At 46.0% G+C, this 72,089-nt stretch overlaps 1 long non-coding RNA gene across 2 annotated transcripts; it reads right to left on the bottom strand.

Moving 5' to 3' along the window:
* Positions 1-22,459: 22,459 nt before the first annotated feature.
* LOC115472045 lies at positions 22,460-59,846 on the bottom strand. 2 transcript variants are annotated; one of them, XR_003942458.1, is made up of 3 exons: positions 59,295-59,846; positions 47,236-47,307; positions 22,460-23,601 (listed from the first exon to the last, which is right to left on the bottom strand). It is a non-coding gene; the product is annotated as an uncharacterized LOC115472045 (long non-coding RNA). The 2 variants fall into 2 exon arrangements; XR_003942457.1 differs by having other exon boundaries at positions 22,461-23,601; positions 59,326-59,846.
* Positions 59,847-72,089: the final 12,243 nt, after the last annotated feature.

Here is a 72,089-nt window from a genome sequence, read left to right as displayed (position 1 = left end):
ATTTGCCAATAGTGAAAATAGTCATTTGGTCCCAATAATTGTAATCCTTGCAATGTGGCACGAGGTTGTAATTTCCCCTCTTCAGTGATGATTTGCTGTAGATAGGTAACTCCTTGCTCTGACCATTTGCTGAATATACTGTATAGAAGGCCTGGCGGAAATGCCAGGTTGCCACATATGGGGAGCAAAGGGGTCACTTTATAAGAACAGTGATGCAGTTTACATAGCCACCGCCAAACTTTGTGGGCTGTAGGTAAGATGTGTGAGATCGCCAATATTGGAGATATTGAGCATTTTAATCCATGGAGGAGACTGCTGAAATGAGAAGGTCTGAAAAGTTCCAACTCAATCTTTGTTGCAGAGAAATCAGTAGTGCCTCTAAACCAGTCATTCAAGTGTCTTATGGTGCATGCCACGGTTAGTGATCTGATATCCAATAGGCCTAGGCCTCCATATTCCTTTGGGGTACAAACCATAGCAAGAGGCAGTCTCGGTCTCTTCCCTTTCCACGGGAATTTTGTCAAAGCTGAGTTCAATTTTTGTTCGTCTTTTCTTTTTAAGTATAATGGTAGCATTTGAAACATATAAAGCCAGCAGGGCACTACCATCATATTATACAATGCTGTTCGTCCTAAAAGCGATATAGGTAGCATCTGCCATTTTGCCAGTTTTGTTATAGTTCTCAATAGCAGGGGTTGTATATTGAAATCATACAGTTTAGACTAATCCTGTGGAATCTGGACACCTAGATATTTGATCTCTGTCCCCTTTTTCAACTGAGCATCTTCCTCTATTGATGTGGTTACTCCCTTAGGGTACATTTGCATAATATAAGATTTCTGCAGATTTATTTTAAATCCTGAGAGTTCTCCAAAACTTGAGATTCTTTGTATCAACTTTCGCACTGAACTCTCTGGACGAGCTGTCACTATCAGCAAGTCGTCAGCGAATGCCATCACTTTAACATTCTCTCCTCCCACTTCTACACCCACTATTCCCTCTTCTCTAACTAGAGTCCTCAGTAGAGGTTCCAGGGCTAGTAGGAACAATGCCGGGGAAAGAGGGCATCCCTGCCTAGTTCCCCGCAAAATAGGGAATTGTGGGGTTCGCACTCCATTAACTAGTACAGCTGCTGTTGGGTTTGTGTATAATGTCTGGATCGCTTGGTAGGCCCATCCCTGTATTCCCGTATAATGGAGCACCTCAAATAAATAGTCCCAGTTTACGCTGTCAAATGCTTTCTCAGCGTCTAAGCTGATCAGCGCAGACTTGATCTTTGCTTGTTGGCAGTGACTCATAGCTAGTAATAATCGCCTAACATTCACTACTGAGTGGTGATTGCAAACGAACCCCACCTGTTCTGGACCTATCAGACGGGGGATGTATTGGTGTAACCTATTAGATAGCAATTTGGCCAAAATTTTTACATCCACATTTATTAAGGAAATTGGACGGTATGCGTCTGCATGTGACTCCGGCCTTCCTGGTTTAAGAATTAGGGTTATCAGAGATTCATTTGCATTTGGGGGAAATTTTTGTTGTTCCACTACCTCTTCAAAATAATCTTGCAGGGCTCCTACGATCGAGGGTCCTAATATTTTGTAAAATTCGCTGGTGTATCCATCGGGACCTGGGGCTGAGTGAGTGGGTAGGGATTTGATAATGTCCTGCAACTCTTTCCCTGATATCGGGTTTTCCAGGGCTCTCGCTTCTTCCTTAGTTAAGTGGGGCATGCCTGCCTTGGGTAAGTATTCTCGCACTTTTATCAGTGCTGGAGCTTGCCCCCGCTTGTACATTATGCTGAAGAAATCTTGGAAGACCTGGGCCACCTGTTCCCTCTTGTATTGGAGTACGCCCTCTTTATCTTTTACCGCTGTAATCACTCGAGGTCCTCCCCTTTGCTTAACTAGGCGTGCCAGCAGTGCACCCGTCCTATTGCCCAACCTCTGAAGCTTATATTTCCTGAGCACTAATGCCTTGGAGGCTCTCTCTTGAAGCAATGAATTTAACGCTACCCGTGCCACTTGCATTTGTTCTGTGTTGACTAGTGGGGGCCTGAATGAACCTACGCTTCATTTTTTGGAACTTTTTCTCTAAGTGCACAATGTACGTTCACGCCTAGCTGTGAATGCAATGATCTCTCCCCTGATGACAGCTTTCGCCGCCGGCCAAAATATATCTGGGCGATTCTTGTATTCTGAATTAAGATTTATTTACTCCGCCCATCTTCCTTGTATATATTCCTGGAAGTCTGGGTTCGACGCCAGGTAGGACGGAAAGCGCCATCCTGAGGTGTTGTGTGTGCTATTTGGCACTTTCAAGTCTGTCCAGACTATCGCGTGGTATGTAACCTCTTCTGGCCCAATCTCCACCGCCTCTATTTGTGAAAATATCTTCCTATCAACTAGTATGTAGTCAATCCTAGAGAACGTACCTTGCGCCCTGGAGAGGTGCGTGAAATCTCTAGCATCCGGGTGTAATGTACGCCAAGCGTCCACGACACTGAGTTCTTGCATAAATTGATGTAAAGCTCTTACCTTAGGCCCCCCTCTCGCTGCGCGTCTAGGCATTGAGCAGTCCAGTAGGGGGTCTGCCACTAAGTTAAAATCTCCCAAAATTAATAATGGTAATGATTTGTAAAGTAGGCATGAGTGTACAAGCTGATCATAAAATGTCTTATCATATTGGTTCGGGCCATATACAGCAACTACTAGGTACTCTTTATGGTGTAGCCAGAGATGGATGATGACAAATCTCCCTTGGGGGTCGCTACTAGCTGCGACCTGGCCACTAGGCCCTTTCTAAGCAAAATAGCTACTCCTCGTTTTCTCCCCGCAGCCGAAGCTGCGTGCACTTCTCCTACCCATCCTTGTTTTAACTTTTGGTGTTCCTCTGGGGATAAGTGAGTTTCTTGTAAGCAGACTACGTCTGCTTTGTGTCTTTTTAAGGCAGCTAATATTTTAGTTCTCTTTACTGGAGTGGAGACACCTCCCACATTCCAAGTCAGGAACCGTGTAACTGCATCACTAGTCATGAGAGGTATTCAAAGGTTCAATAAAGCTGCCTCTTTTGACTTGTGGAGTACCTAGTGCCCAGTTCAACAGGGTGCCCCTGCCCTTCTCATCAATAAACGCCTCTGAGCCTTGTTCCTCCTCAGAGCTAACAACAGCCCCTTTCTGATTTTGTAAACAGGGTCTGTCAACTTCCCAAGTTCCTATTTCCTTGAATGAAACCTTCCAAACCCATTGCTGCATGGATGTCTGCCTCATCCCTCCCCCTCTTCTCTCCCCTCCCCCCTCCCAGACCCCCCTTTACCTCCCCCATTAACCCTCCACCCTCCATCCTGAACATCGGTTGGATGAGTGTAGATCTAAAGATGATGGCGTCCCCCCCCCCCCTTTCCCTACTGGTACCACACCCCTGCACTTATTATTCCAGCTAGAGAGATTAATGAATCTTAGCATTGTATCTAATCAACTGGCAACATCAACTCAACAAAGTTTAATGTTAACTTTCATTCCAAAGTTCAAGCATATTTTTGTCAACTTTACCAGTCACTTTTGCAATCTGTATTCCTTTGCGCATTCCTTTTTTGTAGGCCGATCAGCTCGGGCTTGAATCCACAGTAGGTTCATATTTTAGGCCCTCTTGTGCTTCCTGTAGCGTCGTAAAGGTTTTCCATGACCCCTCTATTTGCACCTTTAATAACGCTGGGTATAACAGCATGAAACGTTGTTTGTTGTCCGCTAAGCGCTTGCAGATGGGCCCAAAAGCTCTTCTTTTCTCTTGTACTGCCAGAGAATAATCTTGGAACACCTTTACAGGTGACCCCTCAAATAGCAGTGTGTCCCATTTTTGTCGGGCCCCTCGCAAGATTTCCTCTTTGTGGATGAAGTTGTGCACTTTGATGATTACTGCCCTTGGTCTGTTGTTCGTGTTGCTCCGTTTCCCCAGTCGGTGTGCCCTCTCCAAGCAAAGCGGTCCTGCACTGTCCGAGAGCGCGAACTCCGTCTTTAACCAGCGCTCTAGTTGGAAGGAGAGGGTACGATCTGGGATCGATTCCGGTATGCCAATTAAACGGAGATTCGACCTCCGGGATCTGTTTTCTAAGTCATCTATGTGGCGGGTTAGGGCACTGAGCTCACTTTGTAGGTCTTTTATCACCAGTGTTCTAGATGCCTCGGCATCTTCAATGTCAGACACTCGTATCTCCAATTCTCCTGTTCTTCGAGTTGTCTCATCCAGTCGCGCTTCCATCCCAGCGAGTTGGTCGGCCAGCTTGGCGAACTGGGGAGCTATAGCGGACTGCACCGCTTCCGTGAGCTGCGAGAGTTGAGCGGCGTTAAACATAGGAGCGGCCTCCTGCTTTGGGCTCGCCGCCATCTTGCCTTCACCGTGTCCGCGCTGTTTTTCTAACTCTTTCTTTACATTCCTGCCCGGCATTACCCTACTTTCGCGAACAACAAAGGAGTCCATAGATGACATGTCAGCGCTGCACTCGGTATTCGTTCCAGCTATTTTTTTCCGTTGCAATAGGCGTTGGGGGGGGGGGGGGGTTAGCCCAAGAGAGAGCAGAAACACGTCTTCTTCTCTCTCAATCCATCACGTGATCTCCCCCTCTTACCTTTAATAGAAATACTTGGTTTTATTAGTACTCTATTTCTTGCTTAAACACTTCCCAGCACTAGCACTTTTCCTGGCCACAGAACTTAACTGAATTCCAAATAAACCCTTGAATTGGTCTCATTTTTTCAAATTACTATAATAAATGTTGATTTTATCAATGTGTTCATGTCATTAAAGAATCAAATAGAACTGGAGTGTTTTAACATTGTTTTCCTTACTCAGCACTACTGCTGAAATTCTAATTATATGGAGGTGTTGTAGCAGAGAATATCATTTTCAGCTCTTAACTTGTAAAAGCTTTAACTTTCCTTTTGGAGTTAACACTGTCCACATTTTATGACAACAGTAATACTCTCTCAGAACAGTTGCTATATAATGAACTCAATTTCTTAATTCGGAAAAAACTGCAGCTGGCAGGAGTTCAGCTCCACTTTCTCTCTCAACCTTTCATTACTCCAAATCGTACTATTAATCCAATTTGCCTTTTATTGCCTGGACAGATTTTATTTTACAGCCAAATTATTTTTTTCTGAGCTGATATAAAAAAAAAAAGAGGAAGTCTGACAGAAATATAACAAACTCTAATTCAAGTTTGTTTTAAAATTGACAGCTTGTTGTAGGTTTAAAATTAATTCTTTTTTTTTTTTAACTTGAATTTTAATGAATTTTTCAAAAAGGAACAATAAACCAGCAATAACATTTTAAAATGAATATAACGCTTAAGCGTATGAAATTTTCAAAATTCAACAATCCATTTTTCACACTCAAAATACCTAAAAAAAGTCACACTAAATTTTTTCCTACCATAACGTAATATTTTTTTGTTACAAAATACCCAAATTGTGTCAATTTTCCTTGCGTTTTTCCATCCGCAACTTCTCTGAGCTTATTTTCTCAACTGCTTTAATGGTTCTTTTCTATTGCAACACAACTCCTACTCCTGAGTCACCGTGTACAGTCTCAGGGTAGCATATTACTACTACTACTTATTATTTCTAAAGCGCTACTAGATGTTCGCAGCGCTGTACACTTGAACATGAAGAGACAGTCCCTGCTCGACAGAGCTTACAATCTAATTATGACAAACAGGACAAACAAGAGAAAAGTGAGGATGATAAAATAAGGGTTCTGAACAAGTGAATAAGGGTTAGGAGTTAAAAGCAGCATCAAACAGGTGGGCTTTTAGCTTAGATTTGAAGGCGGCCAGAGATGGAGCTTGACGTACCGGCTCAGGAAGCCTTATCCAGGCATATGGTGCAGCAAGATGAAAGGAACAGAGTCTGGAGTTAGCAGTGGAGGAGAAAGGTGCCGATAAGAGAGATTTACCCAGTGAACGGAGTTCCCGGGGAGGAATGTAGGGAAAGATGAGAGTGGAGAGATACTGAGGAGCTGCAGAGTGAATGCACTTATAGGTCAATGAGAGGAGTTTGAACTGTATGTGGAAACGGATAGGAAGCCAGTGAAGTGACTTGAGGAGAGGGCTAATATTAGCCTTAAAGGATTAAACACTTAGGGCCAGATTCAGTACATGGTGTCCAACATCTGGAGCTGGAAAGATCTGTGCACCTTTTATAGAATAGCACTTGGGGCTGATTCCCATTCCCATTCCAGGTTTTAGGCATGAGGACTTACAACTGCTCAAATCTGGTGTAAACACTCGTGACCAGGTAATGACGTTTGGTTACGCAAACGACCCTATTCTAAAACACTGCACTTAAACTTTGGGAATGCTTTTGACCCACCCATGCCCCCCTCCAATGGCCACACCCCCTTTTGAGTTGCATGCGAGACAATTTAGGAAGATATTGTTATAGAGCGCAGGCAAATCCTAAATAGGCCACGTTTGGGTACCATTTACTGAATCCGGGGGTTAGTGCAGCCTAGAAATGCAATGCTCAAATACAGTATTTCACACTGTCAGCAAACTCTCAATGAACCATTTATAATTTTTTTTATTCTATTCCCCATGGGGTCCTTTTACTAAGCTGCGGGAAAAAGGTCCCTGCGGGAAATACGCTTGGCGCCAGCCAAATCGCTCGCCGGGTTTAGAATAGGATCGCCGGCAGATCGCCGGGTTTAGATGAGATGGCCGGCTCCGATTTTCAGCCATAATGGAAACCGGACCCGGCCATCTCAAACCCGGCGAAATGTAAGGCATTTGGCCATGGGAGGAGCCAGCATTTGTAGTGCACTGGCCCCCCTGACATGCCAGGACACCAACCAGGATACTTTGACACCTGTAGCGAGAAGCAGGATTTTGAACTGTTAAAAGGGAAGGGAGGGGAGTGGAAGTTGTTAATGAGGGTAGGATGGGGGGCGGAGGGGGGAGTTGGGACAAAGTTAAAACTGATGACTAGTAACCAAAAATGATATGTAATGTGGTACGTGCTGGATAAAATTGTCCTATGTTATGTTATGCATTGCTATAGTATATGTGTCATCAATAAACATTGTTTCAAAAAAAAAAAAAAAAATAAGCTTCCAGGTGCATAGCACCCTTCTCTTGTGTGCTGAGCCCCCCAAAACCCACTGTCCACAAGTCTACACCATTACCATAGCCCTAAGGGGTGAAGGGTGGCACCTACATGTGGGTACAGTGGGTTTTGAGGTTTTTTGGACGGCTCAACATTAACCACCACAAGTGGAATGGGGGGGGGGGGGGGGGGGGGGGAATGGGCCTGGGTCCACTTGCCTGAAGTGCAGTACACCCACTAAATCTGCTCCAGGGACCTGCATACTGCTGTCAGGGAGCTGGGTAAGACATTTGAGGCTGGCAAAAAATGTTTTGTTTTTTTTTGTGTGTGGGAGGGGGTTGGTGACCACTGGGGAAGTAAGGGGAGGTGATCCTCGCTTCCCTCCGGTGGTCATCTGGTCAGTTGGGGCTCTTTTTTGGGACTTGGTCCTAAAAATACATGGACCAAGTCCGGCCTTTATTTTTTTCATAATAAGGTGAAGCTGGCCATCTTGCAGCCCCGCCCCCTTCCCGCCTTCGCTACCCTACCAAAACGCCCCCTTAAAGGTTGGCTGGCACCGCAACGAAAAAGCAATTGGAGCCGGCCAAAATCAGCTTTCGATAATACCGATTTGGCCGGGATTGAGAGATCGCCAGTGAGCTCCCGATTTGTGTCGGGCAATGCCCGATTACAGCTAGGTTACTGCTACACTAGAAAAAAATAAATAAAAAAAAATTTCTGGAGTGCTGGAAATGGCACACGCTTGACCCAAAACTATTGCCGGTGGCTGGACGGTAGAGCGTGCAGTAAGCCCGCAGTGTAAAAGAACCCCTCCATATGTCTTAAGCACATTCACTGTCATGCAGTTACACAGTCACACACCAACACCACAGATCGGCTTTTGTCCCAGTAGCACACGAGTATCCCTACATCTACCCATTACTGTGCCAGAGCATTCAGACACAGTGCTGCTCTCACACTCACGCACCAGTTTACATGAGGATTGCTCAGTCTACAAAATATTGTCACTATCCAGTTTACTCAAAGCTTTCCCTAAGTACACACAATTAGTTTTAGGGATGTGGTTGTCTTATGAACTTTAACGCAATACCACTCTCTATTTCTCATTCCGGAAATGGCGATCGCCATTACGTCACTATGTAAGCCACATTAAGCCTGCAAGTAGGTGGGAAAATGTGGGATACAAATGCAACAAATAAATAACAGGAACCTACTGACTCCTGAACGCCTCCCTCCTTTTCCAATGCATGCTTATGCAGGGCCGGTCTTAGCAATTGCAGGCCCTGCACCCGCCCCCCACCCCGCCCCTCCGCCTGCCACCATAAGCCATAATTTATCATAGTTTAATAGTAGGTTTAGAGCTCTCGGAACCCCACCTTATCCCATACCTTGATGTGCATCCACCACGTTTCAGTAGACAGCGGCAGCGATTTTCATATCCCATCAGCTGCCGAGCCCAGAGCCTCCTCGCTGCTGTATCTCGTCGTTGCGGAAGCAGGAAGTGATATCAAAAGGGGGTGGGATGCAGCAGTGAGGAGACTCTGGGCTCAACAGCTGACAGGATATGGAAATCGCTACCGCTGCCTGATGCTCTCTACTGAAATGTGGATGCACATTAAGGTAAGGAGCAGGGAGGTGTTCCAAGACAGGAGGACAGACGTGCCAGAGATACGGGGCCCTGTGAGACTGCCCCTAAGACCGGGCCTGTGTTTATGCACCAAACTCCTTGTAGAGTTGGAATCCAAATCAGAACACCTGGAAACTTCATTGCTCTGGGCTCTCTGTTTACCAGGCCAGGGTCATATTTTAATATTCCCCCTGCTATTTACCAGGGCTCCGGCTTCTTTTTAATGGCTGCCTAGCACATACCGTGGCATCTCCAGAGGTCTCCTTCCCGAGAGCTTGCCTGGGTCCCCAGTCCACTAATGGCTGCTTGCCACCCAACATCCCCTGCACCCCTGATTACCTAGGAGACTTGCTTGCTTGCCAAATGGCCCCCTCCTTTCACACATGCACAAGGCCTGCATATGCTCTAGCGGCACTCTCACTCATGGCACCACCAACTGCTGTGCTCTGATGACCCATGAGTAATTAATCCTCTTGCTGGGCTGAGCAAGTTTGAACCCTTCCCTACCAGATCAAATGTGCCATTCACCTTTTGCTAGACTTGCCTCTCAAAAAAAGAGCAGCCAGCACTAACAGACCTCAGCTAACCCTGGGCAAGCATTTCTTTTAATTTTTTTCACCCTATTACATTTTTGCTGTCTTTTTCTGAACATTCAAGAAAGCAACAAGGCAAATGGTTTGCAAGATCCAATATCATAAATCAACAAAAAGAACTTACTGTTTCGACAAAATGGCTGCCCCAGGGGCAAATTAACACCAGCTGGTGTAAATCCAAACTTCAGAGATATGTTTTTTTTAGCAGTTTGGCGAACTGGGCTTTCATGTAATGAGTCAGATTTTGCATCTGTGACACACGAGGATGAAAATGTAAACATATTATTCACCAACAAAATTGACCCAGTGCCAACTGGGTGAATCTCTTCAAAAAGGCAGTTAATAAATCCTACTAAATAAACTGCAGAGCGCCACTGCTATTCTTCTGAGCTAATGCCATAATACTGTTGCAGGAATTGATGCATGAATTTATGATACTTCAGGAGTCAGACAGCACACACCAGAATGAGAGAGAAATCTTCTTTATTTGCCAGCAAACAAAGTAGAACATCAGCATTAAGTCTCTTCTTCTCTTTCTCAGCTCTCTGTGTCTTTCTCTCAGCTCTCTGTGTCTTTGTCTCAGCTCTCTGTGTCTTTGTGGCTTCTGTCTCAGCTGCTTCTCTTCTTATGCTGTCTTCTCCTTCTTCTGTCTGTTCCTTCTGTCCTTCTCTTTCTTCTGAGCTCCTTCTGACGTAAACTGCTTCTTCTCCCACTTAAATACAGTTCTATCTAGCCTAGCCTAGCCCCCTTACTCTCCAATTGGTTAAGGAATAGATTGATTACCTTGCCTCAACCAATCAGCTCCATACAAATATCAGTTACATAGGTTCCAGACATCCTAAACTGACCTGTGACCTGGGGCCCCTTACACCAGACATTTGGGCTCCAGTCTCTTACATGTTATTATGATTGATTTCTCATATTCCTAGTACTAACTGCTAACTAAACTCTGGCATTCATTAAAGGGGTCAAGGGCCAATCTTACTTAATAGCATACATATCAGGTTATTACTTTCAAGACCATTTCTACATTTTACCTATAATTAATCAAGGAGAAGAGAGCTGACTAGTCCTGACCTCTTTCACCTATCAGCTTATACATTGAACCAGCCAGAACTGCAGATAACTTAAAACACATGTTGGCCTCTTCACTGCAGTCCTTGCTTAGACCTCTCAAACAGCAGACAAAGAGTAATACAGAATTTAACAGACATTCTACACAGAATTATTAATTTACACAGAATACAGCATATTCTAAAGTAAGCATCCTTATAAGACATATTCTACATACTTATAATGGTCTATATATCTAAGCTATCTCCTTATAACAAAATCTACATATCAAGAACTTCTGAAATTATTTCAGCTTTAAACTACAGTATGCCTAACAGTATACAGATGTTGAGCTAGCATTCATCATTCACAAGGGTGAAAGAAATTCCTGTCTCTGACCTTTCTAACCTTTTGCTCGGCAAGCTAGACATTGAGTAATTAACCTGAACCATCTGGCATTCCTTCATTTGCAGGGCTGAGAATTTAAAATAGTATTTGAGCACCTTTAAACAAAATTAACCCTTAATATGATTTCTTATATATATTATGCCCATGGCTGCCTCATTCCCCCCTTTGAGACTAAAATCAGCTTATGCAGAGATAAGTCTCACTACTCAAACTCTGGGGATTATAGTGGTCCTAACTAGGAATAGACTTATGAACCACCATTACCCTACTTGTTAAGGTCCGACGGCATACTGCCGAAGCACATGAGGCCAGGAAACAAAACAACAACCCTGCTAAAACTAAGACTATTAGGGAAATAAACAAGGGACGTATCCAGGAGGTCAATGACCACCACCAGGAGGTAAGGTCTAATCCTCCTCGGTAATCCTCCACATTGAGGCTGGCCAACTGTAGGACTTTATCCATGGCATGCCTAACTACATGCGTCCTATTTATGACAATAGTACAGCACTCTGAAGAATTTAGCACTGTGCAGAGACCACCCTGGGCTGCAAAGAGATAGTCAAGACCCATACGGTTATACCGAGAAACTATACTTAATTCATTAATTTGATCCTGCAATGCATTGACTACCACATTCAGCTCATGAACTAGAACATGAAGTAGGGACTGAAGTCTCCGGGTAGCCATACCTAGTTCGGTAATACCCGCTACCGGGCCCCCAATTGGAATCCAGGCCGTGGCAGAAAGGGCTACAAGTCTCTTTTTAGTCAGAGGATAAGTAGAGTTAATATACTGGAGGGCTAATTCAATCGCCTCATCCTCTGTGGCAACAGAGGAGGGTAAGGACAAGGCCTCTCGCTTAGAGCGGTGCGGGGATGGTGGCTTGAGAAGAGGAATAACTTTAGGAAAATAATTCAAGGTTACCAATACACAAAAATCATATGTGGGGGGAAGAATCATGTGGAGGACATTATCACAGAGCCAGTAATGACCAAGGAGAGGGCGACGAAAGTTCCCAATAAATGTAGGCACAGGATGGAGATTAGGATGCCCATAATGCGAGCCCCTATCCCAGAGGGAACGAAGAAGAAATGGAGACTTTGTACACCATAGGTGCCAATCCCCAATTGTGACAGACCGCTCATATGATGCAACCCCTTCATACCCCGGGGACTTATGAAAGTAGAAAATAGGATGGGACACTATAGTCTTCTCAGTAGTATAGTTAGGAGCCAGATAATCACCTTGGTCATAATCTGCAGGTATGGTAGTAGGGCACATAGGAGTACCTGGAGAAACTACCCACACAGGTTCCTCCTTCTCTGGGAGAACATTAGTATAGTTACAGGGAATGGGAAGAACAGTTGAGATGTCTCTTGTTAAACAAAACACTCCAGAAGCTGGATAGGGAGACGTAAAAACTGGCCTTAGAGAAGAGTCAGAGAGGGAAGTAGCATTATAAAAGGACCACCAAGTATAATCCTGGCTCCAAGGGCCTGAACTCGAAAAGTAGGGAGGTATAAGAGCTGGGAGCTGCACAGGAACAGGAACAGCTGGGACATCTGTAGTATAAGGAGAAAATCGGGAACACACAATACAAGGGGAAGTAATCTTTGCCTGGCTAATTAGTTCCTGGACAGAGTGTAACCAAAGGTTGGAACGAGTTGGGGTTTTAGGAACAAGGAGGCAAGGAGTAGAAAACAACAAAAGCATCCAAACTACTAACATTTTCTTTCTTCCTAATCTAAAACAAATACAGCAAACTAATTAAGCAATAATATTTCAACAGTCTGTGCTAATCACAGATTACTCTCATATAATGTTCTCAGTCTTTGAGTTCTTATACCAGTTGGGATAGACCCTCAACTGACAAGGATCAAGCTCTCAAATTCCAAGAAAGCCAGAATCTGGACAGAAAGAGTCTCAGTGTGAAGCCGAAGTTCAGCAGCTCCTGCAGTATGCAGTTGACCCTTCTTTTCAGCTAGTAGATTCTTTGGTTCGGGTCAAGCGCAACTTCAATGGCTCCGCTGGATCACTTTCTGCTCTCCACTGTCTAGGCTCCGTCTGATCCGTGCTGGGCTCAGTCTGGTCAGCAGACTTAATTCGAGACCAATGGACCCATGGAGTAATCCCTGCGACCTTCACAGCTGCAGGGGTAGAAAGCAAAACAGTAAAAGGTCCTTTCCATCGGGGCCCCAAAGGCTGGAGCCTCCAGTCTTTCACCCAAACTCTATCCCCTGGCAGGAAGGAATGTACCTGAGCCTGGAAGGGGACAGGGTTTATTTCTCTCACATAAGACTGAAGCTCAGAAATTATCTTGCCCAAGAGGGCTACCTGCTCCTGTACCTGGGCAGACCCTAAAATCCCTATGTCTCCCTTAATTCCCTGCAAAATGGCTGGGGGCTTCCCATACACAATTTCAAAGGGAGAGAGGGCTGTTCCTTTAGTTGGAGTGCAGCGGAGGCGGAAGAGGGCTAGTGGCAGTGCCTGTGGCCATTTCAGTTGGGTTTCCTGACAAATCTTTGCTAGGCTATTTTTCAAGGTTCTGTTTGCCCGCTCAACCTGCCCTGAACTCTGGGGACGATAGGCACAATGCAATTTCCAGGTAATGCGCAATGCGCGGGACAGGGCCTGAAGTGTAGCTTCAACAAAAGCGGGCCCATTATCTGAACCTATGGCAAGGGGCAGTCCATACCTGGGGATGACATCCCTAAGGAGGGCTCGAGCTACTTCTGTGGCTTTCTCAGTAACTGTAGGATATGCTTCCACCCACCCAGAAAAGGTACAGACCATGACCAAGAGGTATCGGAGCCTACCGCTCCTGGGCATTTCTGTGAAGTCTATAACTAGAGACTCAAAGGGTGTTAGTCCTCTAGACTGAACTCCTGGTGGAATACGGGGTCCCTGACGAGCATTATTCTGGGCACAGAGAGTACATCGGGCAGAGGCAGTGGCAACCAGACTATCCAATCCTTCCAGCACCACTACTCGACTGAGTAGGCGGGCTAGTGCTGTTTTCCCTAAGTGTGATAGGTCATGAGCTTGAGACACTACAGGCCAAGCTAGGTGGCGTGGCACCAGAACTCTGGTATCAGGGAGATGTAACCAGCCATCAGGTCTCCTTACTGCACCTTCTTCTTGAGCCCATTTCTCTTCCATTTGGGTATACATAGGCGTCCATTCTTGCAATCGAATCTGGAACAGGGGAGTCACAGTACTTGCTGGGGGTCCTCGAGCAGCTTCCTTGGCCACCCGATCAGCATGGCGGTTCCCTCGGGCCACTGGAGTATCTACCCTTTGGTGTCCCCTGCAGTGAATAACAGCTACCTTCTTAGGGGCCCAAACAGCCTCTAGCAGCTGAAGTATTTCAGGTCCATACTTAACAGGTTGGCCTGCAGCATTTATGAGTCCCTTTTCCTTATACAAAGCTCCATGAGCGTGTAAAGTTGTGAAGGCATACTTGGAATCAGTATAAATGTTGGTTACCAGTCCTGCTGCTAGCTCCAGGGCTCGTATGAGGGCCACAAGTTCTGCTTTCTGGGCTGAAGTTCCTTGGGGCAGGGCTCTTGCTTCTATCACCTTGTCTTCTGTCACCACAGCATAGCCTGCCAATCGCTTGGAGTTCTCCACGTAACTGCTTCCATCTGTGAAATAAATTACATCTGGGTCCCTCCACGGAACATCTTTAAGATCTGGTCGACTGGAGTACACTTCATCCATGGTTTGGATACAGTCATGATCCGGTGGTCCCTCAGATACTGGCAAAAGAGTGGCGGGATTGAATGTAGCCACTGTTTCCAGGTGTATCCGTGGATTCTCACACAAACTAGCTTGGTACTTAACCATGCGGTTATTTGTAAACCAGTGGTTGCCCTTATACTCCATGAGGGTAAGAACTGCGTGGGGGACTTTAACAACCAGTTCTTGCCCCAAGGTCAGCTTATCAGCTTCCTGGACCAGTAAGGCTGTTGCTGCAATGGCCCTCATGCAGGCTGGCCATCCTTTAGCCACTCCATCCAGCTGTTTAGACAGGTATGCAACAGGCCTCTGCCAGGATCCCATCATCTGGGTCAGCACTCCCAGAGCAACCCCCTGTCGCTCATGGACATACAGTGAGAAAGGTTTCTCCACATCAGGAAGGCCTAACGCAGGGGCTTGGAGTAGGGCTTTCTTTATGGCAATGAAGGATTGTTGAGCAGTAGGTCCCCATTCAAATGGTTCCTTTTCACCCCCCTTTGTGGCTTGGTAAAGGGGTTTCGCCATCAATGCAAAATTTGGAATCCAAATTCTGCAGAATCCGGCTGCTCCCAGAAATTCCCTAACTTCTCTTCTGGACTTGGGTTGGGGAATTGCAGCAACTGCTTGCTTCCTACTGACATCCAGTCTCCGACTTCCCTGGGAAATACAGAAGCCCAGATACTTCACTTCTGACTGACAAAGTTGGGCCTTTGAGCGTGAGACCTTATAGCCTGCATCCAAGAGTAACTCCAGCAATTCTCTGGTAGCCTCAAAACACTCTTCCTGGGTCACTGCTGCAATCAGGAGGTCATCTACATACTGGAGTAAAACTCGCCTGGAAGGCTCAGATTTAAAAGTCTTAAGGTCTTGTCCTAGGGCAGTCCCAAAAATGGTGGGGGAGTTCTTGAACCCCTGTGGCAGGCGGGTCCATGTATACTGAAGCTTCCTTCCTGTTACTGGGTTTTCCCATTGAAAGGCAAAAAGCAGTTGACTGGCGGGGGCCACCCGAATACAAAAGAAGGCATCTTTTAGGTCTAGTGTCGTGAAATGGGTAGCTCCAGAAGGTATCAATCCTAGCAAGACATATGGATTAGGCACTACAGGGTGTAATGAGATAGTGGATTTGTTAACCACCCGTAAATCTTGGACTGGCCGGTAGTCCTCAGTCCCTGGCTTCTGAACTGGCAACAGTGGCGTATTCCATGGAGACTGACAAGGACGAATAATTCCATGGGATAACAGACGATTCAGGTGTGCTTGGATCCCTTCCAGAGCCTTTCTGGGAATTGGGTATTGGCGAAGATGGATTGGCCGGGCATTTGGAAGTAAGTCTACATGGACAGGAGGAATATTTCGGGCCAACCCTGGGGGATTATCTTCTGCCCATACCCCTCTGACTTGAAAGCTATCTGCCAGGGGTAGGTCAACTTGGCCATGTGACTGATGCAGCCGCCATTCTTCTTCAAGGGGGCAGCAGAAACTCAATATACCCTTTGGGCTAGATGTCGGGGGCCGAAAGGAGACTGAAGTCTGGCCATCAGAGTCAAAGGAAATTTGGGCCCTAAGCTTGGACAGCAGGTCTCGACCTAACAAAGGGATTGGACAGTCTGGCATATACAGGAATTCATGAGTGACTGTGTGTGAGCCTAATTGGCATCTACGGGTCGTCAGGAAGGGCCTCCGGTTCTGCACCCCCGTGGCTCCCACCACTCGGACAGTTTTTCCAGACACAGGCGCTAATCGCTCCGTCACAACAGAATGTTCAGCTCCTGTATCAATCATGAATGGAATTGAGCGGCTCCCTATAGTTAACTTGACCATAGGTTCCTGGGAGCCCAGTTTGTAGGAACCCGGTCTGTCCTATTCGTCCCATTCTGCCATCTCGGCTATCCCGATGATGTCAGATTCAGGAGGCTCATATCTTCCCTCTCGAACTCGGCCTCGGCTTCCTCGATCTCCTGGTCCCCTTCTCAGTCCCTGGCACCTCTGGGGGCATTCATCTTTCCAGTGCCCTCTTTCCTTACAGTAGGCACACTGATCCCTCTCCAATCTTGATCTGGGATTCTCCCCCCTTGGCCGGGATTGATTGAAGGAATCTCGGGGCCTGGCTGGTGGTCCGGGGTCCCACTTTGGCTTCCCATTAGCTAGAGGTCGACCTCGATTAAGGGTGGAATTAGTAATGGCTGCCGCTAAAAGGTCGGCCTTCTTCTGCATCTTCCGGTCAGCCTCTCGACGCACCTCCTGATCTCTATTAATGAAAACCTTGGTTGCGATCTCAATTAGCTGGGTGGTATTCATCCCTGCGAATCCCTCTTGACGCTGCAACTTCTTCCGGATATCTGGCATACTCTGGGCCACCAATGCGCTATTCACCATTCTCTGGTTTTCTAGGGCTTCAGGATCAAATGGGGTGTATGTTCTGTAGGCTTCAATTAGTCGCTCTAGAAAGGCCCCAGGGGATTCAGTTGCCCCTTGGAGAATTTCAGAGACCTTTGCCAGATTAATGGGCCTCTTTATGCCTTTCCTCATACCTTCCAGCAAGTCCCGGCAATAGCCAGACAACAGTTCATAGTGCTGCCCATTATTTGGATCCCAAACTGGAGCTGCGCGAGGAAACCGAGCTCTAACCCATTCCTCTAGGTTCTGTGTCCCCTCGGGGGCACGCGCTCGCGTGATGGCCTCAGCATTTTGCAAAATCTTCCGCCTCTCCTCAGTTGTGAAGAGGGTCAGGAGAAGTTGTTGACAATCAGTCCAGGTTGGGTTATGGGTGGCCATAATGCTAGCCACTAGGTCCACCACTGCCTGAGGCTTTTCAGTATAAGAGGGGTAATGCGTCTTCCAATTCAGGAGATCGGTGGTTGTGAAGGGTACATACTGATAGGCCTGTGCCTGTATAACCTGACCCTGATTATTAGGATCCGGTCGAGTGGTAGTTACCTGACGGAGTGGCAGAACTCTCGAGGAGGTGGGAATGGAATCTGAGGTAGAGCTAGGAGCTACCCTCCTATCATGCTCAAAGGTGATTGCAGCGGGTCTAACCCATTCAGGGGAGGTAGGTTGAAACCCTGAGGGATGGGGAGGGGTACTCATAGACTGAGAGGTGGTCACAGGTGAGTCAGTCCATTGAAAGGGATGCCGGGCCCCTAATGAGTGGGTAGGGGTACTAGAGGGAGAGGCTGGGCTGTCAGGAGTTGAGGAGTCAGGGAGTGGAGCCCAAAGCGGGTCTTCGGAGGTTAACAGGGAAGGATGTGGCAGAGGAGGGTAGAGACTGGCTGAAAAGTCCAACCTAGGATGTGGTGGGGTTCGCACAGTGGGGGAGGAACTATCCGGAGAAGCCTGTACTGGAGAAGCTTGGGCTGGGCGGCGTGGATCTCTAGGGGCGGCACGGAACCCCAACAATGGGCCATAAGGTGGTGGCTCAAGGTCTGAGGGGTCATCAGAGAGTATGGGTTTCTCAGGCAGGGTAGGGGCGGAAGCCACCGATTGGGTGGTAGGCTTCCTGGGGCTCTTTCCCTCTTCTAGTTTAGATTTTCTAATCTTTCTTTGAGCACGGCCTAACATGAATTTTACTGGGGATCCCATATAAGTTTTCAACCAAGAGGGAGGGTCAGTCACAAGGCTGTCCCAGGAATCTATATAAGGGAGTTGTTCAGAATATTCTGGTTCTCCTACAACTATGCTGTAGACCTTCCGGATTACTTCAATATCTAAGCTGCCACTAGGGGGCCACCCCACTCCCATAGATGGCCACTCAACTTCACACAAGGTTCTTAAAGTACTTGAGCTTAAAGTCTGTCCATAGTCATTAGTTAAAAATCCTTTTTTAAAATTCTTAAGCATACAGTCTAGGGGAGTATCAATTTGTCTAGACGATTTCCCTCCCATAATGCTTACAGTTACAACACACAAAGAGGGGGGGGGGGGGGAATTTTTGAAAGTGCAGTAAGGGGTCCGCACTCTCGAGACACTAGGTAGCCAGACAGCAATCGCTTCCTTCCGTTGCTGGCCAATTGAACTCGCGTTAATTGGAAACGCAGCTATAAGAAGTCCGCACTCGTTTAACATTCACGCATCACACATTCTGCACAAAAAATCCCACCCAACAATTTCAGATTTCTCAGATACAGATAAGCTCAAGCGGTTTCGCTTCTAATCTCCACTAGACTAGAAGGTACTAGGGCCTTCGCTGAGAGTTGATCAGGCTCTCCTTCCCCCAATTTTTGAGGGGCTGGTTTACAACTTTCTAGCTAGAATTATAATACAGAATACAGAATACATACCCGGCGAATGTTCTCCAGTCAGTTGGGTGCTGGGATTAATGCAGGATTCAGAATCCCACCGCTGCCACCAAGAATTGTTGCAGGAATTGATGCATGAATTTATGATACTTCAGGAGTCAGACAGCACACACCAGAATGAGAGAGAAATCTTCTTTATTTGCCAGCAAACAAAGTAGAACATCAGCATTAAGTCTCTTCTTCTCTTTCTCAGCTCTCTGTGTCTTTCTCTCAGCTCTCTGTGTCTTTGTCTCAGCTCTCTGTGTCTTTGTGGCTTCTGTCTCAGCTGCTTCTCTTCTTATGCTGTCTTCTCCTTCTTCTGTCTGTTCCTTCTGTCCTTCTCTTTCTTCTGAGCTCCTTCTGACGTAAACTGCTTCTTCTCCCACTTAAATACAGTTCTATCTAGCCTAGCCTAGCCCCCTTACTCTCCAATTGGTTAAGGAATAGATTGATTACCTTGCCTCAACCAATCAGCTCCATACAAATATCAGTTACATAGGTTCCAGACATCCTAAACTGACCTGTGACCTGGGGCCCCTTACACCAGACATTTGGGCTCCAGTCTCTTACATGTTATTATGATTGATTTCTCATATTCCTAGTACTAACTGCTAACTAAACTCTGGCATTCATTAAAGGGGTCAAGGGCCAATCTTACTTAATAGCATACATATCAGGTTATTACTTTCAAGACCATTTCTACATTTTACCTATAATTAATCAAGGAGAAGAGCGCTGACTAGTCCTGACCTCTTTCACCTATCAGCTTATACATTGAACCAGCCAGAACTGCAGATAACTTAAAACACATGTTGGCCTCTTCACTGCAGTCCTTGCTTAGACCTCTCAAACAGCAGACAAAGAGTAATACAGAATTTAACAGACATTCTACACAGAATTATTAATTTACACAGAATACAGCATATTCTAAAGTAAGCATCCTTATAAGACATATTCTACATACTTATAATGGTCTATATATCTAAGCTATCTCCTTATAACAAAATCTACATATCAAGAACTTCTGAAATTATTTCAGCTTTAAACTACAGTATGCCTAACAGTATACAGATGTTGAGCTAGCATTCATCATTCACAAGGGTGAAAGAAATTCCTGTCTCTGACCTTTCTAACCTTTTGCTCGGCAAGCTAGACATTGAGTAATTAACCTGAACCATCTGGCATTCCTTCATTTGCAGGGCTGAGAATTTAAAATAGTATTTGAGCACCTTTAAACAAAATTAACCCTTAATATGATTTCTTATATATATTATGCCCATGGCTGCCTCAATACTTCTATTAGAGCCATGAGCTCCATTCAGTGCAGAGAACACCACGCCCCTGAGGCAGGCTAACTTCAGCACACACGTTACTGTACTGGATTAGGATTCTGCTTCCAATTCAGGGGCAGCATCAGAGTTGGCAGGCAGGACAGCACCAACGCAGCACTGGCTGCTGCTTTAATGCAATAGTAGGCTTTTGCATCCTCCCCCTCAAACAGGAAGGGGCAGGCCTTGAGCATACATGGTTGCTTAAAGGCCCCATTCCATGATGAGTTCACATACCCTTGGATGGAGGAAACAGGTAGGGTGGTGGAGGCAGCAAGGGAAAGGAACGAGGAGAAAGATGCAGGGGGTGGGAGTGGGGGAGTGAGGTGCACATGACTGAAGATTTGCCTTGGGCATCAGTTAAGCTATTACTTATCTCCCTGAATGAGAACTCAACTCCTGTTGTTCTTGGTCTGGTGAGTCACAACTAAGTAAAGGCACTCTTATCCTCCTTTAATTTAAAAAAACAAACAATAACTGCATTTAATCAGTCACATAGCAGCTGTTCTAACTGTAAGAACACCTTAGCTATACAACACAGCAATGCCCTATTTACAGTGAAACATCTTTACTCTAATCTAACATAATTATTCACAAAACTCAAATTATAGGTCCTATGCAACTTACAAAGAAAAAGACCCAAACAATAATGAGGAAAACCACAATATACAAAATTATGTAATTAAAATGTATCAAATAAAAATGTTTTCAATCACTTACGAAAAAATATATAGCTTGGAATCGTCCTAATGGAACTTGGTATACGTTCCAAACAAACAGCCTGAAATGAAAACATAGACTTACGTATATGCTTATAGCAAATAGCTCTACTAGAAGGATAGCTCAATAATAATTTGTCTTGAACTTGAAGAGAAGAGCAGTAAGAAGACTGTGAAAGCAGACCTACCTGTTCTGGAGCATCTCCTTGTAAAATAGAAAAACTATAATACAGGCTATTTTAAAAACAACACACGCTTTTAGGGGAAGTCAATGGAAATCCTGCAAATATTTAGTGACGTTTTCAAACTTTAGGCCCCAATGCACAAAAATCTGGTGCTGTAGAAAAGAGCACTGGAAAAACACCGGCTCAACACTGAGTTGGAATTATCGACCAATGATCAACACTAACAGCATGAAAATTATATGCACGCTGTTAGTTTTCAGCATTGGTTGGTAAAGAGTCTGATCATTCCTGGCGCACATCAAGAACTGTGCAGTAGCACAGGTGTTGTGGGTATGTCAAGCGATGATTGGAGCCCTCCCGACCCTCCACTTTTAAAACATCCTTGGTGGTCAAGCAGACCCTCGCCCAAGCCTCCTGAAACCAAACAATCCCTGGTGGTTCAGTGAACCCCCCTCTCAAGACTCCCCCTCCCTGTAACTCAGAAAATTCTGTGGCAGTTAGTGATCCTCACCTCTCCCCCCCCCCCCCCATATCTTTTTGTGAGAGCTAGAAGCAGGAGGACAGGAGCAACACCTACTGCCTGCCCTTCTCAAAAAGGCAGTGCCCAGCTCCTACCCAATGCATCCTGGGATGCACTGGGAGGGGCTAAGTAGCATATAAGAAGTTTTATCCCTTATATGGTGCTTAGCCCTTCCCAGCGTAAGAGCTGGGCACCACTGTTTAGAGAAGGGCAGGCTCAGAGACAGGAGGGAGTAGGCATTGCTTCTGTTGCCTCCAATGCTCACAAAAAGGTAGGTGGAAGGGTTCACTAGACCATCATGGATTTTTTTTTTTGAGTTGCCAGGGAGGGAGCTCAAGAGCGGGGTAGCCTGGAGCACCAGGGATTTTTTGGTTCAGGGGTTGGGGACGAGGTCAGCTGGACCACCAAAGAAGTTTTAAAGGGTTAGGGGAGAAAGTCAGGATCAGTTAGACCACCAGGGAGTTTTAAAGGTGGGGGGGGGGCTCACTAGACCACCATGCAAAACTTAAACAACAGCATCAGACCTGCCATTAAGTTTTGCATGTTAAAAGTAGGGCTTGGTGCATGGAAATGTGTGTGCAGTGGTTGGAATGCTCATTTTAATACTGAAAGGCTTGTTGTAATATTTGCATAGGGTTCACAGCAGCTGCTACAGTGAACATGCATCAGGCCCTTAGTGATTTGAAATTTCGTGTGATATACCAGCTGTGCAAGGTATTATGAAAAACCACTAATTAACAATAGCTGAACAAAATTGTAATAAGTGAGGAGGGACATTTCATAGCAGGACTAAAGCCATCACTGTAGACCCAGCTCTGACTGCTAACACAGGCTAGAATTTCAGTATAATTGTAGACTCCCACCTTTCGTGCAAAGAAGTGTGACAAAGTGTCCACGCAAAATTGTAAGTCAATTATCACAAGTAGTCAATCAGCATTTATAGCAACTCCTTCAACTTCACTGGTCACAACGTGCCAAGTTTCTTAACTAGTGCTTCAAGGGCAGGAGAAATCACTCAAGAGAACCTGTAAACCCCAATGTTGATCGTGGATGATTATGGACATGCATTCCCCTTCTGAAATGTGCAATACATAATATAGATCTTGCTCCCATCCAAACCATGTCAGCTGGTCACGTACACATAACGCAGATTTACATATGTAAATGCTGGCTTTCTAAAACTAGGTATATGTGTGTAAGCACCATTACTTAAAAGGGTAAGTCACAACAGGGCTTTTAAAGTAAGGGTCTTGATCTCAGGAATGAGCAACAGCTGAGCAAGGAAGAGGTGCACTTTTGTGTATATGCATTCTATTTGCTAAGTTTATGCAAATATCTTTTAAGGAAATATTTTCTGTTGATGTAAACAGACGATAGGCTCTGCCCATAACCTACCAGCAGCAAGGAAGCTTTTAAAGACAACAAAAACATAAACCACTTTTATTGTGCATCAACAATATTTCTCAAATCCTGTTTTTGTAAATAAAACACACATAAAATAGCTAATAAAAACTCAAAATATATATGAGCAGATCACAAAAGGAAAACCCAACTGTGACCAAATCCGGTGTAACAAACAACAATAACAAAGTTATTTTTTTTTAAGAAAAGTCACTGATACACAGGACCCAGGGACAACAGGTGACATGTGCAATCAAATACTCATCTAAAAACAAAAAAATCTACACACAATGAAAGGGGTAAAATATGGCTCAGAGTTAAACAAAAAAAAAATCTTACATCCAGTGCTACAAAATATAAATAAAGGATTTAGTCATCAAGGATGTCTTGTAAACAGCTTAACAGGACTAATATCATACAATGGTCAAGTAGAATAGGAAGTTAAGCAGTGGGGTCCACATCTATGTTCTTTTCAAGGTTGGATTTGGAATAAATCTCTTGTGCAGAAGAGGAGACTGTAAGAGCAATGTGGCAACAAGCTTTTGGCATCAAAGTCTTTGGAAAGGAGATAAGCTTCTTTAAGCATCGCTGTTGGTCTTCTTTTTGGAGAAAGACTGGTCAAGACAATGTGACATCACCTCCGTGAAACCTTAAAATGAAAAAGAACAGATGTACATTAGCAGAGGGGCTGCATAGGTCAATTTAATCCACGCAAAGGATCTGATTTGGTCGTCGAGAACCGTTGAGATCAAGTTGATGGCAGGCACAATATTCTGTACTTGGGGAGGAATGTTTCTTATTTTATGAAGTAGACTGCAGGTTCCTTATCTCTTGATCAGAGGTTACTCAACCCACTCCTTGGGACACACCTAGCCAGTTCATGAGTTATATTTGCAAATAATGAAGGCAGTACATGCTTAGTCATTTGGGATATCCTGAAAACCTGACTGGCTAGGTTTGTCTTGAAGTCTGGTTTGAGAACTGCTCTAGATAGCACCAATTAAGGCAGGTGCTCAACACAAAAGAATGCTTCTGGCACTGTCTTTGCATTTGAACTCCTGTGCTCACAAACTAAATCCTAGCTTGGTGCTTTGGGCAGCAGCTCTGCTTTCTCACCCTACCTCTTATGAAAAGCTTGATTACAAACTCTAGGGATTGATTTTTAGTTGAAAAATAAAATGCTAAGCTAAGCCAAAATGGCTATAATTTAATACCAGCTGATTCTCTTTCCCATGAATGAGTTAAACCTTATTCCCTCCTACTCTTAATGCGGGAACATGCTCTCCCACCTTCTAACGATTCCCTTATACTTTTGGATCAGTTGTTGAGCTCCCTCTTCAGTTGAGTTCTCTCTCTAACTTTCCCTTGTATGGTGGTGAAGATCCCAGGATGCACTGGGTGGGGCTGGGTGCTGCCATTTTCAAGGCGGCGCTGGAAGAGGAGGGAGTGTACTACTCTCTCTGTCAGGTATAGGAGGGGCAGGGAAGGGGGCCACTAGACCACCAGGTTGGGGGTCTTGTGTTTGCAGGCCACTGGGCCACCATGGCTTTTATTTTGGGGTACAAGAGGGAGTTAGGGGCTGGAGATCCACTGGATCTCTAGCCCCCCATGAACTTGGGTCAGGGGGGTTGGAGGGCCACCAGACCTCCAGCCCCCATGTTGCTGGCTTCAGGTGGGAGGGTCAGGTTTCCAGTGGGGGGGGGGGGTTCTTTTGGGGGAATGGGGGGTCTACTAGCCTGCAAATACATGCAGTGCATCCCATTTTCAAGGCAGCACTGGAAGAAGAGGGAGTGTACTACTCCCTCCTCCACTACTCAGGTATAGGAGGGTGGCAAGGAAGGAGGCTGCTAGAACACCAGGCTGGAAGGCTTGTGTTTGCAACCTATAGGGCCCACTAGGACTTTTAGTTTGGATTGTGAGGGGGTTAGGTGGGCTGGAGATCCAATGTGAACTTGTGTCGGGGGGGGGGGGTTCATGGGGCACAGACCTCCAACCCTATGTTTGACAGGTCTGGGCTTTTGACAGCCCGGACCTGTTAAACAAGTGCGGGAGGATTCCTCCCGCATTTTTACCCTATGATCAGAGATAATAGCGTGCATAAATCTGCATGCTATTATCTCTGCTCAAAGGGGTGGTAAAGCCTTGCGCTGTTCCAGCGCTATCTTTAGAGTGCTGTTTGGAACAGCACGGGGCTTTTGATCATCTTGCCCATTAGGTGCAGGAATTTATACGAAGGTTTCGTTAGTGTAAATGATCGTGCCTAAATGTAGTCGTGGTTCCCAGCTCCAAGCACTATTCTATAACTAGTGCCTTTCAGTGCTGTATACAGAATAGCGCCAAGTGCTATTTTTTGGGGGCGACATTTAGAGAATTTAGTCCCATGTTTTCCTTTTTAAAAAAAAAAAAAGTGCTAATTTTTCAATAAGGGCAATCTCCATCACTTGGTTGGGTTAACCAGAGAGTTAGAGTAGACTTCCAACGAAGAGCAACAGTGAATTTCGCAGCATGTATAAAGGTGTCTCCATCAACTACATCTGTACCTCCCAGTTCAATCTTGCCCATATGTCAGTTAGCAAAGCTATTCTTTGGGGTTCTACGTGGAATGTTGCTACTCTTTGGGTTTCTGCCAGGTATTTGGGACCTGGATGGGTCATTGTTGGAAGTAGGATACTGGGTTAGATGGACCACTGGTCTGACCCAGTATGGCTATTCTTATGTTCTTAATGGTGAGAGGTTGATTCTCCTAATCTCGTCGTGTACCTGCTGCCAAAACTGAGCTACCACAGGACAAGGGCCAAACCATATGCATGGAAGCAGGTACAAAGGGGGTAACTGTACAAAGTGGGCACTAAAATTTACAGACATAAATGCCAACATTCTGCCTAAGTACTATTCTGTTCATATGCACAGATTTTACAAAGCCCGTTTTTGACAAGGGGGCATACACATATGTGGATATCTCTGGCATCTAGGCGCGAGCGCTTATACCAGCTCTATGGCTGATGTTAAGTGCTCGCACCTAAAATAGTGGCACTATTTCACCTGCCCTACTAATATTCTAGCAAGGAAAGTAGGCACTTCCTTTCCTTTACAGTATAGGTGCCCTCAAGTGCAATAAAAAGGGACACCTACTCTAGAGAGAAAAGCAGATGTCTACGTTTCTCTCTAGAGTACAAGCCATTAAAACGGGCAAGATTTGTGTTTTGCAAACCATCCTCTCTCCCCTGCCCTCCCCCCCATGTCCAGCAGTCCTCCTCTCTCCCCTGGCCTCACCCCATCCACCGATCATCCCCCCCATATCCAGCAACCCTCCTCTTTACCTTGGCACCCCCCTGGTCCACCAACCCTGCCCTACCCCCATGTCCAGCAACCCTCCTCTCTGCCCTGCTCTCAGCAACCATGCCCTCTCCCCCCTGCCTTCCCCCCTATGTCCAGCTACCCTCCTCGCCAGCGCTCCCTCCCCCCCTCCGTGCCGGGCCCCTTGCACTGACCTGACAGTGCCTCTCACCTCCGTGTGAAAGCGCTGCAGGCAGCAGCAGCGCTCTGCTGCTGCCTGCAGCGCTTCCACATGGAGGTGAGAGGCGCTGCCAGGTCAGTGCAGGAGGCCCAATACGGAGAGGGACGGGAGTGGTGGCGGGGATGGGGGGAGGGTGGAGGTTGGTGCGCGATGTTAGTTTCCAAGCGGCAGCGTCCGACAGTCCTACTCCGTTTCCCTCTCTGTTCCGCCCTCTGATGTCATCACGTCTTTGACGCGAGGGCAGGACAGAGAGGGAAGTCTCTACTGCGCATTTGCAGGTGAGTCGGTCACTTGCCATTTATATGTTTGATTGGTGTTGGCTTCCCATGGCGCAAAGAATTAAATCCAAAATGTTGTTGTTGCTAGTTATTTGGGATTACATCAGGATTCCTCTTTTTACCTATGTAATCTACTGCAGCATTATATGCCACCTAGGCAACTGTGTTCAGCAAGTGCTTGCATGCTTACTGTACCAATTTTAAGACATTTGTGCCAGAGCATTACAAGGATGGGAAAATTAGGTTCTTACCGTGATAATTTTCTTTCCTTTAGTCATAGCAGATGCAGCCATTACAGATGGATTGTGTCCATCAACCAGCAGAGGGAGATAGAGAGCACACTTTTTTTCAGTGCCTCATACCAGCTTGCTCCACTGCCTCTCCTTCAGTAATTGAAGCTTCCAAAGCAGTATAGCAAACCGCAATGGGAATAACATGAGCTTTCCTCACAGCAAACGATGGCCCTACAACAAAGGGCATTAACTCAGAATGGAGGGAATGAAACATCCTCCCGGAGGGTATAAACTCATCCTCCTCTGAGACATAACTGGAGGGAATAAACTCATCCTCCCGGAGGGAATAAACTCATCCTCCAAAACATGAAACTGGAGGGAAGTCAGTCATCCTCCTTTAATTGAACAAGAATCCTGAAGATTGTTTCCGACTTTCTCCCAAGGACGGAATCTCCAGGAAACATGAACAGAACCTGAAATAGATTTACAGCAGATAGCAATCAGACAGGGAGGGATCATGGTTGCATCTGCTATGACTAAAGAAAAGAAAATTATCACGGTAAGAACCTAATTTTCCCTTCCTTGTCATCAAGCAGATGCAGCCATTACAGATGGGATGTATCAAAGCAATCCCTAGATAGGGCGGGAACAAGCCACACCACGCGCCAGCACTTGCGCTCCAAAATGGGCATCCCTCCTGGCAGCCACATCCAGCCTGTAATGTCGGGCAAAAGAGAGCTTAGAAGCCCATGTTGCTGCACTACAAATCTCTTGAAGAGAGAGTGCTCCAGTTTCAGCTCAAGAAGAGGAAATTCCTCTAGTGGAATGCGCCTTAAAGGCATCAGGCGGAGGCCGGCAAGCAAATAAGCTGAAAAGATAGATTCTTTAAGCCAGCGGGCAATAGTGGCTTTAGATGCTGGAGACCCTCTGCGAGGCCCTGATAGCAAAACAAACAGATGATCAGAGGTCCTGAAAGAGTTAGTAACTTGCAGATACTGCAGCAGAGTCCTGCGCACGTCCAACAGGTGCATTTGCCCAAGATTCTGGAAACTCCTCCTTGACAAAGGAGGGCAAGAAAATAGGTTGGTTTAGGTGAAACGCTGAAACCACCTTAGGCAAGAAGGAAGGCACGGTCCGAACCGTGACCCCGGACTCCGAAAACTGCAGAAAAGGGTCTCTACAGGACAGCGCCTGGAGCTCTGACACCCGTCTCACCGAAGTAATGGCCACTAAAAAGACGGCCTTCAGTGTCAAATCTTTCTCTGAAGCACACAGAAGCGGTTCAAAGGGAGCACCCTGAAGGGCTTTCAGCACTAGCCCCAGGTTCCACGCTGGACAAGGTGCACGCACGGGAGGATGGAGCTGAAGCACCCCTCTAAGAAACCGTGCCACATCTGGATGAGCAGCTAAAGACACGCCTTCAACCTTGCCACGCAGGGAGGCCAACGCTGCCACTTGCACCCGCAGGGAATTATAGGCCAAGCCTTTTTGTACACCATCCTGCAAAAAGTCCAGAATCGGCGAGACAGGAGCCCGCAGGGGTGTGATCTCTTTAGAAGCACACCAGACTTCAAACTGGCGCCAAATCCTGGCATAAGCCACAGAAGTGGAATGCTTGCGGGCTTGCAGGAGAGAGTGGTAATTACTTTATTGGAATAGCCTTTGTCTCTCAATTGCGCCCTCTCAATCGCCAGGCCATAAGACCAAATCGGCCGGCGTCCTCCATGGTCACCGGACTCTGTGACAACAGGTTGGGAATCAGAGGTAACTGAAGGGGATCCTCTACGAGCATCTGTCGGAGGTCCGCATACCAAGGCCTACTGGGCCAATCCGGGGCGACGAGAACCACTTCTCCTGGATGCAGCCGAATCAGTAGGAGCACTCGCCCTATCAAGGTCCATGGAGGGAACACATACAGTAGGCCTGGAGGCCAGGGTTGAGCCAAGGCATCCAACCCCGCCGAGCGAGGCTCTCTCCGTCTGCTGAAGCAGCACGGGACTTTGGCATTGGTGCTTGTTGCCATTAGATCCATCACAGGCTTGCCCCACTTGGCACATATCTGCAGGAATACTTCGTCTGCAAGTTCCCACTCTGCTGGATCGATCTGATGCCTGCTTAGATAATTGGCTTGCATGTTGCTCTGACCTGCAATGTGAGCTGCCGACAGAAACTGTAGATGCAGCTCGGCCCAGTGGCAAATTTGTTCGGCCTGCGCGGCTAGAGCTCTGCACTGACTGCTGCCTTGTCGATTTATGTAGGCCACTGCTGTCATGTTGTCCGACATCACTCTGACAGCCAATCCTTCCAGGGTCACTTGAAAGGCCAGAAGCGCCTGAAACACCGCTTTCAACTCTAGGCGGTTGATGGACCACTCCGACTCCTTGGGTGTCCATAGACCCTGGGCATGCTTCCCCTTGCAATGTGCGCCCCAGCCTTTCAGGCTGGCATCTGTCACCACTAGGCACCAATCGGGGAGCACCAGCGGCATTCCTCGCCGCAGCATGCTGTCTGAGAGCCACCACTCCATGCTGAGTCGGGCCGCAGGGAGCCAAGAGAGTCTGCATTGATAATCCTGAGATACTGGAGACCATCCTTGGAGTAGAGCATGTAGAGGTCTCAGGTGCGCTCTCACCCAGGGCACCAGTTCCATGGTGGCCGTCATTGATCCAAGCACCTGGACAATGTCCCAAGCTCGCGGGCGGGGCATCCTCAGGAGCAGACGGACCTGATTCTGAAGCTTGCACTGCCTTTGCTCGGGTAGGTACACATACCCCGAAGCTGTGTCGAACCTGGCCCCCAAATATTCTAGAGACTGCGAGGGGGTCAGGTGACTTTTGGCCAAATTGACGACCCAGCCCAGAGATTGAAGTACTGAGACCACTCTGGCTGTGACATGCTGACTCTCTGCAGCAGAGTTTGCTCGAATGAGCCAGTCGTCCAGGTACAGGTGAACCCGAATACCCTCTCACCTTAGAAAGGCAGCTACTACCACTATAACCTTCGAAAAGGTGCGGGGAGCTGTGGCGAGGCCAAAAGGCAAGGCCCGGTACTGGAAATGCTCTCCCATCACCGCAAACCTCAGAAACTTCTGGTGCGGGGGCCAAATTGGAATGTGCAAGTAAGCTTCTTTCAGGTCCAGAGACGTGAGAAACTCTCCTGGCTGTACCGCCTCAATGACTGAGCGCAGGGTTTCCATGTGAAAATGCCACACTCTCAGGGACTTGTTTAATTCTTTTAAGTCCAGAATAGGGCGAAAAGACCCTCCTTTTTGCGGCACCACAAAGTAGATGGAGTAGCGGCCGCAGCCGTGTTCGGTGGGAGGTACCGGGAACACGGCCCCTATCTGAATCAGACCTTGCAAAGTCTCCTCTACCGCCGCCCGTTTGGCGGCAGAACCGCATTGGGACTCCACAAACACGTCTCTTACAGGGGCGTGGAATTCTATTCTGTAACCGTCTCTGATCAGGTCCAAGACCCACTGATCTGAGGAAATGTTGGCCCACTCCTCGGCAAAGAGGGAAAGACGTCCTCCAATGACAGGACTCGAGGAGAGGGCTGGCGCACCATCATTGAGAGGGTCGCCCCTGAACTCCAGGCCTTGTGCCAGCGGCTGCGGAACGTTTGTCCGAGCGAAAGGAGTTCCTCTGCTGAAAACTGGCACGAGAAGTGAACCCAGCAGAACGCCCCGGGCGGTACCTTCGAGCTTCAAGGAAGCGAGGTCTGTAAAAGGAGTGGACCGCCGCACCCTTAGAGGAAGGCCGAGGCCTATCTTCGGGCAAGCGCTGGGGTTTAGCCTCACCCAGGCCCTTCACAATTTTCTCCAACTCCTCACCAAACAGGAGAAGGCCTTGAAAGGGCAACTTCACCAACCTTTGCTTAGAGGCCATGTCCGCCGCCCAACGCCATAGCCAAAGAAGACGGCGAGCCGCCACTGCTACTGCCATGTGTTTAGCCGAAGCTCTGACAATATCATAAAGGGCGTCAGCAAGAAAGGACAAGGCAGACTCCATCCGCGGAGCCAAATCTGAAAAGGGCTCCGCTCCATTACAGGGCTGTTCCACTGCCTGTTGCAACCAAGCCAGGCAGGCTCTAGCAGCATAACAACTGCATGCAGACGCCTGAATAGTGAGACCTGCAAGTTCAAATGACCGTTTAAGTGCTGATTCCAGTCTACGGTCTTGAATATCCTTCAGGGCAACACCTCCTTCAACAGGGAGGGTAGTTCTCTTTGTCACAGCTGTGACTAGGGCATCCACTTTAGGCACAGCAAAGCGAGCCATATGCTCCTCACTCAGAGGGTATAATTGCCCCTTAGCCCTGGAACCTTTCAACGGTCCCTCGGGGTCAGCCCATTGAGCCGAAATAAGCTCTTGGATGGAGTCATGCAAAGGAAAGGCTTGAGCAGACTTTTTGGTACTAGCCATCCTAGGATTCACAGAGGAGGCTGAGCCACTGTCAGGGTCCTCAATAGAGAGAGCCTGCAAGGTATCAGAAATAAGTGCTGGCAGCTCATCACGGTGGAAAATCCTCACCGCGGAGGGATCATCTAGATCCTGGGTCACTTCTGCACCAGACTCTAGCTCCTCAGACCATGAAGGCCTGCCAGAGTCCTCTGAATCCTCACAGCCCGACCATGAGGGGGGGGGGGGAATGGAGGTGCAGCACTCTCTGAAGGGGAATGAGCCCTTCTGCACTTCATATTCTGCCAATTATCAGGGAATAACGCCTCAGAGGGATACCCAGGCTAGAATCCACCGGGGGGGGGGGGGGGGGGGGGGGGGCATTAGAAGAGGCCCCTGCAGGGCTTTGTGGGAGAGCTCTTTTTTTTATGTGAAGTCTTTATTGAACATTTATGCAATACATTTTGTTCAAAGTACAATCCATCAGTGCACTTATACATATATGGCCGTGTGACAGATATTCCAACAAGATGCTTTCTATAACAACATTCAATTAACTTCTATTGACTTCTTTAATTTTTATGTTTTTTCAAAAAAATACCCCCCCATCCCTACCCCCCCCCCCCTCGCCACCTTATGGGGAATACACTATACTCTTCCATCCATACATTTGCACCTGCATAACTCTAGGCTGTGTTCACATCATTGAGAAAGAATTTCCAGGTCAAATGCCATTTACTCTTCCATCCATACATTTGCACCTGCATAACTCTAGGCTGTGTTCACATCATTGAGAAAGAATTTCCAGGTCAAATGCCATTTACTCTTTTGATGTTTGCGCGCTGCTACAAGTCTCTCCATTTCACACACATATCGCAATTTATTATGCCACTTCGCAATTGGTGGGACTCCCACTTGTTTCCAGTGTGAGGCTATTACTACCCGGGCAGCTCCCACCGCCTGCCTCACCAACGCTTGTTGATGTGTTGTAAGACCTACTACCTTTACAGAAAAAAGAAAAACCTCTGGGGTCCAGGCAATTGAACGGCCCACCCAGTGCTGCAGCCTACTGTGAACAGCTTTCCAAAAGGCTTTCACTTTGACTCAGCTCCACCACACATGCCCCATTGTGCCTTTTTGACCACACCTCCTCCAGCACAGCCCCGTCAAATCTTGGTATATGCGTTGAAGGCGGTCCGGAGTAAGGTACCATCGATACAGCACCTTCACCGCATTTTCCTTAAGCGGTACATGGATTGACACCTTCGCCACCGCACGTTCTATTCTCTCCCACCGGGCCTCCCCCAGGGCCACACCAAGCTCTCCCTCCCAGCTTTTCCTATGTTTACTGTAGCAGGGAGCCCGCCTACTTATACAACTATACAGGCTCCCAATCAATCCTCGTGACATATGAAATTTTTCACAAATTTCCTCCAGTGGTGTTTTTTCTCGCTTGATCACCCGCGTAATTGCCTCAGTCTGGAGGAAGTGTGCCAGCTGACGATAAGCGAACTCATCTGTCTCCTCCACCGGGTAGATGACCCGTAGTGCTGAGAAGGAAATTAGGGATTCAGCTTCATACAGTTGCCCCCACGTTTTCACCCCCAGCCCGTACCATCTAGTGAAGGTCCCCTTCTGGTTTCCAGGCAGGAATAAAGGGTTGTATGCTATTGGGGACAGACACGACAAAACACACTTACTCTGTGGAAATAGACTATCCCAATAGTGAAGGGTAACACCAACTGCCGGGCATTCATGCTCTCCCAGTGATCTAAAGGGGCGTGGTAACCACATGAGTGCCTCCAACGGCTTGACACCAACCGAGTACTGCTCCAACTGTACCCACTGACTATCTGGATAGGCCTGATACCATTCGACCGCCGCCTTGCCCTGTGCCGCCCGATAGTACCATGTGAGGTTTGGAACGCCCATTCCTCCCCTCTTCCTTTCTTGATAAAGGAGGGCGCGCACAGCCTAGGTCGCTTTCCTGCCCAGACGAAGCGCACGATATGATCCTGCAACATTGTTAGAAATCGCATGGGCATCAACACAGGCAGCACTTGGAACAAGTACAGGAGACGGGGGAGAACATTCATCTTTACCGCTCCAAATCGGCCGCTATGTTCCTGGCTAAACCTTTATAGTTAGCCGAGAAAAGCTCTGAAAGGTCGGGGGTCAAATTGACCCCTAAATATCTGATTTGCTTGTTAGCCCATTTAAAGGGAAAAGTCGCCTTCAGGGACTCCACCTCTTCCCCACACAGTGTCACATTCAATGTTTCTGACTTGGCCATGTTTACCCTGAACCCCGATACTGCCGAGTACTCTTCGATAAGGTGATTGAGTTTTGGGAACGTGACTTGAGGGCGTGTCACATACAACAAGACATCATCCGCGAATAGGGCTAATTTGTGTGTTCTTTCCACCACTCTGGCTCCCAAGATTTTCGGATCGAGCTTCAAGCGTGAAGCAAACGGCTCCATGACCATGGCGAATAGAAGGGGGGACAGAGGGCAGCCCTGCCTTGTGCCTCTAAAGAGCTGGAACAACTCCGAATTACCACTGTTAACTCTCACGCAGGCACTAGGGGACGTATAGAAAGCCTGTATCCAAGCCCTAAACTGCACCCCAAAACCCAGAGTCTCCAATACCTTGTACATGAAGGTCCAATGAACCCGATCGAAAGCTTTTTCTGCGTCCAAACTAAGAAGACACAGAGGCTTCTGATTTCGTTTAGCAAGGTACATAAGGTCCAACGTTCGCCTGATATTATCCATAGCCTTTCGATGGGAAACAAAGCCCACTTGGTCTGGGTGTATGAGAACCGGGAGCAGAGGTGCTAGCCTATTTGCCAACACTTTTGCCAGAATTTTAACATCGGCGTTTAAAACTGAGATGGGCCTGTGTGGGAGAGCTTTTTTAAGCATGTATGCTTTATGCATTAATAAGACAAAATCAAGGGAGAAAAACTCACCCTAGGCACCCGGATCTCTGCCGAGGCTAGTAGCTCTCATATCAGCCTCACTCCGAGGCCTCCCCCCGGGTTCAGGACTCTCCGTCTCAGCGGAGGTCACGCCATTTGGTAAATTCAAAATGGCAACCGCTGCCAGCTCAGAGCGCGAAGAATCGTCGCTCGCCATGCTCGGGCCGGCTCTAACGTCTGTACAGCACGATTTACAGAGCCCCGCTGCTGATCTGCGCTTGCCACACTTGGAACAGCGCTTTACATTCTCTGCAGCCATCACCGAAAACGGCGGTAAAATTCAAAATGGCGGTTCGCGCCAAAATCGCCCCGATCGCGGGCCCACTCCGGAGGAGTCAGAAAACACTCTTACCTCATTGGACCGAGTATCACAACTCCGGTCCCACAGAAAAAGGCAAGGAAAAACCTCTGTTCCTTTTTTTTTTAACGCTGTGAGGAAAGCAGAGGTAAATAGAACTCCGGAGGCTCAGGTGAGTGGGAAAGGCAGGGAAAGGGCGAACCTATGTGCCTGCATCCACTGTTGGTGGGGAAGGACAGGGAAAGCTAAGCAATGTGTCCACATCCACGGAGGTATGGGTAAGGCAGGGAAAAGGCGAACCTATGTGCCTTTAAAGTGAAGCTGCTATAGCCTCCAACACCCCTGCTAACAACTGGCAAAAGCATAGGAGCAACCTCCAGGCAGATTTTAGATGGAGCTCGAAGAAGCGCAGCCACTCTGCTAGGGGAGATAGAGAATACTGGAGAGAGGCAGTGGAGCAAGCTGGTATGAGGCACTGAAAAAAGTGTTCTATCTCCCTCTGCTGGTTGATGGACACAACCCATCTGTAATGGCTGCATCTGCTTGATGACAAGGAATGGCACGTTTTCTGTAGCTAGCCCTACTGAGCGAAATGAGCTGCCACTGGTACTGAAGTCATAGCAGAAAGTTGCATCCTTTAAATCAATGCTGAAGTGTTATTTGCTAAGTCAAACCTATGAACTGCTATAATTTGCTCGTTCCTCTGACCTTGCTTCTGCTGCATATTTGTGTTTGCTTAGTTGTTTGTCAACCTTGGATAACGGCAGGCAATTTATTTATTTATTCATACTTGTATCCCGCAATTATCCAAAAACGAGTTTGTTTAATGTGGCTTATATTTAACAGTTGTTAGAGATTACAATGATTCAATTACATTTACAAGGTTGTATGATGCTGTGTTTTACAGTGGTTGGCAAGATAACTATTAGTGCATATGTAACAGTCATTGGGTTTCTTGAGACGATATGTCTTAGTTCATAAGTAAGTTCATAAATAATAAAAACAGAATACTAACATGGTAACTTCCAGATTCTACATATGGCATGCAAATTGTTTAACGAGTTCAATGTCATCAATAACTGGGTGCTAACCCACCCTTAATTGGTGCTCAGCATTTGTGTGTGCATCTGGATGTGTGGTATTTTATACAGCAGTGCATCCAGTGGCAATCCTTGGTTGGCTGCCATCTGGGGCGGATCGCTGCTGCGCACCCCCCTCCACCAGATGTAGCACGACACCCCCCCCCCCCGGGCGCATGAACACCCCCTCCCCAGTGTATCACCCAAGCCCCCCCCCCCCCCCCGGGTGCATTCTTACCTGCTGGGTGCAGTTGCGTGGCTGTCGGTTCCATTGGTTCCCTGCTCCCTCTTCCCCCACTGTCCCACCCTTGGTACACCACTGAGTGCATCTAACTCCCATAGCTTGTATCTCTAAAGGGGGTGTGACCATGGGAGGTGCATGTGAGGGGCATTCTGACAATTTGTATGCACAGTTAATATAGAATACTGGGTCAGCATGACCAGAATTTACACCAGGTTTCAGCAGGCATAAGTCTGGTGCCTAAAGTTAGGCACCAGATTCACGTGATTTTTCCCACTACCTAATTCTGAGTGCTATTTCTAGAATCTGGCCCTAAATCAATAATGTGCTTATATTTTAGGTGCAATCATACCAACCATAGAGCCAATGTAAATGCTTGCACCTAGATGTACAAGGATGTGTATTTAATTATTTCTTACATTTATATCCCACATTTCCCCACCTATTTGTAGGCTCAATGTGGCTTACATAGTACCGGAGAGGCGTCTGCAGACTCCGGTGTAAACAAATACAAAGGGATGTTGTGGTAAGATAAAGTTCATGTGGCACAGCCACACTAGGGAATCGTATAACGGAAGAGTTGTGTTATGTCCATTACGTTCTTTAGTTTTGTTGTGTTGCAGAGATCAGGCATTTATGTTGGATCGGTAGGGTATGCCTTTTTAAACAGGTTAGTTTTTAGTGTTTTCCAGAAGTTTAGGGGGTCGTTCGTAGTTTTCAAGGCTTTTGGTAATGCGTTCCACAGTTGTGTGCTTATGTAAGAAAAACTGGATGCGTAAGTTGACGTATACTGGACTGGACGTATACATTATGTCTGTGTGCAAAACAGCACGCTGTTCAAACTCTGCCCCTTCAACTGGCACATATTTACAGAATATAGCATAGCCGGAAAATGGTAATTTTATATTGGTGTCAAAATACTCGCGTACACGACAAGAATACCGACATTTCTGTGTCTACATCCTGCCTCAATCTGGGCAGCTCCTTAGAGAGAGTTACCCCTAAATCATGCCGAACAATGCTCAATTTCCCACTCCTGAGTCAGGGGCCGATGCTCAGAACTGCCGGGCTAAAGGCAGCAATGCAGAAAACCAGCTCACCAATGCTCAATGCAAACGGAATTCAAACTGTACTTGTGCTGTAAAAGCGAAAGCAAGGGGGAAGATGTGTTTGGCGCATGCACAGAAGAGTTTCGAAGTAAGCACAATTCTTGTAAGTATGCGCCAGGCAAACCTGAAAGTGAAGCACATGGAGGGGCTTAATCCAAAGGGACGTACTCGTTTCGATTTGGATGTCCTCGCAGAACGTGGGGTGGGGAAACCCATATTTTTGAAACAAGATGGATGTCAATCTTTTGTTTCGATGATACAGTCAGGGACATCCAAATCCTTAAATTTGGTTGTCCCTAGACTTGGTCGTTTCTGATTTTCGGCAATAATGGAAACCAAGGACGTCCATCTCAGAAACGACCAAGTGGAAACCAGGACACCAACCAGGCACCCTAGGGGGCACTGCAGTGGACTTCATAAATAGCTCCCAGGTACATAGCTCCCTTACTGTGTGTGCTAAGCCCCCCCCAACCCCCCCCGAAAACCCACAACTGTACATCACTACCATAGCCCTTACGGGTGAAAGGGGGCACCTAGATGTGGGTACAGTGGGTTTGTGGTTGGGTTTGGAGGGCTCGCTGTTTCCTCCACAAATGTAACAGGTAGGGGGGGATGGGGCTCGGTCCACCTGCCTGAAGTGCACTGCACCCACTAAAACTTCTCCAGGAACCTGCATACTGCAGTCATAGACCTGAGTATGACATCTGAGGCTGGCACAAATATTTTTAAAGATGTTTCTGGAGGGTGGGAGGGGGTTAGTGACCACTGGAGGAGTAAGGGGAGGTCATCCCCAATTCTCTCTGGTGGTCATCTGGTCAGTTCAGGCACCTTTTTGTGCCTTGGTCGTAAGAAAAACACAACCAGGTTAAGTCGTCCGTCAGGGACGTCCTTGTTTCTTTCGATTATGGGTCGAGGACGTCCTAGTGTTAGGCACGCCCAAGTCACGCCTTCGCTACGCCTCCGACACGCCCCCTTGAACTTTGGCTGTCCCTGCAACGGAAAGCAGTTGGGGATGTCCAAAATCGGCTTACGATTATACTGATTTGGACAACCCTGTGAGGAGGACGTCTATTTTCCGATTTGTGTCGAAAGATGGGCGTCCTTCTCTTTCGAAAATAAGCCCGATATTGGCACTGCTCTTCTGCAATATAAGCTTTTCAATTTTATTTTTTAAACTTGGAAAGCTTTTATTTCAGTTCAGAAAACAGGCACCAATGTGTGCTTTCACGTTTGGGTTTACTAGGACTCACACACATTTCTCTCTCTCAGTACTGGTGCGTAACAGGCTTTCTTCCACTTCCAAAAAAAAATCTCTCTTCAAATCCTCCAATGCCAGCTCCGAGCTGGTGACAGGTTTCCAGCGGTAAGGGCAGGGTTTGTTTGTGTGCTGTTCTGAGCATTGGGAGAGCACAGCAAATGACCTCATTAACAATGGTTTGATTGCATTTAAATACAATTTGCAGCCATCTCTGGCGTGCAGGTTGTTTTCTGTGCTAAAGCCCTCTGAGCATTCTGCGCAGATTAACGCCAGCGCTACGCCTATGCTAATTGGCTCAAACACCAAAAAGTGAGACTTGGCCCCCTAGCTTGGCTCACTTTTCATGGCAGGTAAAAAATAAAACACACGTGAACCAAGTCAGTTGTCCCCGGTAATTTGGTCATATTATTGCCTCCTTCATAATAGCACGGCACACCTATCGCTGACCATTTCAGCACAGTGAAGCTTTAATTAATTATATTAACATGCTGCATAATGACAAAAAGTTTTAGATTCTATTTATATACCCAAACGGGAACACATACACGCCTGTTCTCTTCAAATGGGGTTTAACCAGCTAAAATGAAATCAAGCCACACCTGACCTGATTAACAGGAGGTAGTGTTCTAAGACCTGTTTAGCCCAATTAGCAGGGACACCTCTTTTGGGATGTACCTCCCTCTGCAGCTAGGCTATATAGCTGAGCCATTCACACATACTGGCAACTAGAAACAATCCTAAAAATGCTCCCAGTGTGTGGAGGGCCTACTGACAATATCTAAAGCAAATCTTTCTAAATGCTTGTTTGGTGCAATTACTTACCCAGGGGTAAGCACGACCCCCCCCCCTGGCGAAATGACACCTCTTCCCCCCCCCCCCCAGCAAAATGACACCCCCCCAGGTGCACGCCGCTGGGGGGGGGGTTGCCACGGCGCGCGCCTGTTGCCCTGTCTCCGAGTTCGCAATTTGCATGTGTTCACTGCTCCCTCTGAGTCTGCCCCGGAACAGGAAGTAACCTGTTCCGGGGCAGACTCAGAGGGAGCAGTGAACACATGCGAATTGCGAAATCGGACTGAGACAGGGCAACAGGCGCGCGCCGCGGCACCCCCCCAGTGGCGTGCACCCGGGGCGGACCCCCCCCACCGCCCCCCCTTGGTACGCCACTGACAGCAGGACATATGTTTACCCACTCCTACCCTAGCCAAGATACTGTTCAAGCACCTAACATCATTTGCAACTGTCTTTAAACTAGTCCCTTATTTTCTTACTCCTGTTACTCTCTTATCTATCTATACATTCCATCTTTGCTTACACCCTTCGTTGTCTATTAAAATGTTTTATTGTGTTGGCATCGTAACATGGCTATACTTTGTATTGTTGTTTGAATAATTTTACTGCTGTAATTGTTTATTGCTTACGTTTGACTTATTCTTGCTGTACACAGGCTGGAGTGAATTCCTTCAAAAACGCGGTAAATAAATCCTAATAAATAAATAAAATAAAATACTATATTTACAGCTTAGTCCTCACCTCCTCTCTCCCAAAAGAGCTGCCATCACATCTGGGCCAATCTAGGCCAGTTTCATTTTAAAAAGGAGATTCATGGATTAAACCAATTCTCGTGGGCCGTTGGCCAGAACTCCGGACCTAAAGTGAACAGCGCCCACCCTATACCACAGGAACAGCGCAGAACATAGTTCTCCAATGTTCAGTGCTGATGGCATGCAAATTATGTGTGCACTGGGAGACCAAAAGTAAGGGGGAGGAAAGTGCCAGAAGAATTTTGCGGCAAGCGCAGCTCTTGCGTGCATGCCCAGGCAAACCCGGAAGTGAAGCACACATCTGGCGCTGTTCTATGCCTTTAAAAATAAACTGTTCAAATTTAAAGGCTTATATTTAACAGCACAAAACAGGTGCCAATGTGTACTTTCGGCTTTGCTTAGACTCGCACACATTTATTTCTCACTACCAGTGCTTAGAGGTTTGCACGAGCTTCCTTCTGCTTCTAAAACAAATCAAAACTGGCAGATTTTAAACAGGAAATCCAGAAGAAACATAGATACATGACGGCAGATAAAGGCCATATGACCCATCCAGTCTGCTCATCCTTTGTAACCTCTAATTCTTCCTGTTCCTAAGTGATCCCACATGCTTATCCCATGCATTTTTAAATTCTGGAACAGTCCTCGACTCCACAACCTCCACCGGGAGGCCAATCCATGCCTCCACCACTCTTTCTGTGAAATACTACTTCCTTAGGTTACTCCTAAGCTTATTCCCTCTTAACTTCATCATATGCCCCCCTCATTCCAGAGCTCTCCTTCATTTGAAAAAGGCTCTCTTCCTGTACATAAATGCCTTTGAAATATTTAAACATCTCTATCATGTCTCCTCTTTCCCTTCTCTCTTCCAGCGTATACATGTTGAGGTTCATAAGCCTGTCCCTATAATTTTTGCATTCAAGACCGCTTACTAATTTTGTAGCTGCCCTCTGGACCGACTCCATCCTGTTTGTATCTTTCAGTAGGTGCGGTCTCCAGAACTGCACACAGTACTCCAAATGGGGCCTCACTAGAGACTTATACAACGGCACTATCACCTCCTTTTTTTCCTGCTGGTCATGCCTCTCTTTATGCACCCAAGCATCCTTCTCTTCAAACCCCTCAGCACCACCTCAAAGCTGGCAGTAAGTTTCCAGCATTAAAGGCAGGGTTTGTTTGTGCACTGTTCTCCAAGCATTGGCAAAGAATACCAAGTGACCTCATTAACATCCGTTTCACTACATTTAAATACAATTTGCAGCCATCTTTGGTGCGTACGTTTATTGCGCTAACGCCCTCTGAATATTCTACATACATAACACCGGAGCTAATTGCCTGTAGCACTGGTTTTAGGTTCTGAGAATCATGGCCCTGGAAAGCTTTGGGTTAAATTAAGGAGAGGCTTGCTTTTGCCCTGTTGCATCAATCGTCTTGTAGCCCTGCTTGCCTTAAAAACAACTGAAACATCGACACACTGAGGAAAATCTGGAACTAATTCCACCCGTGCCTGATAATTTGGGTAATCCTAGAAAAGTTTCCTTCCCTTTAAAAATCACTGTCTCTCACAGAAATACACTAAAACAGAGCAAGCATTTTAGTGAAAGAAAAATAGAGAAAAAATTGAATTCACTAAGACGATGAGAAACAATTTCAAATGGTTTTCTGTTAAACCAGTGGTTCCCAAACCTGGTCCTGGAGGCACCCTAGTCAATCAGGTTTTCAAGATATCCAAAATTAATATTCATGAGAGAGATCTGCATGCACTTCATGCAAATCTCATGAATATTCATTGTGCATATCCTGAAAACCTGACTGGCTGGGGTGCCTCCAGGATCAGGTTTGGGAACCAATGTGTTAAACCATAAAAGCTTTTTTTTTCTTCTTCTTCTTAGCAGGAAACCCCATTTTTCTTAAATGTTTGGTATCTAAAGTGGTAAACTTAGTTATTACTGGGGAGGTGGATTGGTTAAAATATAAATTAACTATATAAAATTAGCAAAAATGAAACTATCTGCAAAGCTCTGGGATTAAAGAATTACCTTCAAATCCTCCTGACTATGACAAAGATCAAGGGAAGGACATGGTGAGGGGTCTCTCTCTCCTACTGCTGTTACACCTAACTGAATTCAGCTGAAGGTACTTTCGTCAGCCTTTTAATAGAGCCTTGTGAAAAATGCGAGTCCCATTAGCGTCAGGCAGAGGAGTGCTTGATCCACTAGAGGTTTTTTTTTGCCTCTGAATCACCTTCTATTACCAAATTTAGTGCAAAGCCTGAATCTGATGGTGAATTTGGAGTGATTGGATGATTAGATATCATTACTAGAAACGTTGGAGAGGGAACCAGTGATTAATGTGCATCTGAGAGTCAGAACTGGTAGAGGCTGGGCTAAATGTTGGTTGGCAATAGAGAAGCAGAATTACAGACTGCTGAAAGAATAGGAAATCAGGGGGAATCTTTAACTGAAACTAGAGGAGAGCTTGGTTCCTCTTGGGGACAATGTCTCCAAACTGGTTATTTTGCGCACACTGTGAAAATAATGAACCTCTCTACTGAGTCAGGGTATGCGGAGTATGACCTCAGTCTGTGAGTCCTTGGGTACTGGTGAACAGGGGTTTCTCCTCTCAGTCAGTAAAACTTCTACTCCCTTTGTTAAGCCCATGCTGAAGGCCCTCGATACCATTGGAGCATCTGTGGTGAGGCTTAATGACTCACCGACCATCTCCACTATGGATATTAGGTTCCTATCGCAGAAGGTGAAATCTACTGGAGAATGATCGAAGCTTGCAGAAAGCATCACTGTTAGACTGAAAATGTTGCAGAAGATACTGACGAGATAAAAAGGGTAAATAATGCCTTTGAAAAAGATAAGATGAATCTCAACTGTGAGGTGGAATAAATAGAAAATTCTTTATTTCGTATATTTGATATATGACAAAATTGAGCCCGGTCAGGCGACAGCGGTTTTTACACCAAGACTAAAAGCAACAAAACAGTACTGACGAAGTAGACCCAGGGATAGGGTAAAGCAGGGGCGTAGCCAGACACCTAATTTTGGGTGGGCCTGGGACCAAAATGGGTGGGCAGAGGAATCCTGCCCCATCCCACAGGTGATTTGGTCGCTCTTTCTCTCACCTGCATGCCATATGGTCTCTCAAACATCACCCCCCCCCACCGCATACCTTTTAAATAGCAGATTTTCACTGTCAGCGAGCAGCAACTAATACACACTGCTCATGTTGACCCCCACAACCTTCCCACTGATGCAACTTCCTGTTTCCGCATAGGTGGGAATACATCAGAGGGAAGGCTGTGGGGCCGAAGCAAGCAGTATGTATCAGTCACTGCTTGCTGCAGGCGAAGATCTGCTATTTACAAGATATGCAGGAGGGACAATTGTTGGGAGTTTTCAGTTGGAGGGGCTTGGGAATCCCTGCCAGTCACATCATAGGTGTGCTACTGGGTGGGCCTGAACCCTAAGTGGGGGGGCTTGAGCCCACCCGGGCCCACCCTTGGCTACGCCACTGGGGTAAAGGTGAAAGGGATCAAGGGCAAAAAAAAAAAAAGATGAGCAAGAAACTGAAACAAAAGAAACAAACAAACAAACAAAAAGAAACCTGTAAATGAACCTATGAGGCTTCAGAAAACAGATGAGTTTTCAGAAGGGACTTAAATGACTGTAGAGGCATAGGTACCCTCAGGGAAGAAGGCAACAAATTCCACAGTTTAGGCCCCACATAGCTGAAAGCAGTGCCTTGACAGAGCAAGATAAAGAGCTGATAGCGCCTAAATCTCCCAAAGTGCTTGGATTAAGAAAGATGTCATGGAGATTTTGAATGCTGTTTCACAGGGGAAATTTTTTTCCACCAATCTAGTGAGCAGGGTGAAGAATTTAAAGGAGTCCAGAGTCCAAATGACAATGGACAGTTTTAGATCTTGTTGCCTTTTTGAAAAAAAAAAAAGCAGATGTAGGAACAGTGAAGAACCAAGACACTGTTTCATTTGCATATGAATAGGACATGAGCTTGGTACTACTACTACTTAACATTTCTAAAGCGCTGCCCGGGTTACGCAGCGCTGTACAAATTTAACAAAGAAGGACAGTCAGTGCTCAAAGGAGCTTACAATCTAAAGGACACAAAGTACAGTCAATCAAATTGGGTGGTCTAGATTTCCTGAATGGAGGTATAATGGTTAGGTGCCGAAGGCGACATTGAAGAGGTAGGCTTTGAGCAAGGATTTGAAGATGGGCAGGGAGGGGGCTTGGCGTATGGGCTCAGGGAGTTTATTCCAAGCATAGGGTGAGGCGAGGCAGAAAGGGCGGAGCCTGGAGTTGGCGGTGGTGGAGACATGAGCTTGGTAACACAATAACATCATAAAATGTTGTCATAAGACCAATGTGGCCCATCCGGTCTACCCAGTAAAGCGGTTAGGGTTGTACCTGCCACTCCATGCAGGTTAACTCCCCCAGTGTTGCCTTTGAAGAGAAAAATTCATTCATTCAACTATTGCTTTCAATGGAGGTGTTCAATGCTCAGTTTCGATCCTCCTGTCATTTAGGAATCTTCTACGTCTACCCCATGCCTATTTGAATTCCGTCAAGGTTTTTGCCTCCACTTTCTCCACTCGAAGGGCATTCCAGGCATCCACCACACTTTCTTTCTGTGGAAAACTAGTTCCTAATGTTTCTTAAGTTTACCTTCTCGTAGCTTCACTTCAAGTCCCTAGATCTACCGATTCCTTGTCTTCAGGAAAGATTTGTTTGTTCATTATTGGTTTGGGGGTAACTTTATCCAGATCTTGTTAAAAATGACAGGAATTAAACAATTCCTCACGGTGTGGCAGGAGATCTGTGACCTGGGGTGCCTATTTTCTGTGTTACTCCTCTAAAGTATTAAGTATAGTACAGTGATAAGAGCCGACTCTGTGGGTGCTCGAGCACCCCCACTATTGAGAAAATTCCTTGCCCGTGTCCAAAGAGGGGTTATTTCCATTGGACTTAGCACCCCAATAATTTTGAAAAGTTGGCTCCTATGAGATTCTGCACAACTGGTCCTGTCCCTGTAGCAGATGAGGGGGGTTAATGATTAACAACTGATTTAAGTTCTTCCCCATGCTTTTAATGCTCAAATACCTATCCCTTCTTTCTTAATGTTACCCCCTGTGTCGTGACCCGTTCTCCCTTCAAGACGGAGGTCTAACGGAGGTTGCATTCTAACCTATGATGAGGAGTGTGGTAGCTGTGTTAGTCCACTCTTAAGGTTATCAATAGAAATCAAACAAAATAAAACATGGAAAAGAAAATAAGATACCTTTTTTATTGGACATAACTTAATACATTTCTTGATTAGCTTTCGAAGGTCGCCCTTCTTCCTCAGATCGGAAATAAGCAAATGTGCTAGCTGACAGTGTATATAAGTGAAAATATTCAAGCATTACTATGACAGTCTGACAGGGTGGGAGGATGGGGGTGGGTAGGAGGTATGCATGGGGACATCAAAGCATATCACTGATATTCTAACAGGATGGGTGTGGATAGGTGAGGAGAGGGTGATCTTTCACTTGCTCATCTTCCAATGTGGTATATATCATTCAGTGTAAAAAATGTAACGAAGGATGCTATATTGGAGAAACAGGCCAGATGCTTAAGACAAGATTCAATTTACATAGACATCACATGAACAATACTGGTGCTAGTAGGGTTCTCACGCCTGTTAGTCAACATTTTACAGGACCAGGACACTGTACCAGTGACTTCACAGTGAGAATCCTGAAAGGTAACTTTAAAACCATACAAGAACGTAAGACCTTTGAAGTCAGAATGATTGAATATTTTAACACCCAACAGAAAGGACTTAACAAGGATCTGGGGTTCCTAGCCCATTATAAACCATAAATCTGTATGTCTCTGTTGATCACCCCACCCCACCCCTCACCTATCCACACCCATCCTGTTAGAATATCAATGATATGCTTTGATGTCGCCATGCATACCTCCTACCCACCCCCATCCTCCCACCCTGTCAGACTGTCGTAGTAATGCTTGAATGTTTTCACTTATATACACTGTCAGCTAGCACATTTGCTTATTTCCGATCTGAGGAAGAAGGGCGACCTTCGAAAGCTAATCAAGAAATGCATTAAGTTATGTCCAATAAAAAAGGTATCATCTTATTTTCATTTCCATGTTTTATTTTGTTTGATTTCTATTGATAACCTATGATGGATATGTCGATTAATTTGTGATCTGAATTTCCTAAGCAGGTTACTTGGGAGATTTCTGTTAAAATTCAATAAATAATAAGAGAACTAAAAGCTTCAAAAAGCTTACACATAACATTTCCAGGAGTTAAGCAACGTCATTCTACTTCTCCGAGACTTCTCTCGCAAATATTGCAGAGTACACACTGGGGCAAGAGTTCTTCTAAACACAAGCAGGTTATCTCAGGGATTACCACCCACTGCATGACTACATATAAACATTTGATGACTAAAATCAGACACACCTACATCTGACCTTCAAAGAAACTAATATCAGACCCACCTACTTTAGCAGATGATTAAAATGCAGGGATCCACCTTGAAAGTCCTCACAGCCCACAATGACTGGATAGGATTCAGTTCTAGGCATACAAGTCACAGAAATGTTCCAAAAAAATTTGCATAGATGTAAACCTCCAGAGATGGGAATTAATATTTTCATACAGCATAAAAACAAAACAATACCAAAGCAAAATCATCTCCAGATAGTCACTTAGAGAGCTCAGGGGTTTGCAGAACAGAAATTTTAGAAAGAGTTTTTAATGAGAAAGTAAAATACGGGGGAAAACAAATGTGTTCTCTTTTACCCTTGGTTTCTGGCTCAGTAACCGATCTGTACATCCAGTTGAGAAGCAGCTATTCCACAAACCATAGTTACCATTAAAATGTGTAACAGTTCAGGGCTAATACATTCATACGAATAGGGACCCCATTTTTGCAAATGTGTTACAAATGAGATTGTGAAACTCACTTAAATTCCCTGGGCTCATAGACTACTATAAAAAAAGAGTGAATAGTTAAATAATTCTATCTACATTACCAAATGCAATCCAGACAGAATAGTAAACTTGATAACCCATCCTGGGAGGAGAGGGAAGTGGATAGAGGATGGGAAAGAAGGGGCTTTACAAAACCAGGCATTATTTTAAACGAATATTGGAATTTTTGATGTTTTGTGACAATGTTTTATTTGGTATGCTGTTGAATTTCAATAAAAAATGTTTTTTTAAAACCATAAAATGTATAAACACTATTGGATGAAAAGTAGACAACTGAAAAACACAGAAATGATTACAAAGAGAACACACCTGGGGTATTATGCCTCTCTTGCTCCCTTTCTCTGAAGGCTGGAACAGTGGATAAGCCAGTAGATAGGACTCCTAGTTATCACAGGGGAAAAAAAAGGTCAGAATAATATAAAAAGTATATTCATAAAGCTGTTAAAAAAAAAAAAGTCTTTCAAACCTGCCTAGTGCAGTGCAGTGAGTGCTGGGGAATTGGTTCAGGCCATGTCCTCTCATAGGGTATGTGGCACATAGAGGGGAAAAGTTATACCCAGACAATTGCCTGTGTCTTTTGGAAGTAGCAAGCATCTGGAACCGTCTCTCCCCTTCCTACTGGACCTTTTTAGATAGGGTGGCCCTGAGCCAATCCATGCTCAGTAATGTAGTCTGATTTGCCTAAGAATAGCGGGAAGATATTTGTATGATCACAATAGGGTACCAGCCAGAACCAGTTCTAACCTTCTGTTTTGATCTGTTTTGACCTACTCTGGACCTAACAGTCAGCAGCTGGACCAAGGCCCAGATGCACAAAGGTCCCGGTTAAGAATCCGTCTGTACTTCCAAATCGGTAAAAATTACCGATTTGGAAATACAGAGGAATTCTCAAAGAGAATCGGATGCAAACAAGCTGCTCGTTGCTTTTGTGACCCAGCTCATTTGCATATGATACGGGGGAAGCCAGTCAGCGAGCTGAGCATGCGCAAAACTGCCAATTGCTAAGCGTGGCTGCTCTGCATATGCTACAGATGGCTCTCGTACACGCAGACAAGCTGTGTGTATGAAAAGCCACCATAGCTTTTTTTTTTCCAAAAAACTGTCACGGTCTGCTGATGCTGGGAGCCTGCACTCTCCTGCCTGGGGGGAGGGGGCACGGTCTGCTGATACCAGGATCCTGCACTCTCCTGCTAGGGGGGGCCACGGTCTGCTGATGCCAGGAGTTTGCACTCTCCTGCCGAGCCTGCAGTCTCCCTTGGGGGGGGGGGGGGGTAGATTCTGAAATTTTCTGAACAGAACGAAGAAAAACTTGCTTCTCTCAAGATTGGAGCAGGAGCGCGGAAAGCAATCTACTCAGAAAAGCGATGGCATCAGCACAAAAGGCAGGAGACAGCTAACACCTGCAGCCCTCAGGAAGAGCACCCCCCCACCCCTGGGTTCTCGTTCATGATCCAGGGTTCTTTTCTCTCCTCTGCCGCCCCTGCTTCCTTATCAGGGGGCAGGACAGGGCAGCACAAGAACTCTTCCTGCAGCTCTCCCTCATCGATGTTTGCTCCACACTTCAAGGTCACCAGGACATTGCCCAGGCAGGAGCTCTGCAGCAGGTCCTTCTCCTCTTGCAGGAGTGGCAGAGGAGGTGGCTATGGAGTACTTGCTATGAAGAACTGTCGGGACCCACAGCTCCAGACATCCCGTTAAAATTTCCATGGTAAAGGTAGGGGCTGCTTGTGTGCACTGTTCGGAAAATGGTTGTGCATTGCTTTGCAAGCACATTTGTATAGTAATTAGCTTATTATAATACCTTTGCATATGGTTTTCGTTAGCTGCTAGAGTGACAGGAAAAGAGCTTGCAGAACCCTTTTGTGCATGTCTGGCTGTACTTGCTAAACCGGCTAGAACCAGTGTAAAAACCACGTTCCTGGCTCGTTAGGTTTTGTGCATCTGGGCCCAAGTCAGAAATAAGTTCTGTGGCAAAAGAATGTTTTCTTCCTCATGAGGGTGTAAAACTTTCTGAACTAGTACAAACACACCCATCAGTAAGATTTCACCATTCAACTTTCAAGTCAGGCTTGCTCAAGGGATGTTTTGAAATAAGCCCCTACCCTCTGTATACTTCTCAATAGTTCAAAATAACTGGTAATATCCATTCCAGTCTGCAAAACCATTATCACCTCCTAAAATAGCTTCACTGCAATTCCCTTTAAACCCTGGAGGCAGTCACATTCAGAAAGGTGTCCCACTGGCTGACCTTTTGCATGGAGCTGCTTCAGCTGAGAGACTGAGGTATGGCAATTGCTGGTCTTGCCAAAAGAACTTCCCCGGGAGGACCAGGGGAGAGTTTAAATTTTTGTTTTAACAATGTTCACATTCTTTAAACAATGCATATTAAGTGCAGTCTTTCTGTTTTCTGGAAACAGGGCCAAGGCAAAATTAAAGCAGATATTTATTGAATTTTACAAGTAAATAATATTGGTATAATTCAAAATATCAACTAAGTTTAACAAATAAAATATATACGAGTGTTGTATAATGAAACAATAGCTTGATTTTTAAAAAAAATTGTATTTATTGTTTTTACCCTCTGCTTTTTTTTATTCTGCCTTTTAGTACTAAATTAGTTAAGTTTTAATGGGAAATTTTGACCCTCAGATCTCATTTTCCTTTTGACCCGATTTTCTGTGAGGGACTGTCACTTCTTGTCATTTCCTGCTCCCTTTTGAGATCTTGTGTTATAGAAGACATGTGAAGGTTATGGGGCTCATTTTCAAAACAAAACAAAAAAGTCACAAGGTTGCAGGAGGATGTTTTTCTCTCAAACATCCAAGTTGCAATTTTTGACACCTTGATTTTAGATGTCTTTGAGGCATATTTTCAAAGTACTTAGCCTTCCAAAGTTCCATAGAAACTTATGGAACTTTGGAAGGCTAAGTGCTTTGAAAATATGCCTCTTTGTGCCACAGTTAGTCCAAATTTCAAGGGGGAGGGGAGTGGTCTGGGTGGGACATGAGCAGCACCAAAATATAGGCATTTTTCTGCAATAATGGAGCAAATGAAAATGTCTAGGGCCAAAATTAAGATGTTTTTGGCTAGACCTGTTTCAATCATGATTAAGGGGTAGGTTTACTAAGGTGTGTTAGTGTTTTTAACATACCTTTAAAGTTAAGACATGTTAAATGCTAATGTGCCAATACATTCCTACAGGCACATTTGCGTTTAATACACATCAACCATTAATGTGTGTTAAAAACGCTAACGCGCCTATAGCACGCCTTAGTAAACACAGTCCTAATGGACAGATGATCCAAAGCCCTGCGCTGCTCCAAAACAGCGCTCTAAAAATGGCACTGGAACAGCTCGGGGCGTTATTAGACCTATGATCAGAGATAATGAATAAGCAGTGTTACCTTTCTAGTATGAATGATTATGTTTGCTGTGCTTTGCTATTGAATAATGGATTTCTAATATATGGGTTAGTGTGGATATATATATAATTTATAAAGTGTAAACCGTTTTGTTTTTGCAAATGCAATAAATAACGGTATAGTAAATAAATAAACGATAATGACATAGAAATTTAAGCATGCAATTATCTCTGATCATGGGGTAGAAGTGCAGGAGAATTGTGCTTGAGCATGCGCTCAGCACAATCCTCCCGCACTTGTTTGACAGGTCTGGGCTGTCAAAAGCCCAGATCTGTCAAACACAGGGGCTGGATGTCCATGGGACCACCACCAGACCCCAACTACCCCTGCCCCGTGCAAGGCAAAATGGGGGCTGGAGATCCAGTGGACCTCCGGTCCCCCGGATGACCCCCACCCCCCCAGGTTCAAGGAGAGCTGGAGATCTCCAGTCCCCCTAACTCCCCTCAGCATTTCTAAAAGGTCCCTGGTGGCCGTGGGCGACCGACCCCCCCCCCCCCCCCCAGCGACAGGGGGGCTGGAGGTCCACCAGACCTCTGGTCTCCCCAACACCCTCCGGACACAGTTCAGGGAGGGCTGGAGATCTGGTGGGTCTTCAGCCCCCCTCTCCCCTCAGCATTTCTAAAAGGTCCCTGGTTGTCCAGTGGGTGACTGACCCCCCCAGCTACAGGGGGGCTGGAGGTCTGCCAGATCTCAGGCCCCCCCTGACACCCCCCTGGCACAGTTCAGGGAGGGCTGGAGATCCGGGTCTCCAGCCCCCTTTTGCATTAACAAGGGGTCCCTGGTGGTCCAGTGTCAATCCACCTACCCCCACCACCCCCTGCGTCCCTCCTCTTCCTTCGATGCCGCCTGCAAAATGGCAGCGCCCAGCCCTGCCCAGTGTATCCTGGGATGCACTGGGCGGGGCTTCACACCATACAAGGGTGGGGGGTAGGGGGTTGACACTAAACCACAAGGGACCCCTTGCTAATGCTGGGGGGTTAGGGGGGGCTGGAGACTAACCGGATCTCCAGCCCTCCCGTTGCGAGGGGGGTGGAGGGTGGGGTCGGTCACCCTCTAGGCCACCAGGAACTTTTTAGAAATGCTGAGGGGAGTTTGGGGGGGGGGGGCTGGAGACCCACCGGATCTCCAGCCCTCCCTGAACCTGGTGGGGGGGGGGGGTTGTCATGGGGGGGACCGTAGGTCTGCCGGACCTCCAGCCTCCTGTTGCTGGGGGGGGGGGGTGGTGGTCATTGGTTCCTGGGGGGGTTTGCTTTGTTGGGGAGAATGGGGACCTGCTAGCATGCAAATGCATGCTGGACAGGGCTCACCATTCCTCCCCAATGGTCTGCAAACCCTAACCTCAGGTCGGAGCTGGCGTAGGGTTTGCCAAGAGAACAGTACAATATAGGGGGTGAAGTGCTTCTGTGTACAAAGGAAGAAAGGGACGGGGGTGATTGTGTCCGATGACCTTAAAGTGGCCAAACGGGTAGAAAAAGTGACGGTCAAAGCTAGAAGGATGCTTGGGTGCATAAGGAGAAGGATGACTAGAAGGAAGAAAGAGGTGATGTGCCCTTGTATAAGTCTCTGGTGAAGCCCCATTTAGAGTACTGTGTGCAATTCTGGAGACTGTACCTACAGAATGATATAAACAGGATGGAGTCAGTCCAGAGGGTGGTTACAAAACTGGTAAGTGGTCTTGGACATAAACGCTGGAAGAGAGGAGGGAAAGAGGACATATGATAGAAACATTATTTAATATCATGCTGATGCCATTAGCCTCAGCTTTAGCAAAATTAGACCTCAATCCGTTCATCTATGCTGATGATATTACCATCTACATCCCCTTTCAGAACGCCTTATCCGAAATCGCTAATCTCATTGAAGCTAGCTTCTCCACAATTGAACACTGGGCGCAGGTGTTTCGATTTAAACTAAACAAGGATAAAACTCAATGTCTCATACTCTCATCCCCCCATCACAGGACAATCGATACTACGCTTCCCATTAAGGATTATGTTCTTCCAATTTCCAACAGTCTGCGGCTTTTAGGAGTGAACCTGGACATACACCTACAGTTCGATAATCACGTGCATCTGGTCTCCAAAAGAATGTTTCATGCTATATGGAGAGCTGTTCCATACCCTTGTGCATTGGTTAGTCCTCTACCACCTAGACTATTGTAGTAGGATCTATGCGGGCTGTAAGGTCTCTTTATTGAGAAAGTTCCAGACAGTCCAGAACACAGCCGCAAGACTGATTCTGGGTAAACAACGATTTGCACATGATCAACCTCTGCGCTACAACCTACACTGGCTACCAGTAAAGGAACGCATCATTTTTAAAGTCCGCTCCTTAACCCACAAAATCATCTATGGCCTTGCTCCGGACTATATGCTCAACTTGATTGATCTTCCACCAAGGAATGCAAGACCTGCAGCACGGTCATATCTCCAATTACACTTCCCAAACTGCAAGGGCGTCAAATATAAGCTGCTTTTCACCTCTTCTTTCCGCTACTGGAGTCCTAAGCACTGGAATGCTCTTCCGCAACACCTCAAAATGCAATTCGACCACACCATTTTCAAAAAATTGCTGAAAACTTATTTCTTTGTTAAAACGTACTCCCCTAGTTGCTCTGCTGATTAGTATTCCCATCACACTCCCCCACCCTGCTTAGTTCCCCACTGTTAGCTACTGCTCCCCCTGTCTATCCTTAGTCACCTTTAACTGTATTATCTCAATTTACATATTTTTTCATAAAATAACTGTAAGCTAGATTGTGCCTGCATGTGTGGGAAAATGTGGAATACAAATGAACTATAAATAAATAACATTTAAATATCTTATGGGCATTAGTGTACAGGAAGAGCGCCTTTTTCAAATGAAGGAAAACTCTGGAATGAGGGGGCATACGATCAAGTTAAGAGGAAATAGGCTTAGGAGGAATCTAAGAAAGTATTTATTTACAAAAAGGGTGGTGGAAGCGTGGAATGGCCTCCCGGTGGAGGTTATGGAGATGAGGACTGTGTCAGAGTTTAAGATAGCATGAGACAAGCATGTGGGATCCCTTAGGAAAAAGGAGGAGTTAAGGGTTACAGAGGATTGGGCAGACTGGATGGGATTTGGCCTTTATCTGCTCTCATATTTCTATGTTTAGATCAGGTGGATGGTGCCTGGTGCATGACCTGAAGAGTTGCATGTGCCAGAGAAAAGGGCCGACAGTGTCAGGAAAGGAATTTGTTTTCTTCTCTGGCCATGGCAGAAAGATCTGGAACATTCAGAGACGTTGCCCTGGCTGCTACTCCTAACATGGGCTCTGCACTCCACATACGGGGTGGGGTGAGATATTTGTAAATGTTATTTTCGTTGCTGCTTTTGTGGATGGGTCTCTTTTTATTGATGTCAATTACGTTAACACTTCTGTTGGACGATCCGATTCCTCTCCGTTGCCTAGACTGGCTTGCTGGGCTGCTTCATTGCTTACCAGGTTGCCTAATGCCAGCTCCAAGCTGACATGAGAGTCAGGGTTCTCTTCTTTGAGCATTGTTCTGAATAGAAAATTACCTAATTTAAATGAGATCATGTAACTTAGCAAACGCGGGTGCTAGTTGATGCCTCTAGCACCTGCATTTGCTTCTGAGCATTGGGGCTAGAGACAGGGTAGTGCTGGGGGGGGGGGGAGAGAAAGATAGAGGGTAATGGGGTAATGTTGAATGGGAGAGAAGAGACACAATGAGGATGGAGGAGAAGAGAGAGATGTGGGTAATGCTGCAGGGGAAGAGAGACACAAAGGATGGCAGAGGGAGAAACGGAAGCTTAAAATAAAGACTAAGGAATAACAAGGGGAATGGGAGGGCCTGGGTGAGGAAGATGCAGGGCTTTTTTTGAGGGGGTATTTGGGGGTACTGAGTACCGGCACCTTTTCCATTGTCTGCTAAAATTGACCCATGGTCCCCAAGATTTAATAAAAGAGCTCAGGCTCTACACACCAATTCTGCCTTCGTATAAATTCTGTGACTGGTTGCAGGGGGCCTGGCTGTTGTGGGGTGAGTCCCTTCGTGATCACCCCACCCTTGAAGGGTGGCCTGGCATTTGAGTACTGGGAAGATGAAAAGCTGTAGGTATATGTGGTTAAAAAAATAAATAAAAAGGAAGATTGAAGCCTGAAGTCTGAGCAGATAGAGAGGCAGAAAAATAAATGAAGGAAAGCTGAATGGAAAAGATCAAAGCCAAAGATGGATTTAGGAGAGGAAGTGAAGAAAGGGAGGGAGGGAGAGAAGTGGCAGATGGACTAGAGATCTTGTAAAGAAAGTTATGAGAGGGAAGCAGAAAGTGGAGACTGCAACAAACATGATTGGGAGAAAAAAAAACAAAGGTAGAAAGAATTTTATTTTTAATTCAGTGAATGGAAAATGTCAATTAATAGTAAATTTACACTGCTTTCTTTGTAGTTTGCAGGGTGCCGTTTCTCTCTCTCTCTCTAGTGTTGCACTGCCTGCAGAGTGTGGCTTCTTGGGGGTTAAATTTAATTTGTCTCTACATGTTCATATTTTAACTATGTGGTCACTTATTCTGTACCTGTGTTCTGTGCTTATGACTGAGGCCAGGTACAGAATATGTGACCACAAAAGTTAAAATATGAATAGTAGTCTGCTTGCAAGGAGTCTCTACTTAAGCATCAGTAATACTTCCGCTTCTTCAGTTTCCCCCGATAGGCATATTGGATGTTCTAGGTCCCACTGCAATATTTACTGTGTTATGTTTTCCTAGGTAGGGTCCTTGTTGTATTTACTTCTGTAAGTTACTGGTGTTATGGTAAAGTAGATTAGCTCTACAGGTCCTGAGTGATTTTTGCAGGCTTTGTATTATAGGTACCTCACAATATACTTGGGACTGGAGAGGGTGTATGTTTTTATTGAGATTACACGAAAATCAACTTGTATAGCAAGTTCCTGGGGAAATGCCCCTTTTCTGCTTTGCATCCATTGTTAGAGGAGCAGCTATGGGTGTCTGTGGATGCAAAAAAATATATTTAAATTAACAGCTTGATAGTCCAACTTGCAGTGTTAGGGTTGATATATTTTTATATTAGCTTTCTTAGGTTACCTATTTACGCTTGGGTTTACTAAGCTGGCTGTGTCAGCAATGCCGTGCGGAAGCCACTAGCGCGGCGGCTTAGTAAACACACTCCTTAAAACTGCCATTTCAAAAGGTATTTACCTATTTTATTAATACAGCTCTAAAAGGTGCTTATATTTGTTATAAAACAAGTAGAAGCATATGTACCATTCCAGTAATTATTTTTCAGGATACTGTGATGTGTTGAGATATGGTAACATATAGTAAATGACGGCAGATAAATTTTTATTTATTTTATTTGTTACATTTGTATCCTATATTTTCCCACCTATTTGCAGGCTCAGTGTGGCTTACATGGGACCGTAGAGGCGATCACCAATACCAGTTATAACAAATACAAAGTGCGGTAGTGGAAAAGTAAATGGGGGGGGGGGGGGGGGGGGGGGAGATAAGCAGCAAAAAGAATATCTTTTTCGTGTTGAATCATTTCATTTAAACAAGCCAGGCTGATTACCTGCTACTTGTTTTGCATACTTTTTCCAAACACTAAGGGGTCCTTCTACTAAAGCTTAGTGTGCACTACATTCTAGGAAGGCCACAGGTATAAAGCGGGAAATTCTACAGGGCAAGGCAAAAAAAAAAAAAAAAAAAAAAAGTAACCCCTCCTAACCACCACAGCTTTATTTGTTGTTACTATCTATGTTTATGTGCCAATGGGTCCTAGATCAAATTTCCTGCACTGTTTCGAACAGCACTGTAAAATGTATGCAAATTTATGCGTGCCATGATCATGGGAGGCTTCTGTGGGAGGACTGCCCCTGGGCACGTGCTCAGGCACAATCCTCCTGCGGAATAGTTTTGACAGGCCTGTCAAACCTAGACCTAGGCCCTCCCATAAAAGCAAAGTGCCTGGAGGTCCAGTGGACACCCAAGGTCTCTCACCCTCCCACCAAGCCCGACCTGACCCCCATCAAAGGCTGGCCCTGGGTGGGCTGGTGGTGGGAGGTCCTCCCAATCCAACCCCCTCTCCATGTACCTCAAACTGAGGAGGAGGAGGGACCGGTACTCCCTCCTGCTCAGGGTGCCAACTCAAAATGGCGGTGCCCAGCCCTGCCCGGTGCATCCTGGGATGCGCTGGGCAGGGCTTGGCTTCCATAGAAGGGAGAAAAAGCCTGCCACAGGGACTAATTGACAAGGCTGGTAAGACCCTCCCAAAGTGACGGAAGGCCTGTGTTAAAGTTGGGGGTGAACACTGGGCATTCACAGTAACTGAAATTCTGACACATTGTTAATTGTCTTGTTTGAATAAGGTTATTTTACTATGTTTATATGTATGTATGTTTATGTATGTTATGTTTATGTGATCGTTCACGTGTCTTTTAGATTGTAAGCTCTTTGAGCAGGGACTGTCCCTCTATGTTAAATTGTACAGCGCTGCGTAACCCTAGTAGCGCTTTAGAAATGTTAAGTAGTAGTAGTAGTTTTAGCCCAACATTTTTAACACCCCAAAATTGCTAGGTAGTAGCGCTAAGATGCCAGTAACATCAATGTAGCTTAAGAAAATTAAATGGTGTTTAATAGTAATGTGTAAGTATGACAACTAAATAAGTATGTAAAATTTCTCAAAATTCTAGGGGGCTAATTTTTTGCTAATTCTACGCCAAATATTCAGTGTGAAAAGCACTCTAATGGATGCAAGGCACCAAAATAGGGCAGAAATGGCAGATCTGTGTGAAAAGAAAGAAATACTTTACATACCCATTTATACAATACTAGTAAAAAAGGCCCGTTTTTGACAGAAATGAAACGGGCGCTAGCAGGGTTTTCCTCAGAGTGTGTATGTTTGGCAGAGTGTGTTTGACAGTGACTGTGTGAGAGAGAGAGTGAATGTGCGAGTGTGTGTGTGTGACAGAGAGAGAGTGAGACTGTCTCCTCTGTCCCCTGCCCCCCCTCCAGCCACCCCGCGATTCTTCTCTCTCCCCTGCCCCCCCTCCATGATTCTTCTCTCTCCCCTGCCCCTCCTCCAGCCACTCCATGATTCTTCTCTCTCCCCTGCGCCCCTCCAGGCACCCAGCGATTCTCCTCTGTCTTCTGCCCCCCCCCCTGTGATTCTCCTCTCTCCCCTGCCCCCCTCCAGCCACCCAGCGATTCTCCTCTCTTCCCTATCCCCCTATCCAGCCACCCAGCGAGTCTCCTCTCCCCCTGCCCCCCACCAGCCACTTTGCGATTGTCCTCTCTCCCCTGCCCCCCCTCCAGCCACCCAGCGATTGTCCTCTCTCCCCTGCCCCCCCCTCCAGGCACATAGCGATTCTTCTCTGTCCCCTGCCTCCCCTGTAGCCACCCTGCAATTCTCCTCTCTCCCCTGCCCCCCTCTCCAGGCACACACTGATTCTCCGTCGCTCCTATGAAAGCCTTGCCCGTCTGTAGCCTTCCCTTCGAGTTTGTTCCTTGCGAGTCCCGCCTTCTGACGTCATTTCCTCTTTCCGCGAGGGCAGGACTCTGAGGGAATGAACTGGAAGGGAAGGCTACAGAGGGGGCAGGGCTTTCAAAGGAGCGACGGAGAATCGGTGGGTGCCTGGAGAGGGGGCCAGGGGAGAGAGGAAAATCATGACGTGACGGAGACCGGGGCGCCGGTGAGCGCAACGCAGGATAGTGCAAGCGATGGCTGGGCCAACGAAAAAATGGCGGATTTTGAAGATCTGAGGGTGAAACACGTCCAATAGCTGCCCTGGGGTGCAGAAGGGTGAGACATGAAGGTGGTGAGGGAAGGAGAGTAATGGCCGCCATTCTTATATCCTATCCTACGTAATAGAAAGCACCTCCAGCATTCTGAAGCTGACTCCATGGCACTGTGACGTTGCGGGACAGTGAGAGCCAATGAAAAGCTGAACTACAGACTTACAAACCTACACTGCACAGTGCCACGGAGTCAGCTTCAGAACGTTGGAGTGCTTTTTATTATATAGGAAGTGCCTAAGTGTTCCCATTTGGATCTGCAAAGGGGATGTGGCCACTGATGTATGGTTGGGCCAGGGGCATTTCCTCAAATGCACAGTGTTATAGAATTCAGGGGCTCCATGTCCAATTTGTGGGCTGGGATTTACACCTGGTTTCAGTTGGTGCAACTCTGCATACCCTAAGTTGAGTGCGAAATCCCGATGCTACATGTTATTCTATAAACAGCACCAATCCCAGAATGCCCATCATAGAATACCATTCAGTGCTGATTTATTTTTGGTGCTGAATTTGAGCGCCATTTATAGAATTTTCCCCATAATGGGCTTCTTGGCACTTGCTAACGTTCATTAGCACATGCTATGCTTTAGTAAAAGAGCCCCTAAATGGGGTGCAAGACCATTTTAATAACATGCTAGCTAAAACTTCTGCTAGATGAAGCCAACTACCTCAAAGTACCCCTTGCAAGATTTGAAAAAAAAAAAAATCACAAAACATATTGAACCTGTTTGTATTATGACATATGATGTAGGATGGGCCAGTCTTGCCCAATTCTTCTGCTGCATCAGGGTTGGGAAATTACTAGGTCTTCCAAAATTAATCATTTTACCAAACTGGGCAGTGTCGCTTACAAGCCTGGCAAACGCACCTGGAACTTCCTACACAAATTTGCTATTAATAATGGGTGGGATGAAATCCACATAGGAAATGAGCTCAATTAAAACTCAGTTTGTGCAGCTGCCTGAGAAGATTGGTGTATAGAAATAATCAGGTAGGTATCTGAGCACAAATCTGTCTCGAATTCTGCCAGAACGTAATGTAAAGTTCAGCTTTGTGTAGTTTCTTTTTAACAAGAAGTGTTGCGATTTAGGAAAATCTGATTAGAAATGGCAATTCATAGACCGTTCCCCCCACATTTGTTGAAAGCAGTACCTGCTCTTCAGGACCGGCATGGAACCCTCACCTTATATCAGCCGGTCACCAGGGATTACAGAACTGGGGTGCTGCAGCCTTCGGGGAAACCACTCTATCCACTCTTTCTGGGGCTCGGGGAGGAAGCCGTTATTAAGATACCAAGGGACCTGAGAGATACTCCAGGCAGAGGGGATTTTTCGGGCTGCTTCCCCACCACCTCCTTCCTCATAGACAGTCCTCTCTGAGACCTTTCTAGCCAGCTGCAGCCAGCTGTAGCGGCTCCGGACCGGCTCCTGGCTCAGCTCGTCCAGCGACAACCTCCAGGTTGCACAGGTACACAGCAGCCACCAGAGCAAGCTGAAAAACAGCACGATGCCGCCCGCTGTAAATGAGAAAGTCCCCAAAGCCGCGCCGTTTCCCGCTGCAGGTTACCGAAGATTTCCGATCAGAACCAAAGTCAGGCCCACCGCGTCGAAGGCCAGCGCCAGCCAAATGAGGAGGCAACACCTCCCGCATCGGCGCTGACCCATGCCCCGACCGTACCGCTTCACTCTGCTGCTCCACAGATGTCCCTAGCATAACAGCGGCTACCTAGTACCTACTAGTAACACCACCCCCCTCCCCGCTGAGGACACCGCCCCCTTTCTGAGCTTCCAATACAGCGGGCGTTCTCATCTGCCCCTAGCACTGCCCACTCTCCGTTGAAACACCGCCCCCCCTCTCTGAGCATCCAATACAGCAGGCGTTCTCACCTGCCGCAGCACTGCCCACTCTCCGTTTGAGACACCGCACCCTCTCTGAGCATCCATACAGCGGGCGTTCTCACCTGTCCCTAGCACTGCCCACTCCTCGCTGAGACACCGCCCCCTCTCTGAGCACTCTATACCAGGGCGCTCTCACCTGCCGTAGCACCGCCCACTTCCGCAGAAGTGCCGCCCTCCATCTTCTCTGAGTAGTGAGCACCCTGTGCACCGGGCGTCCTCATCTGCCTCTAGCACTGCCCACTCCTTTTGAGACGCCTCCCTCTCCCCGTGTACTCTCTGTACCGGGTCTTCTCATCTGCTCATTACTTTCCCCGGACTTCGGTGAGGTTGATATTTTAGAGCTATGTACCGACCTTTCCCGCACACTTCACCTACCCGTAGCACCGCCCACTACACTAAGACACAAGCCGCTCTAATCGCATCTTCATTGACGCCTTGTCATTTACAATATACGCACCCGACCCATTCCCCTTCTCTCCTTGCGCTTAGTTCAGCTCCCTGTACTGACCACACCCCAGGGTGAGTTTTCTCGGTGTCTCAATAATTGTTCTGGGTAAATCCGGTCCTGTCTCACGGCTGGTGCTCTAGAATGTCGGACAGGTGTACCTGAGTAGCACTGCTGTGCGTCCCACTGCAGCTCCTTGTGACTCTGGGCAAGTCACTTAACCCTCCCATTTCCCTGGTACAAAAAAAGTACCTGAACATATGTAAACCGCTTTGAATGTAGTTGCAAAAACCTGTCAGAAAGGCGGTATATCAAGTCCCATTTCCCTTTCCCTATACTTCCTAAAAGTGTGCCCAGAACTGCCAAGTTACCCATCCCAGGACAGAGAGACTTTTGGGCAGTCCAAAATTTCTGACAACCTCATCCTGGCACATTATAGGACATGTAGCTGATTTCAATGGATAGGATCATGGACTACAAATACTAAACTGCTTTGGAATGTAAGTTTAAAACTAGAAACGGCCAAAGAGTCTTGCTTTGGGAATGGACAACTGGTCAGCTCTGTGCACCTGCCTCTGCAGAACATGGTATGCCGGAGGGAGGGGGCAGGCTGTATTAGATTCTTCTTCACATGGAACTGTTGTGTCTGAAAGGCTCACCCAATTTTTTTAGGGCTGTAAAGGGAGAAAAATATTCATTTTTTTTGTTCTAAATACAAAATAATAATAATATTTTTATTTAAACATTGATTTAATGTACATTAAAGTACATAAGTATTGCCATACTGGGGAAGACCAAAGGTCCATCAAGCCCAGCATCCTGTTTCCAACAGTGGCCAATCCAGGTCACAAATACCTGAAAAAAAATCATTGGTACCCTCTACATCAGTACTATACACTTCTACCCCACCTGACACCCCCACCAACGTCCTGGCCCTCCCATCTCTTACTGGGGTTTTCCTTGTGTCTATAGGGGAGCAGGAGTGATTCCCAGTTGCTCCTGCTCCATAGAGTCCCGAAGTTCAAAATGGTGCTTCTGACCCCTAGAAGTAGTCTTGTGGTACTTCTGCTAGGCTAGGGAGTCAAGCTGTCAAATAAAACCACCAGGGAAACCCCCAATAAGAGAGATGAGGGGAGTTATGATTGAGGTTAACAAAATCCTGAGTGGTGTAGAATGAGTATGTGAATTGATTTTTTACTCTTTCAAAAAGTGCAAAGACCAAGGGAAACTCAATGAAGTATCATGGAAATAATTTTTAAAGAAATAGGAGGAAATATTTTTTCACTCAAAGAATAGTTAAGCTCTGGAACTTGTGTTGGAGGATATGGTAACAGTGGTGAGCATATCTGGATTTTAAAAGGTTTGACAAGTTCCTGGAGGAAAGACATAGTCTGCTGTTCTGAGACTAATTACTAGTTACTTCTCAGCTTAAAGTAATAGTTACAGTAATTACTCATTTAGGAAAGTAATTGATTACTGATTACAGTTTCTTGCTTAGAGTAACCCATGCTTTTCCTTTACTGATACCAATCATAGGAATAAATGGGCCCTGCTGCAGATAACTCAAGCTAATCTTCGTAAAAGACCCCCTAAGTACTGTATGTTGCATATAAGATCATCTCCTAAATATTAAAGGCCTCAATAATTTTATTAAGAAACAGAAAATCCTGATGTATTTGAGAAAAGAGCAACACTGACCATATTTCTTCAGGAAAACCATCTGAATTTAAGAGGAATCATTGAAATGGAGGGAATATGGTGTTATTGATTTGTGGGAAAGAGGAAAAGGATGGGATTTTGATATATTGCCTTTCTGTGGTTTTTAATATATAATATACAGGTACTTATTATGTTCCTGGGGCAGTGGTATGGTTAAGTGACTTGCCCAGATCTTAAGCAAACTGTAAATGAGAGCAGACCCACTTTTATTATTTCAAGCAGCAAAGCTGGTTTCCTTGAAGACACAGCTAAAGTTTTTCTAGTCTTCCCAAACACCCACTTATCCCCTCTCAGTTGCCTGTGATCCCCTGTGCGGTTTTTTTGGTGAGCATAGGAAACTCAGTTACCTAACACTCTTTATTTGAATAGTAGGGGACATTCAAAAACTCAAAGGTATAAACTGGAAGGAAGCCTGGATAGCATTTTCATGCAACTACAGTTTTAAAAAGGGTTCCAGGGGTGATCCTGGAAATTACAGACTGGTAAACCTGACTCAGTGCGGGCAAAATAGTGGAAATAAAATTATAGAACACATAGACAAACGTGGTTTAATGGACAGAGTCAGCATGGGTTCAGTCAAGGGAAGTCTTGCCTCACCAATTTGCTTTATTTCTATGAAGGCGTGAATAAACATGTCGATAAGGATGAGCCAGTTGATGTCGTGTATCTAGATTTTCAGAAAGCTTTTGACAAAATTCCTCATGAGAGACTTCTGAGGAAAATAAAAAAGTCATGGAAAAGAAGGCAATGTCCTTCTATGGATTAGAAAATGGTAATTTGACAGAAAACAGAGGGTAGGGTTAAATGGCCATTTTTCTCAATGGTGGAGGGTGAAGAGTGGAGTGCCACAGGGATCAATACTGGGACCAGTGCTATTTAATATTATTTATAAATGATCTTGAAATCATAACAACAAGTGAGGTGATTAAATTTGCAGATAACACAAAACTATTCAAAGTTGTCAAGCACATGTGGATTGTGAAAACTTGCAGGAAGATCTTAGGAAACTGGAAGACTGGGCATCCAAATGGCAGATGAAATTTAATGTGGACAAATGCAAAGTAATGCACATTGGGAAGAATAATCCGAATCAAAGTTACTTGATGCTAGGGTCCACCTTAGGAGTCAGCACTAAGAAAAAGATCTAGGTGTCATTGTAGACAATCCCCTGGATTCTAAATAACGCAACTTAAGTTGCACATGTAAATCCAGTCATATTCTGGATTTGTGGGCGCAACTCGATTATTTAACAAGCCACTCAGTGCTGATAATTGCCACTTAAGCAATTATTGACACTAATTGGCATGAATTAGAATTTATGCGCAGAACTGTCTAAGCATATTCTATAACGTGATGCATGCAAATTCTAAGTCGCATAGTTGAAAAGGGGACATGACCATGGTGATGGAATCAGCGGGTCCTTGGCGTTTCTAAAATCTATGCTCATTATTATAGAATACACCCAGTCTGTGCATAATTTAGACGTTGACATTAACACCAAGGTTTACTTGGCATAACTGTCCGTGACTAAATTTAGTCATGCGGATGGGTGCTCAATGTATTCTATAAACCATGTGGAAATTTAGGCTTATTCTGTAAAGTACTCCTAAGAGGGACTTTGAAAAAAAGATTGCGTTGGAGGGAAAAACACATAGTAAAAATTTTTTATAGGTATATTAAAAGCAGAAAGCCGGCAAAATCGGTTGAGACCGCTAGATGACCGAGGAGTAAAAGGGGCGATCAGGGAAGACAAAGGTGTAGTGGAGAGATTAAATGAATTCTTTGCTTCGGTTTTCACCGAGGAAGATTTGAGTGGGATACCGCTACCGGAAATGGTATTCGAAGCTGGCGAGTCGGAGAAACTTAATGAATTCTCTGTAAACCTGGAGGATGTAATGGGGCTGTTCTACAAACTGAAGAGTAGCAAATCTCCTGGACCGGATGGTATTCATCCCAGAGTATTGATAGAACTGAAAAATGAGCTTGCAGAGCTATTGTTAGAAATATGTAATTTATCCTTAAGATTGAGCGTGGTACCAGAAGATTGGAGGGTGGCCAATGTAATGCCGATTTTTAAAAAAGGTTCCAGAGGAGATCCGGGAAATTATAGACTGGTGAGTCTGATGTCAGTGCCGGGCAAAATGGTAGAGATTATTATTAAGAACAAAATTACAGAGCATATTCAAAAGCATGGATTAATGAGACAAAGTCAACATGGATTTAGTGAAGGGAAATCTTGCTTCACCAATCTACTACATTTCTTTGAAGGGGTGGATAAAGGTGAGCTGGTTGATATTGTATATCTGGATTTTCAGAAGGCGTTTGACAAAGTACCTCATGAAAGACTCCAGAGGAAATTGGAGAGTCATGGGGTAGGAGGTAGTGTTCTATTGTGGATTAAAAACTGGATAAAAAGATAGAAAACAGAGAGTAGGGTTAAATGGTTAGCATTCTCAATGGAGAAGGGTAGTTAGTGGGGTTCCCCAGGGATCTGTGCTGGGACCACTGCTTTTTAACATATTTATAAATGACCTAGAGATGGGAGTAACTAGTGAGGTAATTAAATTTGCTGATGACACAAAGAGGCTCATTTTCAAAGCACTTAGCCTCCCAAAGTTCCATAGAAACCTATGGAACTTAGCCTCCCAAAGTGCTTTGAAAATATGCCTCAAAGTTATTCAAAGTTGTTAAATCGCGAGAGGATTGTGAAAAATTACAAGAGGACCTTACGAGACTGGGAGACTGGGCGTCTAAATGGCAGATGATGTTTAATGTGAGCAAGTGCAAAGTGATGCATGTGGGAAGAGGAACCCGAATTATAGCTACGTCATGCAAGGTTCCACGTTAGGAGTCACAGACCAAGAAAGGGATCTAGGTGTCGTCGTTGATGATACGTTGAAACCTTCTGCTCAGTGTGCTGCTGCGGCTAAGAAAGCAAATAGAATGTTAGGTATTATTAGGAAAGGAATGGAAAACAAAAATGAGGATGTTTTAAATCCTTTGTATCGCTCCATGGTGCGACCACACCTCGAATATTGTGTTCAATTCTGGTCGCCACATCTCAAAAAAGATATAGTGGAGTTAGAAAAGGTTTAGAGAAGGGCGACAAAAATGATAAAGTGGATGGGACGACTTCCCTATGAAGAAAGGCTAAAGCGGCTAGGGCTCTTCAGCTTGGAAAAGAGATGGCTGAGGGGGGTATGATTGAGGTCTACAAAATCTTGAGTGTAGTAGAACTGATAAAAGTGAATCAATTTTTCACTCTTTCAAAAAGTACAAAGACCAGGGAACACTCAATTAAATTACATGGAAGTATTTTTAAAACAAATAGAAGGAAATGATTTTTTCACTCAGTTAAGCTCTGGAACTTGTTGCTGAGGATGTGGTAACAGCGGTTAGCGTAGCTGGGTTTAAAAATGGTTTTGGATAAGTTCTTGGAGGAAAAGTCTATAGTCTGTTATTGAGACAGACATAGGGGAAGTCACTGCTTACCCTGGGATTGGTAGTATGGAATCTTGCTATTCTTTGGAATTCTGGAATGCTGTTACTATTTAGGATTCTGCCAGGTACTTGTGTCCTGGATTGGCCACTGCTGGAAGCTGGATACTGGGCTAGGTGGACCATCGGTCTGACCCAGTATAACTCTTCTTTTGTTGCCTTATAAATAGGCTTATAATAGGCACCTTTTTGGACATCTCATGTAGGTGTCCTGTTATAAAATCAGGTCCTATACATATACAGCACTGAGTTTGGTGGTGTTTTAGAAATGATAAGTAAAAGTGACAGCAGTAAACATGCAGGTGGTCACGTCTGGAGTGAATGGCCTAGTGCTCAAACTGCATGAAAGACCAAATTGTGTTAATATTTGGAGTGATATTCAGCCTGTGGCAGTTGGTATTTTCACTGTACTGACTGCACCGTGCAGAAATAGGCCTGGGTATTGAACGCCGGGTACTGGGCACTTTCTCTGAATATCTAGGTTTCTGGTAGTGCCTGGATGTTATGTGGGTACAGCTGAGATTCAGTGCTATACCCACACAACCAGGCATGGTAATGGTGGCCTTTTGTGCAGTCCAACATGCCTAGTTAGCTATCTGGGTACCCTGATAATTTCTGAGTTCAACCCAGCCCTATTCAGGGAGTGCTGCAGTGGTCAGAGCAGGTATTTAGCAGCACAGTTTGGTTAAGTGCCGCTGAAAATCTGCTCCTGGTCTGGCCACCGTGATTTAACTGGGTGGGAAACCTCTCCTGCCTGGTTCAATTGCTGTGAGAGCCAACACAATTAATCCTTAGTTCCAATGGATATAACTCAAAAATTTATGGAAAAGATAATGACTTCATAAACCAATGAAGAAAAGGCACACAGCGAATCAGAGGCAGGGCCAGGATCAGCGCCAGTGTTAGGGGTGGCTAACAGGGCAATTGCCCTGGGCCCCCATGCCACAGGGGTCCCTTGGCCTGAGTCAAGCTGAAGAAAGAATAACCTGCAAAACGGGCTTTGGGGGCCCCCCCTCTTCAATTTCTGCCCTATGCCCCTGAATGTCTAACACCAGGCCTGGCCAGGATGAGAACTCAGGCACAAAGTAACCAGAACCCAGGACATGAACCCATGTTCCAGAAGTTTCTGTAAACTAAACACTGGAGAGCAGCACCCCTCTCTGTTTACAGTCATGTGCTCTCTGTGACGAATGAAAATAGAGGGGGCTGATTTGGACTGGGCAAGTATGAGGTTGGTTGTTCTACGTTTCCTTCTTCTCCCTGTCCTATGGTTTAAAATTCCTTATCTGCCTTAACCATGGGAGGCAGATGAGAGCAGCTTCCGTGTGCTCAACTTTCTGTCTGATTGCTGAGGAATAAAAGGCTTAAATGGGAAATTTAGCCAGATTCTGTGCAGAGGGCAGGAACTATTTATCCTCCATACACGCACCACCCCAGTCATAGGCGCCCGGTGTCAGAGGCTTGGGAGGCTAAGCTCCCCCTGCTGTGCTCTGAGGGGTTTAAATTGTTGATTTACCTCCATCTTACAGCAGGAGCTGCAGTGAAAGCCCCTCTAGCCTTGTGTAACCAATTGTAGAAAATTGGTTTATGGTGTGTTACCTTACTGCTGGGAGAGCAAGGGGGGTTGGCTGGAGGGTGTCTAGGGTTGCCAGGGTAGGATATTTAACAAGGATGACTTCCTGACCTGCACTGAGGACAGATAGCGCAGGAACGGATACTGGGCCAGCATGATCAGAAAAAGTCACCAGACACCAAAGGTAGAAAAAGATCATTTTATTTTCATTATAGTGTTTGGAATATGTCCACTTTGAGAATCAGGTGCTCAACATTAAAAGTTTATATTTATTTACTTATTATGGCATTTTATCCCACATTAATTAGGGTGTTTTGTGGCTCTACATGAGAATTGTGATGATATGATCCCTTGTTTCATATTGTTGACGGTCTGCATTTTCCGTATGGGTGGTATATTGGTGTGTTAGGTCTGCCCAGTGTAATATTTATGATACAGTAAGGTTCTGAGTGTGTTTTTGCACAAAGCTGTGCATAATGTTTTGCAGTTGAGCGATTGTTCTTAGAATATGCTTTGAGCAACCACGTTATTCTTTCACATATGATACATATCTAATATCTAAATTTAATAAAAGGTATTAATGTGAGTTTTATTTTTATTTATTTTTTCTGTGTGTTATCAGACAATTATGGATTTAAGCTCCACCCCTAACCCCGCCCCCTTTAGTCTCCCCAAACAGTTGGGCCACTGACCGCCTATGTCCCCAGTGAAAATGAGCAGGTGAAAACCGTTGGCCTTGTCATCAAATGGAGGCAGAATCACACATATACACGTGCAACTCTTCTCCTTTCCCCTAACAATGCTCACAGGAACTCCTCCTAATGTGGCTACAAGGTATATGCGCTGTGGTAGTCACATTATTAATATTCTTATTATTTGGATTTAGCTTGTACCTTTTTATTGGTAGCTCGGCAAGTTATGTTTAGGCACAGTAGGTATTTCCCTGTCCCCAGAGGGCCGGTCATACAAATCATGTGAAACTCATACATATACCCAGAAATATTATTAATGCATTCTATTATATTACTATCATGTATTCCATCACCAAGCAATCCAACATCCTTCTGTAACACCAAATGTATATCCTCTTCTCATTTCCATTATCCATGATGTTTTGTAAGCCACATTGCGCCTGCAAAGAGGTGGGAAAATGTGGGATACAAGTGCAATAAATAAATAAATAAATAATCCCCCTTTTACAAAGCCACGCTAGCAGCTGCTGGTGTGGTAGTGCCAACGCAGTCCATTCACTTTGAATAGGCTGTGTTGGCATTGCCGTGCAGCTTTGTAAAAGGAGGGGGGGGGGGTACGTTTGTGCTTGAGGCAATAGATGGTTAAGTGCACTGTTTACTAAGCCACGCTAGAGGCGTGTTAGTGCTTTTAGCGCGCATTAACTGTGTATGCGCCCACAATATTCCTATAGGCGCCTGTACAGTTAGCGCATACTAATTTTGTAGAATCACACTTAGAGGGGTGGACTGACAATTCGAAAAAGCTGTAGAGGGCCCAGAGACTCTGCCCGGTTGCCCACCGCCACTGCACATTACACACCCCCCCCCCCGGTCCTACGTTGAAGGGCCCTGTTGATCTAGTGGCCTGTGCAGGGAGGGGGGCAGGAAAGAACAACACTCTTTCCTGCCTGATGCCACCATTCTGCTCGGTGCCACCGCAGGGGCGTAGCTAGTTGGGGCCACAGGGGCATGAACCCCCACAGATTTTGTCCTGGCCCCCTCCAATTTCAACCCTTCCCCGCTACTGCCGCCGCCAGGTACCTATGCTGGCGAGGGACCCCAACCACCGCCAGCCTTAGTCTTTATCAGCGCGTTTGCTCACTTTGCTGATCTGTGCTGTGAGTCCTGACATCCAGCACGTTCCTTTAAGTGAAACTGAGCAGGGGGGGGGGGGGGTCTTAAGTGGTGGGGGAGGGTCGGCAGTGGTGGTGGATGGGTCAAAAGTGGTGGGGGAGGATCAGTGGCTGGGGGAGGTGGGCTAAAATGTGCCCCCTCACCTTGGGCTCTGGGTCCCCCTGCCGCCGAGGTCTGGCTACGCCCCTGTGCAGCCACCGTCTTTTAAAAATGACTGCCGAGACTCCCTGCAGCAGGAGACTACCGCAGGAAGTCTCTGCCACCAGCGCTGGGCAGAATAGCGGTAGTGGGCATGAAAGAGTGGGGTTCTTTCCTGCCCAGCCACTAGACCATCAGGGCCCTTCAAGGTAGGTGTCTGGGGGGGGGGGCAACAGCTACGGGGGTAGGGGGGTGGCAGTGTGGTGATGTGGGGGGGGGGGGGGGGGGGGGGCAGCACAGCAGTGAGGGGGCCTAGATCATTCTCAGTCCACCCCTGCTTAGAGTCCATTCCTGTGCCTAACTTTAGGTGCCTGCATTTATGCCTGCTGAAACCTGATGTAAATATTGGCACAGGGGCAGACTGACCATTCGGGCAACCAGGCAGTGCATGAGGGCCCAGAGGCTCTGCCCGGTTGCCTGCTGCTGCTGCCACTGCAGCACATTGCAGCCCTCCCTGGTCCTACCTTGAAGGGTCTCCGTGGGCAGGAAAGAATCCCACTCTTTCCTGCCCGCTGCCGCTACTCTGTATGACGATGAACCAGGCTGGTGCTGCCATGTTTTAAAAATGGCAGCTGAGACTTCTGAAACTACCACTGTAAGTCTCAGCAGCCGTTTTGAAAAACACTCACAGCTGCCGGGCACAGTAGTGATAGTGGGCAGGAAAAAGTGGGATTTTTTCCTGCCCCTGAGGAAGCCACTAGACTATCAGGCTCTTCAAGGTGCTGGGAGTGTGGTGGTGGTGCTGGAGTGGGGCAGCAGGCAGTGGCTAGGGGGCTCCAATAACCTTTACTGTCTGGGGGCCCTGACCACTGTCAGTGCACCTGTAATATGTGCAACTTTTGGATGCCTCTGACACTTCCATGGCCACACCCCCTTATTTATTTATTTAGATTTTGTTCACACCCTTTTCAGTAGTAGCCAAGGTGAGTTACATTCAGGTACTCTGGATATTTCTCTGTCCCAGGAGGGCTCACAATCTAAGTTTGTACCTGAGGCAATGGAGGGTTAAGTAACTTGCCCAAGATCACAAGCAGCAGCAGTGGGATTTGAACAGACCACCTCTGGATTGCAAGACTGGTGCTCTAACCACTAGGCCACTCCTCACTCCTGCCTTGTGAGTTATGCTCTATTAGAGTTGGGCACCATGCCTTATAGAATAACGTACAGCCACACACACGTGCAAATCCTAGGTGGTGCCACTTAACTTCAGTAATTGGTTGTTAGCACCCAATTATTGGTAGTTAAGAGCTCGTTAATTCATTTGTACACAAATCTGGATGCCATATGTAGAATCCAGGGGCAAGCGCACTTTTGATGCGTAACTTAAACTCTGGAATTCGTTGGCAGAGAATGTGGTAAAGGCGGTTAGCTTAGCAGAGTTTTTAAAAGGTTTGGACGGCTTCCCAAAGGAAAAGTCCATAGACCATTATTAAATTGGACTTGGGGAACATCCGCTATTTCTGGGATAAGCAGTATAACTGTGTCGTACTTTTTTGGGATCTTGCCAGGTATTTGTGACCTGGATTGGCCACTGTTGGAAACAGGATGCTGGGCTTGATGGACCTTTGGTCTGTCCCAGTAATGCAATACTTACGTAGTTATGTAACTTCAGATTCCAGCTTATAGAATTGCTTTTCAAGGTTTCCTGAGGAAATTGTCAATGTGAAAGTTGATGTGTGCTTTCACTTTGAAAATCCAGCAGAATTCACATAGTGATAAGTATGTGAATACTTTTCACTAATATTATTGGCTATAAAACTGCACATTATGTATCTGTGGAAAAATAAAGCGCGGAGGGGCGTCAAAGTCTGAACTGAGATGTTTGCTGAAAAAGTCTCAAAAACCCATCTAGCTGACAGCCATAATCAAACTAGAAAAACATCTACATTTTTGGTTTGATTATGGCTTTGAGCTAGATGGCTAAAAATGAACACCTGTAAGTACCATTTTCAGAAAAAAAAAAAAACACATAGAAAAACAAACCATAAGTATCTGTCAGCATTCCTAATTAACTGACCACAAGATATCCCAACAGTGCAGAGGGGCAGCCTAGTGGTCAGTGCAGTGAACTTCACATAAAGGGACCCAGATACAAATCCTACTTAATCATATTGTATTGAGAGCCCTACAGGAGCATGGAAAATCTACTGTTTCTAAAGGGCTGCCACTACAATAGCCCTCAGGCTTGCAGGTCACATATATTTAGGTACAGGAGGTATTTCTATGTTCCAGGAGGGTCACATATTTGTACTGAAATTAAAGTGGAAATTGGATCTGGGTCCTGTTGTTCACTGTCCACTAGGTTACTCCATCCACTTGCTTGCTGCTTTCTTAGGAATGGCCATAATATCTGGACCTGACACAGAGCCTGGTATTTACTGTCACTGTCACATCTTTGGAGGGTGGGAGGGGGGTCAGTGACCACTGGGGGATTAAGGGGGGGGGTAATGCCTTAATCCCTACTGTGGTCAGACGGTCCGTTAGGGCATCTTTTTGTGATGTGGAGGGGCATTTTCGATATGTCTAAGTCCAACTTTGGATGTTTTGCTAAAAATGTTCAAAAATTCAAGTTGGGAATATTGCCATTTTCAAAACAGCAAAATGTCTTTTTTTGTGCTCTGTGTGTTTATCTTTTTGGTCTATTTTCGGGAAAAAAATGTCCAAGTGAAAAACTCACAAAATTAAGCCATTGGGATGTAGGAGGAGCCAGTATTCATAGTAGATTGGCCACACAGATATCCCAGGAGAGCA

This window comes from Microcaecilia unicolor, chromosome 6, assembly GCF_901765095.1.
Source record: "Microcaecilia unicolor chromosome 6, aMicUni1.1, whole genome shotgun sequence".
Lineage (NCBI taxonomy): Eukaryota > Metazoa > Chordata > Amphibia > Gymnophiona > Siphonopidae > Microcaecilia > Microcaecilia unicolor.
This window is presented reverse-complemented; position numbering and strand designations above follow the sequence as displayed.